The sequence below is a fragment of the Loxodonta africana genome, chromosome 11 (genome assembly GCF_030014295.1).
Source record: "Loxodonta africana isolate mLoxAfr1 chromosome 11, mLoxAfr1.hap2, whole genome shotgun sequence".
In the NCBI taxonomy this organism is placed as follows: domain Eukaryota; kingdom Metazoa; phylum Chordata; class Mammalia; order Proboscidea; family Elephantidae; genus Loxodonta; species Loxodonta africana.
The window spans coordinates 23480447-23551558 of record NC_087352.1 but is presented as its reverse complement, the minus strand read 5'-3'; the positions used below and the strand labels follow the sequence as shown (position 1 = coordinate 23551558).

The 71112-nt window shown below is 42.5% G+C and overlaps 2 protein-coding genes across 11 annotated transcripts; both read left to right on the top strand.

Annotated features, from left to right (window-relative positions):
* Positions 1-31294: 31294 nt before the first annotated feature.
* Positions 31295-61309, top strand: LOC100665296 (leukocyte-associated immunoglobulin-like receptor 1). 9 transcript variants are annotated; one of them, XM_064293351.1, is made up of 11 exons: positions 31307-31659; positions 32846-32881; positions 35406-35690; positions 36720-36797; positions 37288-37410; positions 45463-45591; positions 45690-45732; positions 45820-45857; positions 46069-46121; positions 51996-52088; positions 52199-53168. In XM_064293351.1, the coding sequence occupies exons 1-10, from the start codon at positions 31626-31628 to the stop codon at positions 52053-52055; spliced, it is 879 nt and encodes a 292-aa protein (XP_064149421.1). In that variant the 5' UTR covers positions 31307-31625; the 3' UTR covers positions 52056-52088; positions 52199-53168. The 9 variants fall into 9 exon arrangements, 8 of the variants coding, with proteins under 8 accessions (XP_064149420.1, XP_064149419.1, XP_064149421.1 ...); XR_002784712.2 differs by lacking the exons at positions 51996-52088; positions 52199-53168 and adding exons at positions 38983-39047; positions 47187-47210 and having other exon boundaries at positions 31313-31659; XM_064293349.1 differs by lacking the exons at positions 51996-52088; positions 52199-53168 and adding an exon at positions 60143-61309 and having other exon boundaries at positions 31298-31659.
* A 1154-nt stretch (positions 61310-62463) lies between these two features.
* On the top strand, positions 62464-70903 carry LOC100665011 (leukocyte-associated immunoglobulin-like receptor 1). Of its 2 annotated transcripts, XM_023543552.2 has the most exons (5): positions 62469-62583; positions 63234-63269; positions 66277-66396; positions 69500-69550; positions 69711-70903. In XM_023543552.2, the coding sequence occupies exons 1-5, from the start codon at positions 62550-62552 to the stop codon at positions 69857-69859; spliced, it is 390 nt and encodes a 129-aa protein (XP_023399320.2). In that variant the 5' UTR covers positions 62469-62549; the 3' UTR covers positions 69860-70903. The 2 variants fall into 2 exon arrangements, with proteins under 2 accessions (XP_023399321.2, XP_023399320.2); XM_023543553.2 differs by lacking the exon at positions 63234-63269 and having other exon boundaries at positions 62464-62583.
* The last annotated feature ends 209 nt before the right edge of the window (positions 70904-71112 follow it).

Below are 71112 nucleotides of genomic sequence, written 5' to 3'. Positions count from 1 at the left end.
AAGGAGAGGTAGGGCCAAGATGGCAGAGTGGTCAGACATTTCCAAAGGTCCCTCTTACAACAAAGATCCTCCTAAAAGTGAATTGATTATGTATGAGAATCTAGGAGCCCTGAAGATCAAAGCTGAGGAATCTAAATGAACAGCAGGGGGAGGGAGAGACAATTCAGAAGCAGAGAGGAGTTGTCAGACCTGACCTGGTGGGAACCTGCACCCTGCAGGCTGGATGCACTGGTGTGAGTGTGGTAAGGCAAGCAGTGGTGTTTGGGATGTGTTTTCCATATCAGGAGATACTGAGTGGTGGAGAGTTCACTCACACCTCCAAAATCAGTGAAAAGTGGCTCTCTCAGCAAAATATAAGTACTTGTTTCTAATCTACTGGGCTGACCAAAAAACATTGCTTTGGAAAAAACTCACTCCCATTTAACTGACTCCTCCTTGTGCTGCACTGGGTCCTGAATCAGCTTCAGTGATAGTCGCTTTACCTGGGCTGGAAGCAGGACCTGTTGCGTGCCCTGAGCCATCCTCCCGGCCTTGGAGAAGTAGAAAATTGAAAACAGGAGGAAAAAATAATCTGCTGACTCCCCTAAACTGGGAACTCTGGGCAGAAACATCTCCTTTGCCTAGGCACAGACATAAGTGAGCCACAGACTTTGAATGCCTTTCACCCCTTCATAGACCTGTGTTTCAACAGTGTAGGTCCTCATTAACACAGTACAATAGGGTATACACCTGAAATCTAACTTCATCTGTTGCAGCTATATGGTGGAGAGGCAGGTTCATGACGTTTGACACTGCTCTGCCTGTTAAGCAGGGCCCTCACCTACCCACATCAAGGGCCTGAGGACTGGTGGCTTCACCCACACCTAGCCACCCACGACACAGGTTCAAGGATAAGTGATGCCTCCCAGTCCTTACAGTCAACAGCATTGGGTGCCCATAGTTCGGCTGCAAAACCCACCCACCTAGGCACTCTAGGGAAAAGAGATATGCTTTCCCCAAAGACACTTGGGGAAGTTGTTAGCCTCTTGCCTTGCTCAGCATGTGACCCCTTACTGCAGCCAGATACCTGTGCCTACACCAATAACCCTTGCTAGTCTAAGACTACACACTTGGTGACCAACTACCTGGACACCTGAGCTGAATCCATACAAGAAAAGTAAATGGACTCCTGGGCTCATATACCTACCAACAGTTCTAACCACCCGGTGACAGGACATTAGAGCTTCAAAGGTACGATAATCAAACTAGCTCACTCAAGCAGCGTATTTTGGCATATCAAAACAAGAAGCTAGGACACAGTAAGCAAACATTAAATAAATACAATAACTTAGTGATGACTTGGAGACAAAAGTCAATATCAAATCAAATAAAGAGGCAGACCATGATGGTTTCAGCAAGCTCCCAAAACAAAGAATCAAGAAATCTTCTGGATGAAGAGAATTTCCTGGAATTACCAGAGATAGAATACAAAAGATTAACATACAGAACTCTTCAAGAGATCAGGAAGGAGATCAGGCAAAATGCAGAAAACACAGAGAAGAATTAGATGAACTTAAGAAGATTAGAGAAAAGCATAATGACAAATGTAAGAGGGTGCAAGGATCCATAGAGAGACAGCAAACAGAAATTCAGAAGATAAACAATAAAATTCCACAATTAGACAATTCAATAGAAAGTCATAGGAGCAGAACTGAGGAAATGGAAGTCAGAATTAGTGAGAAAGAAGATAAAGAACTTGACACCAACATATTTGAGGAAAAATCAGATAAAAGAATTAAAAAAAATGAAGAAACCCGCCAAATTATGTGAGACTTTCTATTAAGAGAAATAACCTAAGACTGATTGGGGTATCAGAACAGGTTGGGGGGATAACAGAAAATACAGAGAGAATTGGTAAAGATTTGTTGGCAGAAAACATCCCTGATACCATGAAAGATGAGACGATATATATCCAAGATGCTCATTGAATCCCACACAAGGTAGATCCCAAAAGAAAGTCACCAAGACATGTTCTAGTCAAACTTGCCAAAACCAAAGATAAAGAGAATTTTAAGAGCTGCTAGGGATAAACAAAAAATCACCCACAAAGAAGAGTCAATAAAACTAAGCTCGGACTACTCAGCAGAAACCATGCATGCAAGAAGGCAATGGAAAGACATATACAAAGCCTTGAAGGAAAAAAAAAATTGCCAACCAAAATTATATATCCAGCAAAACTGTCTCTCAAATATGGAGGCAAAATTAGGACATTCCCAGATAAACAGAAGTTCAGGGAATTTGCAAAAACCAAAACAAAATTACAAGAAATACTAAAGGGAGTCCTCCAGTTAGAAAATCAATAACGTCAGATAATAACCCAAGACTGGAACACAGGACAGAGCAACCAGATATCAACCCAGATACAGAAATCACAAAAATAAATCAAAGCTAAAATGCTCAAAACAAGGAAACAGAGATGTCATTATGTAAAAGATTACAACATTAAATAAAAAAAAGAGGGACGAAAAAATGTAGTCATAGATCTTTCATATGGAGAGGAAGTCAAGGAGATATAAAGAGATAAAATATTAGCTGAAACTTAGAAAAATAGGAGTAAATATTAAGGTAACCACAAATGAAACTAACATTCCTATGCATCAAAATAAAAAACAAGAAAAACATAAAGACTCAGTAAATATGAAAACGACAACAATGAAAAAGAGGAAAAGATTTTTAAACGCTACTCAGCACGGAAAATTAAGTGAAAAAAGAAACCGTCAACAACACACACAAAAGACATAAAAAAGATGGCACTAAACTCATAAAAAAAAAAATTTCTATCAATAATTACTTTGAATGTAAATGGACTATGCATGAATAAAGAGACAGAGAGTGGCAGAATGGACAAAAAAACACAATCTGTTTATTTGCTGCCTACAAGAGACACACTTTCGACTTAAAGACACAAACGAACTAAAATTCAAAGGATGGAAAAAATATATCAAGTAAACAACAATCTAAAAACAGCAAAAGTGGCAATATTAATGTCTGACAAAATAGACTTTAAAGTAAAATCCACCACAAGGGATAAGGAAGGACACTATATAATGATTAAAGGGACAATATACCAGGATCATATAACCATAATAAATATTTACACACCCAACAACAGGGCTCCAAAATACATAAAACAAACTCTAACAGCATTGAAAAATGAGATAGACAGCTCCACAATAATAATATGAGATTCAACACACCACTTTCAGTTATGGACAGAACATTGAGAAAGAAGCTCAATAAAGACACGAAAGATCTTAATGTCACAATCAACCAACTTGACTTCATAGCCATATACAGAACACTCCACCCAACAGGAGCCAAGTGTACTTTCTTTTCCAACACACATAGAACATTCTCCAGAACAGACCACGTATTAGGCCAAAAAGCAAGCCTTAACAGAATCCAAAACATTGAAATATTACAAAGCATCTTTTCTGATCATAAAGCAACAAAAGTAGAAATCAATAAGAGAATAAGCAAGGAAAAAAAATCAAACACATGGAAATGACTGGGTTAGAGCAGAAATCAAGGGCAGAATAAACAAATTCACAGAATCAAATGAGAATGAAAACACATCTTACCAGAACCTTTGGGACACAGGAAAACCGGTGCTCATAGGTCAATTTATAGCAATAAATGCACACATGCAAAAAGAAGAAAGGGCCAAATAAAAACCTTAATGCCACAAGTCAAAAATATAGAAAGTGAGCAGCCAAAGAAGCCCTTGGCACCACAAGAAAGCTAATATTAAAAATTAGAGCAGAATTAAATGAACTAAAGAATAGAAAAACAATTAAAAGTGTTAACAAGACCAAAAACTAGTTCTTTGAAAAGTTCAACAAAATCGATAAATCACTGGCCAAACCGACAAAAGAAAAACAGGAGAGGAAGCAAATAACCCAAATAAGAAATGAGATGGGCGATATCACAGCAGACCCAAATGAAATTAAAAGAATCATAACAGAATACTACAAAAAATTGTACTCTAACAAATTTGAAAACCTAGAGGAAATGGACAAATCTCTAGAAACACACTACCTACCTAAACTAACACAAATGCAGATAGAACGACTAAATAAACCTATAAGAAGAGATGGAAAAGGTAATTAAAAAACTCCCAACAACAAAAAAAAAGCCTTGGCCCTGACGGCTTCACTGAAGAATTCTACCAAACTTTCAAAGAAGATTTAACACCACTGCTACTAAAGGTATTTCAGAGCATAAAAAAGGACGGGATACTCCCAAACTCATTTTATGAAGCCAGCATAACCTTGATACCAAAACTAGGTAAAGACATCACAAAAAAGGAAAATTACAGACTAATATCCCTCAGGAACTTAGATGCAAAAATCCTCAACAAAATTCTAGCTAATAGAGTTTAACAACATATCAAAAAATAATTCACAAGCAGCCATCTAAGATGCATCAATTGGTCTCAACCCACTTGGATCAAAGGAGAATGAAGAACACCAAGGACACAAGGTGATTACAAGCCCAAGAGACAGAAAAGGCCACATGAACCAGCGACTACATCATCCTGAGACCAGAAAAACTAGATGGTGCCTGGCTACAACCGATGACTGCCCTGACAGGGAACACAACAGAGAACCCCTGAGGGAGCAGGAGAGCAGTGGGATGCAGATCCCAAATTCTCATAAGACCAGACTTAATGGTCTGACTGAGACTAGAAGGACCTCAGTGGTCATGGCCCCCAGACCTTCTGTTGGCCCAGGGCAGGAACCATTCCCGAAGCCAACTCTTCAGACATGGATTGGACTGGACAATGGGTTGGAGAGGGATGCCGGTGAGGAGTGAGCTTCTTGGATCAGCTGGACATTTGAGACTATGTTGGCATCTCCTGCCTGGAGGGGAGGTGAGAGGGTGGAGGGGGTTAGAAGCTGATGAAATGGACAGGAAAAGAGAGAGTGGAGGGAGAGAGCAGGATGTCTCATTAGGGGGAGAGTATTTGGGAGTGTGTAGCAAGGTGTATATGGGTTTTTGTGTGAGAGACTGACTGGATTTGTGGACTTTCACTTAAAGCACAATAAAAATTATTAGAAAAAAATAATAATTCACCATGACCAAGGGGGATTCATACCAGGTATACAAGGATGGTTTAACATTATAAAAACAATCAGTGTAATCCATCACATAAGCAAAAGACCAGAATCACATGATCTTATAAATTGATGCAGAAAAGGCATTTGACAAAGTTCAACACCCATTCATGATAAGAACACTCAGCAAAATAGGAATAGAGGGAAAATTCTTCAACATAATAAAGGGCATTTATGCAAAGCCAACAGTCAAAAAAAATTATTTTTAATCCTAAATGGAGAGAGCCTGAAAGCATTCCCCTTGAGATCCGGAACCAGACAAAGATGTCCTTTATCACTACTCTTATTCAACATCGTGCTGGAGTTCCTAGCCAGAGTGATTAGGCTAGATAAAGAAAATAAGGGGCATCCAGATTGGTAAGGAAGAAGTTAAAGTATCTCTATTTGCAGATGGCATGATCTTATACACAGAAAACCCTAAGGAATCCTCCAGAAAACTACCGAAACTAATAGAAGAGTTCATCAGAGTATCAGAATACAAGATAAACATACAAAAATCAGTTGGATTCCTCTACACCAACAAAAAGAACATCGAAGAGGAAATCACTAAATCAATGCCATGTACAATAGCCCCCAAGAAGGTAAACTACTTAGGAATAAATCCAACCAGAGACATAAAAGACGTATGCAAAGAAAACTACAAGATGCTACTGCAAGAAACCAAAAGAGACCTACATAAGTGGAAAAACATACTTTGCTCATGGATAGGAAGACTCAACATTGTGAAAATGTTTATTCTACCCAAAGTGATCTATAGATACAATGCAATCCTGATCCAAATTCCAATGGCATTTTTTAATGAGATGGAGAAACGAATCACCAACTTCATGGGGAAAGGGAAGAGGCCCCAGACAAGTAAAGCATTACTGAAAAAGAAGAATAAAGTGGGAGGCCTCACACTACCCGATTTCAGAACCTATTATACCGCCACAGTAGTCAAAACAGCTTGGTACTGATACAACAACAGATATATAGACCAATGGAACAGAACTGACAATCCAGACATAAATTTATCCACCTATGAGCAGCCGATATTTGACAAAGGCCCGAAGTTCATGAAATGGGGAAAAGACAGTCTCTTTAACAAATGGGGCTGGCATAACTGGATATCCATCTGCAAAAAAAGGAAACGAGACCCATACCTCTCACTATGCACAAAAACTAACTCAAAATGGATCAAAGACATAAATATAAAATCTAAAACGATAAAGATCATGGAAGAAAAAATAGGGACAATGCCAGGAGCCCTAATACATGGCATAAACAAAAAAATATATGTATTACTAACAATGCACAAACACTGGAAGAGAAACTAGATAACTGGGAGCTCCTAAAAGTCAAACATTTACGCTCATCTACATTTTTCTCCTGCTTCATTTGGGACCCTTTATTGTGATCCCTGTCAGAGCAGTCAGTGGCGGTAGCCAGGGACCATCTAGTTGTGCTGGACTCAGTCTGTGGTAGTTGTGGTCCGCTAGTCCTTTGGACTAATCTTTCCCTTGTGCGTTTGGTTTTCTTCATCCTCCCTTGCTCCAGAGGGGGTGAGACCAGTGGAGTATCTTAGATGGGCAGCTCACAAGCTTTCAAGACCCCAGAAGCTACTTACTGAAGTAGAATGTAGAACATTTTCTTTATAAACTACGCTATACCAATTAAGTCAGATGTTTCCTGAGACCATGGTCCCCACAGCTGTCATCCCAGTAATATGGTCCCTCAGGGAGTTTGGATATGTCTATGGAGTATCCATGACCTTGCCTTGGACAAGTTGTGCTGGCTTCCCCAGTAATGTCTACTGTCTTATCCTTCACCAAAGTTACCACTTATCTATTGTCTATTTAGTGATTTTCCCTCCCCACCTGTCCCTTCCCTTGTAACCATTAAACATTGTTTCTTTTTTTTTCTGTAAACCTTCTCATGAATTTTTATAGTAGGGGTCTCATACAATATTTGTCCTTTTGCAATTGACTTATTTCGCTCAGCATAATTCCCTCCAGATTCATCCGTGTTGTGAGATGCTTAGCAGATTCATCATTGAGTAGTATTCCATTATGTGTATGTACCATAGTTTGTTTATCCATTCTTCTGTTGATGGGCATCTAGGTTGTCTCCATCTTTTTGGTATCGTGAACAATGCTGCAACAAACATGGGTGTGCATATGCCTATTCCTGTGACTGCTCTTATTTCTCTAGGATATATTCCTAGGAGTGGAATTGCTGGATCATGTGGTATTTCTATTTCTAGCTTTCTAAGGAAGCCCCATATTGCTTTCCAAAATGGTTGTACCGTTTTGCATTCCCACCAGCAGTGCATAAGAGTTCCAGTCTCCCCACAGCCTCTTCAACTTTTGTTATTTTCTGTTTTTTTGGATTCGTACCGGTAATGCTGGGGTGAGATGCTATCTCATTGTGGTTTTAATTTGTTTTTCTCTAATGGCTAGTGATCTCAAGCATTTCCTCATGTGTCTGTTAGTCACTTGAACGTCTTCTTTGGTGAAGTGTCTGTTCATTTCCTTTGCCCATTTTTTAATTGGATTATTTATCTTTTTGTTGTAGAGATGTTGGATTTTCCTGTAGATTTTGGACATTAGATCTTTGATTTCTCATAACCAGAATTTTTTTTCCCAGTCTGTAGGTTCTCTTTTGGTGAAGTCTTTTTATTTTTTATTGCTCTTTAAGTGAAAGTTTACAAATCAAGTCAGTCTCTCATACAAAAATTTATATACACCTTGCTACATACTCCTAGTTGCTCTCCCCCTAATGAGACAGCACAGTCCTTCTCTCCACCTCTATTTCCATGTCCATTTAGCCAGCTTCTGTCCCCCTCTGCCTTCTCATCTCCCTTCCAGACAGGAGTTGTCCACATAGTCAGATGTGTCTACCTGATCTGAGAAGCTCACTTCTCATCAGTATCATTGTCTATCCTATAATCCAGTCCAATCTCTGTCTGAAGAGTTGGCTTTGGGAATGGTCCCTGTCTTGAGCTAACAGAAGGTCTGGGGACCATGACCTCCAGGGTCCTTCTAGTCTCAATCAGACCATTAAGTCTGGTCTTTTTATGAGAATTTGGGGTCTGTATCCCTCTGCTTTCCTGCTCCCTCAGGGGTTCTTTGTTGCGTTGCCTGTCACGGAAGTCATCGGTTGTAGCCGGGCACCATCTAGTTCTTCTGGTCTCAGGCTGATGTAGTCTCTGATTTATGTGACCCTTTCTGTCTTTAGGGCTCATAATTACCCTGTGTCTTTGGTGTTTTTCATTCTCCTTTGCTCCAGGTGGGTTGAGACCAATCGATGCATCTCAGATGGCCACTCGCTAGCGTTTAAGACCCCAGATGCCACTCTCCAAAGCAGGATGCAGGATGTTTTCTAAAAAGATTTTATTATGCCAATTGACTTAGATGTCCCCTGAAACCATGGTTCCCAAACCTCCGTCTCTGCTATGCTGGCCTTCGAAGCATTCAGTTTATTCAGGAAACTTCTTTGCTTTTGGTTTAGTCCAGTTGTGCTGACCTCTCCTGTACTGTGTGTTGTCTTTCCCTTCACCTAAAATAGTTCTTGTCTACTATTTAATTAGTGAATACCCCTTTGCCTCCCTCCCTCCCGACTCCTGTAACCATCAAATAATTTTTTCTTCTCTGTTTAAACTATTTCTCGAGTTTTTATAATAGTGGTCTCATACAATATTTGTCCTTTTGCAACTGACTAACTTCTCTCAGCATAATGTCTTCCAGATTCCTCCATGTTATGAAATGTTTCACAGATTCATCATGGTTCTTTATCCATGCATGGTATTCCATTGTGTGAATATACCATAATTTTTTATCCATTCATCCGTTGATGGGCACCTTGGTTACTTCCATCTTTTTGCTATTGTAAACAGTGCTGCAATGAACATGGGTGTGCACATACCTGTTGTGTAAAGGCTCTTATTTCTCTAGGATATATTCCAAGGAAGGGGATTGTTGGGTAGTGTGGTATTTCTATTTCTAGCTTTTTAAGGAAGGGCCAAATAAATTTCCAAAGTGGTTGTACCATTTTATATTCCCACCAGCAGTGTATAAGTGTTCCAGTCTCTCCACAACTTTCCCAACATTTATTATTTTGTGTTTTTTGGGTTAACGCCAGCCTCATTGGAGTAAGATGGAATCTCATTGTAGTTTTGATTTGCATTTCTCTGATAGCTAGTGATCGTAAGCATTTCCTCATGTATCTGTTCGCTACCTGAATGTCTTCTTTAGTGAAGTGACTGTATCATTTGCCTGTTTTTTAATGGAGTTATTTTTCTTTTTGTTGTTGAGTTTTTGCAGTATCATGTAGATTTTAGAGATCAGACGCTGATTGGAAATGTCATGACTAAAAGCTTTTTCCCAGTCTGTAGGTAACCTTTTTACTGTTTTGGTGAAGTCTTCGGATGAGCATAGGTGTTTGATTTTTAGGAGCTCCCAGTTATCTAGTTCCTCTTCTGGTGTTTGTGCATTGTTAGTAATATTTTGTGTACTGTCTGCGCCATGTCTTAGGGCTCCTAGAGTTGTCCCTATTTTTTCTTTCATGATGTTTATCATTTTAGATTTTATATTTAGGTCTTCAATCCATTTTGAGTTAGTTTTTGTGCATGGTGTGAGGTATGGGTCTTGTTTCATCTTTTTCCAGATGGATATCCAGTTATGCCAGCACCATTTGTTAAAGAGACTGTCTTTTCCCCATTTCACAGATTTTGGGCCTTTGTCAAATATCAGCTGGATGGATTTATGTCTGGATTCTCAATTCTGTTCCATTGGTCTACGTATCTTTTGTTGTACCAGTACAAGGCTGTTTTGACTACTGTGGCATTATGTTAGGTTCTAAAATCAGGTAGAGTGAGGCCTCCCACTTTGTTCTTCTTTTTCAGTAATGCTTTACTTATCCAGAGCCTCTTACCCTCCCATATGAAGTTGGTGATTTGTTTCTCCATCTCATTAAAAAATGTAGTTGGAATTTGGGTTGAAATTGCATTGTATCTATAGATAACTTTTGGTAGAACAGGCATTTTTACAATATTAACTCTTCCTATCCATGAGCAAGGTATGTTTTTCCACTTATGTAGGTCTCTTTTGGTTTCTTGCAGTAGTGTCTTGTAGTTTTCTTTGTATAGGTCTTTTACATCTCTAGTAAGATTTATTCCTAAGTATTTTTTCTTCTTGGAGGCTACTGTAAATGGTATCGATTTGGTGATTTCCTCTTCGATGTTCTTTTTATTGGTGTAGAGGAATCCAACTGATTTTTGTATGTTTATCTTGTATTCTGATACTCTGCTGAACTCTTTTACTAGTTTCAGTAGTTTCCTTGAGGATTCCTTAGGGTTTTCTGTGTGTAAGATAATGTCATCTCCAAATAGAGATACTTTAACTTCTTCCTTACCAATCTGGATGCCCCTTATTTCTTTATCTAGCTTAATCACTCTGGCTAGGGCCTCCAGCACAGTGTTGAATAAGAGTGGTGATAAAGAGCATCCTTGTGTGGTTCCTGATCTCAAGGGGAATGCTTTCAGACTCTTTCCATTTACCACGATATTGGCCATTGGCTTTGTATAAATGCCCTTTATTATGTTGAGGAATTTTCCTTCGATTCCTATTTTGCTCAGAGTTTTTATCATGAATGGGTGTTGAACTTTGTCAAATGCCTTTTCTGCATCAATGGATAAGATCATGTGATTCTTGTCTTTTGTTTTATATGTATGGTGGATTACATTGTTTTTCTAATGTTGAAGCACCCCTGTACACCTGGTATGAATCCCACTTGGTCATTGTGAATTATTTTTTGATACGTTGCTGCATTCTATTGACTAGAATTTTGTTGAGAATTTTTGCATCTAAGTTCATGAGGGACATAGGTCTGCAGTTTTCTTTTTCTGTGGTGTCTTTACCTGGTTTTAGCATCAGGGATTTGCTGTCTTCAAAGAATGAGTTTGGGAGTATTCCATCCTTTTCTATGTTCTGAAATACCTTTAGTAGTAGTGGTGTTAACTCTTCTCTGAAAGTTTCGTAGAACTCTGCAGTGAAGCCATCCGGGCCTGGGCTTTTCTTTGTTGGGAGTTCTTAAATTACCTTTTCAATTTCTTCTTTTGATACGGTTTATTTAGATGTTCTACCTCTGCTTGTGTTAGTTTAGGTAGATAGTGTGTTTCTAGAAATTTGCCCATTTCTTCCAGGTTTTCAAATATGTTAGAGTACAATTTTTCTTAGTAATCTGATATGATTCTAATTTCAGTTGGGTCTGCTGTGATATTGCCCATCTCATTTCTTATTCGTGTTATTTGCTTCCTTTCCTGTGGGTTTTTTTTTTTTTTTGGTTAGTTTGGCCAATGGTTTATCAATTTTGTTCACTTTTTCAAAGAACCAGCTTTTGGTCTTGTTAACTCTCTCATTTGTTTTTCTATTCTCTATTTCATTGATTTGTGCTCTAATGTTTATTATTTGCTTTCTTCTGGTGGCTGAGGGTTTCTTTTGTTGCTCTCTTTCTGTTTGTTCAAGTCGTAGGGATAATTCTTTGATTTTGGCCCTTTCTTCTTTTTGTATGCATGCATTTATTGATATAAATTGACCTCTGAGTGCTTTCACTGTGTCCCAAAGGTTCTGATAGGAAGTGTTTTCATTCTCATTGGATTCTATGAATTTCTTTTTCCATCCTTCATGTCTCTATAACCCAGTCGTTTTTGAGTTGGATATTGTTCAGTTTCCAAGTGTTTGATTTCTTTTCCCTGATTTTTCTGTTACTGATTTCTTCTTTTATGGCCTTATGGTCAGAGAAGATGCTTTGTAATATTTCGATGCTTTGGAATCTGCTAAGGCTTGCTTTATGACCTAATATGTGATCTATTCTATGGAAGGTTCCATATGCCCTAGAAAAGAAAGTACACTTAGCTGCTATTGGATGGTGTGTCCTGTATATGGCTATAAGGTCAAGTTGGTTGATTATGGCATTTAGATCTTCCATGTCTTTATTGAGCTTCTTCCTGGATATTCTGTCCTTCACCGAAAGTGGTATGTTGAAGACTTCTACTATATGTGGATCTGTCTGTCTCACTTTTCAATGCTGTTAGAGTTTGTTTTATGTGTCTTGCAGCCCTGTCACTGGATGCATAAATATTTAATATGGTTATATCTTCTTGGTATATTTTCCCTTTAATCATTATATAGTGTCCTTCCTTATCCTCTGTGGTGGATTTTATTTTAAAGTCTATTTTGTCAGAGAGTAATATTGCCACTCCTACTCTTTTTCAATTGTTGTTTGCTTGATATATATTTTTTCCATCCTTTGAGTTTTTGTTTGTGTCTCTAAGTCTACGGCGTGTCTCTTGTAGGCAGCATATAGACAGATCGTGGTTTTTTAATCCATTCTGCCACTCCCTGTCTCTTTATTGGTGCATTTAGTCCATTTACATTCAGAGTAATTACGGACAGTTATGCGTTTAGTGCTGGTATTTTGATGTCTTTTTTTGTGTGTTGTTGACAGTTTCTTTTTCCCACTTAATTTTTTGTGCTGAGTAGTTTATCTTTATATTGTCTTTTGTTCTTATTTGTTGTTGTTGATTTTGTTTCTGCTGAGTCTTTATATTTTTCTTGTATTTTATTTTGATGAGTAGGACTGTTAGTCTCCTTTGTTGTTACCTTAACATTTACCCTTATTTTTCTAAATTTAAACCAAACTTTTATTTCTTTATATAGCCTTGACTTCCTCTCCATATGAAGGATATATGACTACATTTCTTAGTTCCTCTTTATTGTTTTAATATTGTCTGCTTCTACATAGTGACATTACTGTTTCCCTGTTTTGAGCGTTTTTTAATCTTGATTTATTTTTGTGATTTCCCTATTTGGGTTGACATCTCGTTGCTCTATCCTGTGTTCTAGTCTTGGGTTGATATCTGATATTATTGATTTTCCAACCAGAGAACTCCCTTTAGTATTTCTTGTAGTTTTGGTTTGGTTTTTGTGAATTTCTTGAAAGTCTGTTTATCTGGAAATGTCCTAATTCCACCTTTGTATTTGAGAGACCGTTTTGCTGGATATATGATTCTTGGCTGGCAATTTTTTTCCTTCAATGTTTTGTATAAGTCTTCCCATCGCCTTCTTGCCTGCATGGTTCCTGCCGAACTGTCCAAGTTTATTTTTATTGACTTGCCTTTGTCAGTGACTTTTCGTTTATCCTTAGCTGCTCTTAAAATTCTCTCTTTTTCTTTGGTTTTGCAAGTTTGATTATAATGTGTCTTGGTGACTTTCCTTTAAGATCTACCTTATGTGGATTTCTATGAGCATCTTGAATAGATATCTTCTCATCTTTCATGGTATCAGGGAAGTTTTCTGCCAATAAATCTTCAACATTTCTCTCTGTATTTTCTATTATCCCTCTCTGTTCTGATACTCCAATCACTCATAAGTTATTTCTCTTGATAGAGTCCCAAACGATTCTTAGGTTTTCTTCATTAAAAAAAATTATTTTATCTGATTTTTCTTTGAATATATTGGTGCCAAGTATTTTATCTTCAATCTCACCAATTCTGCCTTCCACTTCCTCAATTCTGCTCCTCTGACTTTCTATCGAGTTCTGTAATTTTGTAATTTTATTGTTATTCTTCTGAATTTCTGATTGCTTTCTCTCTATGGATTCTTGCAGCTTATGAAATTTTTCATTATGTTCTAGAATAATCTTTTTAATTTCTTCAACTCCTTTATCTGTGTGTTCCTTGCCTTCTGAGTATTTTCTGATCTCCTTCCTGATGTCTTGAAGAGTTCTGTATATTAATCTTTTGTATTCTGCTTCTCTTAATTTCAGGATGGCATCTTCATCTAGAAGATTCCTTGATTCTTTGTTTTGAGAGCTTGTTGAAGCAATCATGGTCTGCTTCTTTATGTGATTTGATATTGACTGTTGTCTCCGAGGCATCTATAAGTTATTGTATTGTTTTATGTTTGCTTCCTGTGTTCTGGAAACTCTGGTGGTGTAGTGATTAAGTGCTACGGCTGCTAACCAAAGGGTCAGCAGTTTGAATCTGCCAGGTGCTCCTTGGAAATTCTATAGGGCAGTTCTACTCCATCCTATAGGGTCATTATGTGTTGAAATTGACTTGACAGCACTGGTTTTTTTTTTTTTTTTTTTTTTGGGGGGGGTTTACTGTGTTCTAGCTTCTTGCTTTGTTTTGTTTCGATATGCTCAAACAGGCTGCTTGAGCTAGCTAGCTTGATTATATTCATCTCTGGAGCTCTAACAGCCTGTTTTCAGATGGCTAGAGCTGTTACCTTGTATATGAGTCTAGGAGTCCATTCACTTTTCTTGTATGGATTCAGCTCAGGTGTCCAGGTAGTTGGTCATCAAGTGTGTGGTACAGGCTCTGTCATGTAGTCTTAGAGTAGCAGGGGTGATTGGTGTAGTTACAGGTATCTGGTTGCAGCAGGGAGTCATGCTCTGAACTAGTCAGGGGGCTGACAATCATCCCCTGAGTATCTGTGAGGAAAGAGCATCCGTGTTCCCTACAGTGCACTGGTGGGTGGGTTCTGCAGATGGACCACGGGAACCCAAAGCTTTTGGTTGTAAGGACTCGGAGGTACTGCTTATCCTTGGACCCATGACTCGGGTGGCTAGGTGATGTGGGTGGAGTCACCAGTCTTTAGGGCCCTGATGTGGGTAGGTGAGGACCTTGTTTGATAGCCTAAGCAGTGTCAAACATCAAACACCGAGCTCTCCACTGCACAGCTGAAACAGTTGCAGTCTGCCGACAAGGGCCTATATTCCAAAAATGAGCCCACATGGGTCCATGCATAGGCGAAAGGTATTCAAAGTCCACAGACCATTTATGCCTGGACAAGAGCTGTTTCTGTCCTGAATGCCCCAGGTTAGTGGAGCTGGCAGATTATTTTTTCCCCCAATTGTGAATTTATCCCTTCACAAAGGCAAGGAGAATGGCTCAGATGCTCAGCAGAACCTATGTCAGGCCCAGGGAAATTGAGAGCCACTGAAGCCAGCTTAGGGGCTGGGGCCACGGTACAATAAACACAAGGGCTTAGCTTTTGACAAGAGCACTGTTCTCTGTTTACAGAGATGTGTGTTGGCAGTGCAGCTCGCTGTCTCTGAGGCAGCCTCATCTGGAAAGTTACTGCCAGCCCTGCTGCACTTGCTCCAAGGAATGGTGCCTGAGGTTTCCCACTGATTCAGGCCTGGGAACTCTTCTCCACTTCTGAACCATCTTTCCCTCCACCTGCTGCTCAGTCTGTTTTCTAACTTTGCCTTTGATGTTCAGGGCTCCTAGCTTGTCATAAATATATTCATTTAACTTGTTTTTCAGGTCTTTGTTGTAAGAGGGATCACCGCAGCATCTGACTACTCAGCCGTCTTGGCTCCACCTCTGGTGAAGTCTTTTGATGAGCATAAGTGTTTCATTTTTAGAAGACCCCACTTATCTAGCTTCTCTTCTGGAGTTTGTGTGGTGTTAGTTATGGTTCGTATCCTGTTTGATGCTGTGTATGAGGGCTTCTAGTGTTGATCCTATTTTTTCTTGTATGATCTTTATAGTTTTTGGTTTTGTATTCAGGTCTTTGTTCCATTTTGAATTAGTTTTTGTGTATGGTGTGAGGTATGGGTCCTGTTTCTTTCTTTCTTTTTTTTTTTCCTTTTTTTGCAGATGGACACCCAGTTTTGCCAGTATCATTTATTAAAAAGCCTGTCTTTTCCCCATTTGATGGAATTTGAGCCCTTGTTGAAGATCAGGTTACCACAGGTGGATTCCTTTACACCTGGGTTCTCCATTCTGTTCCATTGGTTGATGTATTGGTCTTTGTACCAGTACCAGGCTGATTTGACTATTTTAGCTGTATAGTAGGTTCTGAGGTCAGGTAATGCAAGTCCTCCTACTTTATTCTTCTTCAGTAGTGTTTTACTTATCTGGGGCCTGTTCCCTTTTCATATAAAGCTAATGATTAATTTTTCCATCTCTTTAAAGAATGCTGTCAGTATTTGGATCAGGATTGCACTGTATTTGTGATTGCTTTGGGTAAAATGGCATTTTCACAATGTTGAGTCTACCTATCCATGAGCATGGTATGTTTTTTCACTTAAGTAGATCTCTTTTGGTTTCTTGCAGTAGTGTTTTGTAGTTTTCTATGTATAGGTCTTTTACATCCCTGGTTAGGTTTATTCCTATAAATTTTTCTTTTAAGGGGCTATTATAAATGGTATCGTTTTCCTGATTTCCTTTTCATCGTTGTCTTTATTGGTGTATAGGAATCCAACTTATTTTTGCATGTTTATCTTGTATCCTGTTGCTCTGCTGAATCAATTAGTTCCCATAGTTTTCTCGGGGAGTCTTTTGGGTTTTCTATGCCTAGTATCATATCATCCACAAATAGGGACAGTTGTATGTCTTCCTTACCAATTTGGATACCCTTTATTTCTTTTTCTTGCCATATTGCTCTAGCTAGCACTTCCAGCACAATGTTAAATAGGAGTGGTGATAAAGGGCATCCTTGTTTTGTTCCCGTCTCAAGGAGAATGTTTCTGGCCTCTCATCAGTAAGAATGATGTTGGCCATTGGTTTTGTATACATGCCCTTTATTATGTTGAGGAATTTCCCTTCTATTCCTATTTTACTGAGAATTTTTATCAGGAATGGGTGTTGGACTTTGTCAAATGCCTTTTCTACATTGATTGAGATGATCATGTGATTCTTTTCTTTTATTTATGTGGTGGATTATGTTGATTGATTTTCTAACGTTGAACTATCCTTGCACATCTGGCATGAATTCCACTTGGTCTTGGTGTATTATTTTTTTGATACGATGCTGAATTCTATTGGCTTGAATTTTGTTGAGATTTTTGCATCTATATTCATGTGAGATATTGGTCTCTAATTTTCTTTTTTTGTAGTGTTTGGAACCATTTGGGCCAGAGTTTTTTTTGTTGGGAGTTTTTTTTTTTTTTTTCCTTTTACCTTTTCAATCTCTTCTCTTGTTATGGGTCTATTCAGATTTTCAACCTCGGTTTCTGTTAGTTTAGGTAGGGAGTGTTTCTAGAAATTTGTTCATTTCCTCTAGGTTTTCAAATTTGTTGGAGTATTATAGTTTTTCATACTACTCTGTTATTATCCTTTTTTTTTACTAACTTATATTAAGCTTCAAGTGAACGTTTACAAATCCAATTAGTCTGTCACGTGTAAGTTTACATACATCTTACTCCATACTCCCACTTGCTCTCCTCCTATTGAGTCAGCCCTTTCAGTCTCTCCTTTCGTGACAATTTTGCCGGCTTCCTCTCTCTCTATCCTCCCATCCCCCTCCAGACAAGAGTTGCCAACACACTCTCAAGTGACCACCTGATATAATTAGCACACTCTTCATCAGCGTCTCTCTCCCACCCACTGACCAGTCCCTTTCATGTCTGATGAGTTGTCTTCGGGGATGGTTCCTGTCCTGTGCTGACAGAAGGTCTGGGGAGCATGGCCGCCCGGATTCCTCTAGTCTCAGTCAGACCATTAAGTTTGGTCTTTTTATGAGAATTTGGGGTCTGCATCCCACTGATCTCCTGTTCCCTCAGGAGTTCTCTGTTGTGCTCCCTGTCAGGGCAGTCATCGATTGTGGCCGGGCACCAACTAGTTCTTCTGGTCTCAGGATGATGTAGGTCTCTGGTTCTTGTGGCCCTTTCGTCTCTTGGGCTCTTAGTTGTCGTGTGACCTTGGTGTTCTTCATTCTCCTTTGCTCCAGGTGGGTTGAGACCAATTGATGCATCTTAGATGGCCGCTTGTTAGCATTTAAGACCCCAGACACCACATTTCAAAGTGGGATGCAGAATGTTTTCATAATAGAATTATTTTGCCAATTGACTTAGAAGTCCCCTCAAACCATATTCCTCAGACCCCCGCCCCTGCTCCGCTGACCTTTGAAGCATTCATTTTATCCCGGAAACTACTTTGCTTTTGGTCCAGTCCAATTGAGCTGACCTTCCATGTATTGAGTGTTGTCTTTCCCTTCACCCAAAGCAGTTCTTATCTACTGATTAATCAATAAAAAACCCTCTCCCTCCCTCCCTCCCTCCCCTCTTCGTAACCACAAAAGTATGTGTTGTTCTCAGTTTTTACTATTTCCCAAGATCTAATAATAGTGGTCTTATACAATATTTGTCCTTTTGCCTCTAACTGATTTCGCTCAGCATAATGCCTTCCAGGTTCCTCCATGTTATGAAATGTTTCAGAGATTCGTCACTGTTCTTTATCGATGCGTAGTATTCCATTGTGTGAATATACCACAATTTATTTACCCATTCATCCATTGATGGACACCTTTGTTTGCTTCCAGCTTTTTGCTATTGTACACAGAGCTGCAATAAACATGGGTGGGCATATATCTGTTTGTGTGAAGGCTCTTGTATCTCTAGGGTATATTCTGAGGAGTGGGATTTCTGGGTTGTATGGTAGTTCTATTTCTAACTGTTTAAGAAAACGCCAGATAGATTTCCAAAGTGGTTGTACCATTTTACATTCCCACCAACAGTGTATAAGAGTTCCAATCTCTCCGCAGCCTCTCCAACATTTATTATTTTGTGTTTTTTTGGATTAATGCCAGCCTTGTTGGTGTGAGATGGAATCTCATCGTAGTTTTAATTTGCATTTCTCTAATGGCTAATGATCGAGAGCATTTTCTCATGTATCTGTTGGCTGCTTGAATATCTTTTTTAGTGAAATGTGTGTTCATATCCTTTGCCCACTTCTTGATTGGGTTGTTTGTCTTTTTGTGGTTGAGTTTTGACAGAATCATGTAGATTTTAGAGATCAGGCGCTGGTCTGAGATGTCATAGCTGAAAATTCTTTCCCAATCTGTAGGTGGTCTTTTTACTCTTTTGGTGAAGTCTTTAGATGAGCATAGGTGTTTGATTTTTAGGAGCTCCCAGTTATCGGGTTTCTCTTCATCATTTTTGGTAATGTTTTGTATTCTGTTCATGCCTTGTATTAGGGCTCCTAGGGTTGTCCCTATTTTTTCTTCCATGATCTTTATCGTTTTAGTCTTTATGTTTAGGTCTTTGATCCACTTGGAGTTAGTTTTTGTGCATGGTGTGAGGTATGGGTCCTGTTTCATTCTTTTGCAAATGGATATCCAGTTATGCCAGCACCATTTGTTAAAAAGGCTATCTTTTCCCCAATTAACTGACACTGGGCCTTTGTCAAATATCAGCTGCTCATATGTGGATGGATTTATGTCTGGGTTCTCAATTCTGTTCCATTGGTCTATGTGCCTGTAGTTGTACCAGTACCAGGCTGTTTTGACTACTGTGGCTGTATAATAGGTTCTGAAATCAGGTAGAGTGAGGACTCCCACTTTCTTCTTCTTTTTCAGTAATGCTTTGCTTATCCGGGGCTTCTTTCCCTTCCATATGAAATTGGTGATTTGTTTCTCTATCCCCTTAAAATATGACATTGGAATTTGGATCGGAAGTGCGTTATATGTATAGATGGCTTTTGGTAGAATAGACATTTTTACTATGTTAAGTCTTCCTATCCATGAGCAAGGTATGTTTTTCCACTTAAGTATGTCCTTTTGAATTTCTTGTAGTAGAGCTTTGTAGTTTTCTTTGTATAGGTCTTTTACATCCTTGGTAAGATTTATTCCTAAGTATCTTATCTTCTTGGGGGCTACTGTGAATGGTATTGATTTGGTTATTTCCTCTTCGATGTTCTTCTTGTTGATGTAGAGGAATCCAAGTGATTTTTGTATGTTTATTTTATAACCTGAGACTCTGCCAAACTCTTCTATTAGTTTCAGTAGTTTTCTGAAGGATTCCTTAGGGTTTTCTGTGTATAAGATCATGTCATCTGCAAATAGTGATAACTTTACTTCCTCCTTGCCAATCCAGATACCCTTTATTTCTTTGTCTAGCCTAATTGCCCTGGCTAGGACTTCAAGTACGATGTTGAATAAGAGCGGTGATAAAGGGCATCCTTGTCTGGTTCCCGTTCTCAAGGGAAATGCTTTCAGGTTCTCTCCATTTAGAGTGATATTGGCTGTTGGCTTTGCATAGATGCCCTTTATTATGTTGAGGAATTTTCCTTCAATTCCTATTTTGGTAAGAGTTTTTATCATAAAAGGGTGTTGGACTTTGTCAAATGCCTTTTCTGCATCAATTGATAAGATCATGTGGTTTTTGTCTTTTGTTTTATTTATGTGATGGATTACATTAATGGTTTTTCTGATATTAAACCAGCCTTGCATACCTGGTATAAATCCCAGTTGATCATGGTGAATTATTTTTTTGATGTGTTGTTGGATTCTCTTGGCTAGAATTTTGTTGAGGATTTTTGCATGTATGTTCATGAGGGATATAGGTCTATAATTTTCTTTTTTTGTAATGTCTTTACCTGGTTTTGGTATCAGGGAGATGGTGGCTTCATAGAATGAGTTGGGTAGTATTCTGTCATTTTCTATGCTTTGAAATACCTTCAGTAGTAGTGGTGTTAACTCTTCTCTGAAAGTTTGGTAGAACTCTGCAGTGAAGCTGTCCGGGCCAGGGCTTTTTTTTGTTGGAAGTTTTTTGATTACCGTTTCAATCTCTTTTTTTGTTATGGGTCTATTTAGTTGTTCTACTTCTGAATGTGTTAGTTTAGGTAGGTAGTGTTTTTCCAAGAATTCATCCATTTCTTCTAGGTTTTCAAATTTGTTAGAGTACAATTTTTCATAGTAATCTGAAATGATTCTTTTAATTTCATTTGGTTCTGTTGTGATGTGGCCCTTCTCGTTTCTTATTCAGGTTATCTGTTTCCTTTCCTGTATTTCTTTAGTCAGTCTAGCCAATGGTTTATCAATTTTGTTAACTTTTTCAAAGAACCAGCTTTTGGCTTTGTTAATTCTTTCAATTGTTTTTCTGTAATTCATTTAGTTCAGCTCTAATTTTTATTATTTGTTTTCTTCTGGTGCCTGATGGGTTCTTTTGTTGCTCACTTTCTATTTGTTCAAGTTGTAGGGACAGTTCTCTGCTTTTGGCTCTTTCTTCTTTTTGTATGTGTGCATTTATTGATATAAATTGGCCTCTGAGTACTGCTTTTGCTGTGTCCCAGAGGTTTTCATAGGAAGTATTTTCATTCTCATTGCATTCTATGAATTTCCTTATTCCCTCCTTGATGTCTTCTATAACCCAGTCTTTTTTCAGGAGGGTATTGTTCACTTTCCAAGTATTTGATTTCTTTTCCCTAGTTTTTCTGTTATTGATTTCTAGTTTTATTGCCTTGTGGTCTGAGAAGATGCTTTGTAATATTTCGATGTTTCGGACTCTGCAAAGGTTTGTTTTATGACCTAATATGTGGTCTATTCTAGAGAATGTTCCATGTGCGCTAGAAAAAAAAGTATACTTTGCAGCAGTTGGGTGGAGAGTTCTGTATAAGTCAATGAGGTCAAGTTGGTTGATTGTTGTAATTAGGTCTTCCGTGTCTCTATTGAGCTTCTTACTGGATGTCCTGTCCTTCTCCGAAAGTGGTGTGTTGAAAACTCCTACTATAATTGTGGAGATGTCTATCTCACTTTTCAATTCTGTTAAAATTCGATTTATGTATCTTGCAGCCCTGTCATTGGGTGCATAAATATTTAATATGGTTATGTCTTCCTGATCAATTGTCCCTTTTATCATTGTATAGTGTCCTTCTTTATCCTTTGTGGTGGATTTAAGTCTAAAGTCTATTTTGTCAGAAATTAATATTGCTACTCCTCTTCTTTTTTGCTTATTGTTTGCTTGATATATTTTTTTCCATCCTTTGAGTTTTAGTTTGTTTGTGTCTCTAAGTCTAAGGTATGTCTCTTGTAGGCAGCATATAGATGGATCGTGTTTCTTTATCCAGTCCGTGACTCTCTGTCTCTTTATTGGTGCCTTTAGTCCATTTACATCAGCGTAATTATAGATAAATAAGTTTTTAGTGCTGTCACTTTGATACCTTTTCATGTGTGTTGCTGGCAATTTCATTTTTCCACATACTTTTTTGTGCTGAGATGTTTTTCTTAGTAAATTGTGAGATCCTCATTTTCATAGTGTTTAACTTTATGTTAGTTGAGTTGTTACATTTTTCTTGGCTTTTATCTTGAGTTATGGAGTTGTTATACCTTTTTGTGGTTAGCTTATTATTTACCCCTATTTTTCTAAGTAAAAACCTAACTTGTATCATTCTATATCGCCTTGTATCACTCTCCATATGGCAGTTCAATGCCTCCTGTATTTAGTCCCGCATTTTGATTGTTGTGATCTTTTACCTATTGACTTCCATGATTCCCTGTTATGTGTATTTTTTTTTTTTTAATTAATCTCAATTTGTTTGTTTTTGTGATTTCCGTATTTGAGTTGATATCAGGATGTTCTGTTTTGTGACCTTGTATTGTGCTGGTATCTGATAATATTGGTTTTCTGACCAAACAATATGCTTTAGAATTTCTTGTAGCTTTGGTTTGGTTTTTGCAAATTCTCTAAACTTATGTTTATCTGTAAATATCTTAATTTCGCCTTCATATTTCAGAGAGAGTTTTGCTGGATATATGATCCTTGGCTGGCAGTTTTTCTCCTTCAGTGCTCTGTATATGTCGTCCCATTCCCTTCTTGCCTGCATGGTTTCTGCTGAGTAGTGTGAACTTATTCTTATTGACTCTCCCTTGAAGGAAACCTTTCTTTTCTCCCTGGCTGCTTTTAAAATTTTCTGTTTATCTCTGGTTTTGGCAAGTTTGATGATAATGTTTTGGTGTTTTTCTTTTTGGATCAATCTTAAATGGGGTTCGATGAGCATCTTGGATAGATATCCTTTCATCTTTCATGATGTCAGGGAAGTTTTGTGTCAGGAGTTCTTCAACTATTTTCTCTGTGTTTTCTGTCCCCTCTCCCTGTTCTGGGACTCCAATCACCCGCAAGTTATCCTTCTTGATAGAGTCCCACATGATTCTTAGGGTTTCTTCATTTTTTTAAATTCTTTTATCGGTTTTTTTTTTTTTTTCAGCTATGTTGGTGTTAATTCCCTGGTCCTCCAGATTTCCCAGTGTGCATTCTAATTGCTCGAGTCTGCTCCTCTGACTTCCTATTGCGTTGTCTAATTCTGTAATTTTATTGTTAATCTTTTGGATTTCTACATGCTGTCTCTCTATGGATTCTTGCAACTTATTAATTTTTCCACTATGTTCTTGAATAATCTTTTTGAGGTCTTCAACTGTTTTATCAGTGTGTTCCTTGGCTTTTTCTGCAGTTTGCCTTATTTCATTTGTGATGTCTTGAAGCATTCTGTAAAATAGTTTTTTATATTCTGTATCTGATAATTCCAGGATTGTATCTTCATTTGGGAAAGATTTTGATTCTTTTGTTTGGGGGGTTGTAGAAGCTGTCATGGTCTGCTTCTTTATGTGGTTTGATATGGACTGCTGTCTCCGAGCCATCACTGGGAAACTAGTTTTTCCAGAAAATCTGCTAAAAAAAATGCAGTCAGATCCCTATCAGAGTTCTCCCTCTGGCTCAGGCTATTCGGATGTTAATGAAGCCGCCTGACTGGTACCCTGGCTCCAGGCTCTGAAAACAATCGCTGCCTCCCCGTATTTGTTCGTTCTCCGTCTCTAAATCTGTGTTTGTTGTTCAGGGTTCGTACATTGTTATGTGTGTGATTGATTCACTTGTTTTTCCGAGTCTTTGTTGCAAGAGGGATCCGCGGTAGCGTCCACCTAATCCGCCATCTTGGCCCCGCCTCCTGTTTTTATCCTTTTTATTTCAGTTTGGTTTGTTGTAATGTCCCCCATTTAATTTCTTCTTTGGGTTATTTCTGTTCTCTCCTTTTTTTCCTTTTGCCAGTTTGGCCTATGGTGTTGCTGTTGTTGTCAGGTGCCATCGAGTCTGTTTTGACTCATAGTGACTGTATACACAACAGAATGAAAGACTGCCCAGTCCTGTGTCATCCTCACAATTGTTTTGCTTGAGCCCATTGTTGCAGCCACTGTGTCAATCCATCTTCTTGAGGGTCTTCCTCTTTTTCGCTGACCCTCTATTTTACCAAGCATGATGTCCTTCTACAGGAAATGCTGCCTCCTGACAACATGCCCAAAGTACGTGGGACTCAGTCTTGCCATCCTTGTTTCCAAGGAGCATTCTGGTTGTACTTCTTCCAAGACAGATTTGTTCATTCTTTTGGCAGCCTGTGGCATATTCAATATTCTTTGTTAACACCACAGTTCAAAGGTGTCAATTCTTCTTTGGTCTTCCTTATTCATGGTCCAACTTTTGCATGCTTTCGAGGTGATTGAAAACACCATGGCTTAGGTCAGACACACCTTAATCCTCAAGGCAACATTTTTGCTTAGAAGTGCTTTTTAATACTTTAAAGAGATCTCTTGCAGCTGATTTTCCCAATGCAATGCGTCTTTTGATTTCTTGACTGCTGTTTCCGTGGGTGTTGATAGTGGGTCCAAGCAAAACGAAATCCTTGACAACCTCAAACTTTTCTCCGTTTATCTGATGTTGCTTATTGGTCCAGTTATGAGGATTTTCGTTTTCTTTTGTTGAGGTATAATCCATAACGAAGGCTGTAGTCTTTGATCTTCATCAATAAGTGCTTTAAGTCCTCCTCAATTTCAGCAAGGAACGTTGTGTCATCTGCATAACACAGATTGTTAATGAGCCTTCCTCCAAACCTGATGCCCTGTTCTTCTTCATATAGTCCAGCTTCAGATCATTTGCTCAGCATACAGATTGAATTGTTACAGTGAAAAGATACAACTCTGACGAACACCTTTCCTGACATTAAACCATGCAGTATTCCCTTGTTCCATTTGAACAATTGCCTCTTGATCCATGTACAGATTTCTCAAGGGCACAATTAAGTGTTCTAAAATTCCCATTCTTCACAATGTTATCCATAATTTGTTATGATCCACACAGTCTAATGCCTTTGCATAGTCAATAAAACACAGGTCAACACCCTTCTGGTATTCTGTGTTTCAGCCAGGCTCCATCTGACATCAGCAATGATATCCCTGGTTCCATGTCCTCTTCTAAATTTGGCTTGAATTTCTGGCAATTCCCTGTCAATATACTGCTGCAGCTGCTTTTGAATGATCCTCGGCAAAATTTTGCTTGCAAATGACATTAATGATATTGCTTGATAATTTCCACATTCAGTTGGATCACCTTTCTTGGGAATAGGCATAAATAAGGATCTCTTCTATTTTTTTTTTTTTTTTTTCCTATTTGGTTGGCCAGGTAGCTGTCTTCCAAATTTCTTGGCACAGATGAGTGAGCACTTCCAGCACTGCATCTATTTGTTGAAACATCTCAATTGGTATTCCGTCAATTCCTGGAGATTTGTTTCTCGCCAATGCCTTCAGCGCAGCTTGGACTTCTTCCTTCAGTACCATCAGTTCCTGATCATATGTTACCTCCTGAAATGGTTGAACGTCCACCAATTTTTTTACTATAGTGACTCTGTGTATTCCTTCCATCTTATTTTGATGCTTCCTGCATCATTTAATATTTTCCCTGGAGGATGCTTCAGTATTGCAACTCAAGGCTTGAATTTTTTCTTCAGTTCTTTCAGCTTGAGAAATGTTAAGTGTGTTCTTCCCTTTTGGTTTTCTATCTCCTAGTCTTTGCACATGTCATCAAAATATTTTACTTTGTCTTCTTGAGCTTGCCTTTGAAATCTTCTGCTCAACTCTTTTACTTCGTCATTTTGTTCTTTTGCTTTAGCTACTTGATGTTCAGAGTTTTTTATGACATCTGTTTAGGTCCTTTCTTTCTCTCCTGTCTTTTAATGACTTCTCGCTTTCTTCATGTATGATGTTTTTGATGTAATGCCACAATTTGTCTGGTCTTTGGTCATTTGTGTTCAGTACATCAAATCTATGCTTGACATGGTCTCTAAATTCACGTGAAATATATTCAAGGTCGTACTTTGGCTCTTGTGGTCTTGTTCTAATTTTTTTTCAGTTTCAACTTTAACTTGCATATGAGTAATTGATGGTCTGTTCCGCAGTTGGCTCCTGGCCTTGTTCTGACTGATGATATTGAACTTTTCCGTGGTCTCTTTCCACAAATGTAGTCTATTTGGTTCCTGTGTATTCCATCTGGTGAGGTCCACGTGTGTAGTCTCCATTTATTTCGGTGAAAAAAGGTATTTGCAATGAAGAAGTTTGTCAATTTTGTTGATACTTTCAAAGAACCAACTTGTAGTTTTGATTCTTTCCATTGTTTTTCTGTTCTCTCTTTCATTTATTTCTGCTCTGATCTTTATTATTTCCTTTCTTTTGGTGGCTGTGGGCTTCTTTTGCTGTTCTCTTTCTGTTGGTTTGAGTTGTGTAGCTAATGTTTTGATTTTGTCCCTTTCTTCTTTTTTGGTGTGCGTATCTATTGCTATAAGTTGACTTCTGAGCACTGCCTTTGCTGTATCCTAAAGACACGGTATGATGTGTTTTCATTCTCATTTGATTCTAGGAACTTTTTGATTCCATCTTTGATTTCTTCTATTATCCAGTGGTTTTTAAGAAGGGCTTTATTCAGTTTCCATGTATCTCATTTTTTTCCTTGTTCTTCCTGTTATTAATTTCTACTTTGATAGTGTTGTGATCAGAAAAGACACTTTGTGTTATCTCAGTGTTCCAGATTTTGTTGAGGGCTGCTTTGTGACCTAAGATGTGGTCTATTCTGGAGAACATTCCAAGTATGTTGGAAAAGGATGTGTACTTTACTGCCATTGGGTGGAGTGTTCTATATATGTCTATGAGGTTAATTTGGTTGATTGCTGCCTTTAGATTTTCTGTATCTTTGTTGATCCAAGTAAAATTGTTTGAGAAAGATGTGCCATGCTTACCCTGTGGTGAGGTGCTTTCTCCTTACACCTCTAAGAAGCCTTGGATACAAGTGTAGTCCACTTTGGGGACAAAAGTCTTAGAAGAATGTAAAGGTAGAGGGGTCTTCTGAGAATAGTGAAGAGTGACAGCGTCACATTAATCTCCTTAAGGAAAAATCTGCAATAACTGCTCTAATGAACCATATGGCCTTGGTTTGTGGAGGAACCTATAGATGTGAATGCTTTCACTATTCCTTTTTTATGTGGTCAGCAGAAAGCCTGTCCCCAGATCCTCACTTGGCATACAGTATTCAGGTTTGGTGACAGCACCCATCAGTCTAACCAGGAAAACAGAAAACTTTTCTATGTATTTAAAAGAGGAGGAGCTAAATGTAATATGGTACCCTGAATTGGATCCTGGAACAGGAAAAGAAGATTAGTGGAAAAACTAGTGAAATTCACATAAAGCCTGTAGTTTCATTAATTAAATAAACTTAGGCTTCGTTGGTTTATTAATAAACCAACATTAATTTCTTGGTTTTGACAAGCGTACCACAGTATGTAAGATGTTAACATTAGGGAAAGTTCGATGAAGGGTATATGGGAACTGTCTGAAACTTTGCAAATCTAAAATTATTCCCAGATAAGAAGTTTATTTTAAAAAATTGTTTAGCAAACAAGTAAGTATTTTACAAAAAGAAAAAATAACCAGTAGTTGTCAGAAGGCAAAGAAGCATAATGAATCTTTTGCCAGTGATAGAAATCTTGAATTTGATGGTGGTTTTAGGGAACTGTCAAGAATAATTGAATTGTATATATTAAATGGATGCAGTTGAATGTTTATAAATTATTCTTCAATAAAGGTGATTAAAATTTATTAATGTCTGGGGGAGGAGGGAGGAAAACACAATGCTTGGGGTACACTGAGCTTCTGTTAAGGGTGATGGTATAATATGGGAACGAATAAGGATGATGGTTGAACAACACGATGAGCATAATGTCACTGAATTGTACATGTGATGATTGTTGAAATGGCCAAGTATATTTATCCCATTAAAAATATTTACTGATGAAGGTCTTCAATAAAGAGATGAGGATGATTTAATGCATAGAAGCCATTGTCCAAGTGTAGAAATGGCACAGGAGCAGAGTCTGACCTCCTCTAACTTCACAAGGGGGAAGGAGAATCAAGATCAATAGCCCCAAGCTGATTCCTATGATGCAGAGGTCAGACATGCCTCCTCTCCCTGCCATCTTTACTAATTTAAACCCCAATTTTCCCTCCCATAGCACTCTGTACTTCTCTGTTGGGTTTGATAACTCATTGCAATGGCCACCCAGAACTCACAGACAATACTCACAATTATGACGTTTATTAGGGAAGTAACACTTATAATTCAGGCTCAGTAACACTCAGGATACAGTTATTCCCATCAGGATAGCCTCTTCCCAGCTGTGCTAGGAGAAACACCTCCCCTGGGCCCTCTGCCTCTTACCAAAGGCACTCAGGTTTCTCTCTCTGTGGGCCAGGAATCCCACCATGTTGTCTCCTGCTGCTGGCCTCTGCTGTTGAGTGTCTGTGCCGAGTCCTCTGTCTTTAGAGTTACAGCTCTCTGTCTCCTGATTCCAGGAACTTTTCAGCACAGCAATTCAGTGTCCAAAGGGTGTGCTGGATCCTGGCTGTTCTTCCTTGGTGTGGTAGGATCCTCTCTCTCCCACCTCTAGGGTGGCTCATTTCAAGCCCAGTAGGGTGGCAAAACTAACCAATCCCTTTGGTGGGCCACTATTACCTATCACATAGCCCCACCCAGTCACTTGGGTGGGGGTTACAAGACCATGGCTAGAAAGACTGCACAAAAGTGAGCCATCTCACTGCATCAAGTGAAAGAACTGAGAAGCAGAACAGGGGAGAGGGATGCAAATTGAGATTAGCAAGTGTAGGGAGGTGGAGGTCCATAGGGAGCAGGCTATGCTACTTGAACCCATTGGGAGAGGTCACCATATAAAACTCAGAACTATGCCTGACAGAAACTGGAGCCATGGGACAGAAACTGTTGTCTAGGTCTTGAGTGTGTTAGAACGTGGGAAAATAGCCTGGTTCCGCTCTTCTCCCCACTCTGCTAGTTTACAAAGGAGCTTAGGAAAGGTGGTGTCACGATCACTTCCTTGACATTAGGCACAGCTTGGGGGATGGATCTAACCATAAATGGACCAAAGACTAGCTTTGTAAGGAATGGAGACATAAAGCCACTAGAGGTGGGAAAGCAGAGAAAGGGGACGAAGCAATACCCAGAGGTAGAGAGGGGATTGAGAAAGACAGACAGCAAAAGAGAGGGAAAGAAACCCACAGAAGGACTGTCATGGATTGAATTGTCTTGCCCCAGAATATGTGTCAACTTGATTAGGCCATGATTCCCAGTATTATGTGGTTGTCCTCCATTGTGTGATTTTCCTATGTGTTATAAATCATAATCTCTGACTGCGGTTAAAGATGATTACAGTGGGATGTAACACCCTTGCTCAGGTCACACCCTTGATCCAATGTAAAGGGAGTTTCCTGTGGTGTGGACTGCACCACCTTTTATCTTATCTTACAAGACGTAAAAGGAAAGGGAAGCAAGCAGAGACTCAGAGACCTCATACCGCCAAGAAAGCAGTGCCAGGATCAGAGTTCTTCCTTTGGACCCAGGGTCCCTGAGCCTGAGAAACTCCTAGACCAAGGGAAGACTGATGCATTACACGAACCTTCCTCCAGAGCCGACAGAGAGAGAAAGGCTTCCCCTGGACCCAGCGCCCTGAGTTCAGACTTCTAGCCTACTGGACTGTGAGAGAACAAACTTCTCTTTGTTAAAGCCATCCACTTGTGGTATTTCTGTTATAGCGGCACTAGGTGATAAAGACAAGGACATATACAATGAAAAAGACCAGACAAACAGAAATACATAAGACTGGCTGGTATTAGTGATTTATTTTCAGGAAGAACCTTTTTAGTTCTTGCTTTGTGGTAAGGAGTCCCTGGGTGGCGCAACTGGTTAAGATCTTGACTACTAACTGAAAGGCTGGAGGTTCTAGTCCAGGTCAGAGAGATGTCTCATAAGAAAGGTCTGACAATTTCGTGCTGAAACGTCACAGCCTTGAAACCCCTATGGAGCAGTTCCACCCTGATTCACATGGGGTCGCCATGAGTTGGAATTCATTCAAAGGAAGCTGGTTTGGTTTTTTGGTTTTCTTAATGCTAAGTTTCAAAAGCAGATGTGTTCCTTGTAGTCCTCGAAAGTTGGAGAGTAATTTCAATCATTCTCACTACAAAGTGGAAGCTTTTGGAAGCTGGCTTAACTAAGGGAACGGGTCCCTAGACTCCTTAACTGGGGCGACCCCTGGGTTTTATCCTTTGCCCCCTATAACATACAAGGCCATGAAAACAAAACTGGGTTCATTGCCCTCAAGATGAGAGCCAGGTTCAGAGCTTGGTTTGACTCTGAGGCTTTCACCTCCCATTAATATTTGTGTGTATGTGTGTGTGTGGTGAAAATATACACACCAAAACATACGACAATTTGAAAATTTCCACATGTAAAATTCAGTGACATTAATTACATTCTTCATATTGTGCAACTATTATCACTATCCTTTTCTGAGTTATTCCACCATCATTTACATAAACTCAGTGACCCCCTAAGCAAAAACTTCCCATTTTCCCCTCCTTCCTACTTCTGGTAAACACCGGTAATCTGTGGTTTCTATATGAGCACCTGTTTCACATAAGTGAGATCATGTAGTAGTTGTCCTTTTGCGGTTGACTTATCTCACTTAGCAAATGTCTTCAAGGTTCCTCTATCTTGTGGCATGCATCAGGACTTCATTTCTCTGTATGGCTGGGTAGTATTCTATCGTGTGTATATACCGCATTTTGTTTATCCATTCATCTGTTGGTGGATGTCTCTATTGTTTCCACCAGTTTGACATATTTGATGTGCTAAATACCTGGCTCAGGGCCTTGGGTAGGGAAAATGGTTAAGCGCTTGACTATTAGCTAAAAGGTTAGTGGTTTAAACTCACACAAATGTGCATCAGAAGACAGGCCTGGTGATTTAACTCCAAAAGATCAAGGCCTTGAAAACCTACGAAGGACAGTTCTACACTGCACAAATGGGTCATCATGAGCTGGAATCGACTTAATGGCAACTAACGACAACACTATTAAATACTTGGAGGAGGGTTTTATGTTTCCCATTTTTAATATGAGGAACTGGAGACTTAAAATAGCATCACGTCTTGCCCAAGAACAGATGGTAATTAGTTCGTGGAGTTGGGACTGACGTTCAAGTCAGTTTGATTAATAACCTGTGTTCAGCCTGGCCCCATAGATTTTGCGTTAACGTGTAGGGGATTTGATCTAGAAATAAATTCAGTCTCGCACAAGCATTTGAATATGAAATATTTTTCAGCAGCCAAGTTGTTCCACAGCCTCCGACCCTGTCCTTTCGGGGGGAAGGGTGAGAAGAGTGCAAAGTACTGAGGGAAAAAAATACTCTTCCTCTTTGTGGGAGGCTGTTGCTATAGAAATCTCAAAGCAGGGCCCTAGAAATACATCCTGTTTGCTGTGTCTGCTTCAGGCCTCTGCCCATCTCCATCTGCTCCAGGGCAGGCCAGGCTTCCGGGACTGTGTGATGTCTCTTACACCCACCACTTTCCTGGGCCTTGGTGAGTCTGGGACCGAGGAGGGAGAATTAGAGGATGGGGGAGTCCAGTCCGTGTCGGGAGTCCAGTTCCTTGCTCAGTACTGACTCCATCTGGGAAACTCTAGGACCTGGGCAAGAAAAGCTCTCCTCTGCATGGGTCTGTGCACTCAACTCTCTTTCAGGTCTAGGTCTGACCACAGAAGGCTTCATCTCAGAACCCAGTATTGGGGGTGGGGACGAGTTCAGACTTAAGAAGGGCTAGACTAATGTATTTGGAAGGGGGGGCTTGGGGATTTGTCTTGAAACTATTTCAGAGCAGGAAGAAGGGTTATATATATAGTCAGACTAATGTTGGAAAGGGCCGGTTTGGAAATTATGGGTGGCTAAATTCCCTTTCAGGTCCCTGGATGGTTGTCATGGATTGAATTGTGTCCCTCCAAAATATGTGTCAACTTGGTTAGGCTGTGATTCCCAGTATTGTGTAGTTGTGCTCCATTTTGTGATTGTAATTGTATGCCAAAGAGAATTAGGGTGGGATTGTTTAACACCCTTACTAAGGTCACACCCCTAAGCCAAAGTAAAGGGAGTTTCCTCGGGTGTGGCCTGCACCACCTTTTATCTTACAAGAGATAAAAAGAAAAAGAAGTGAGCAGAGAGGGGAGACCTCATACCACCAAGAAAGCACTGCAGGGAGCAGAGCGCCTCCTTTGGACCTGGGGTCCCTTCATGGAGAAGCTCCTAGTCCAGGGGAACACTGATGAGGAGGCCCACCAAGAGAGAAAGACTGCCCCTGGAGCTGATACCCTGAATTTGAACTTTTAGCCTACTTTACTGTGAGGAAATAAACTTCTCTTTGTTAATGCCATCCACTTGTGATATTTCTGTTATAGCAGCACTAGATGACTAAGATAGTGGTGCAAATGGTTTGTGCTTCGCTACTAGCTGAAAGGTTCGCAGTTCGAAACCACCCAGCAGGACTTGGAAGATGAGCCTGTTGATCTGCTTCAGAAAGGTCACAGCCTTGAAAACTCTGTGGAGTAGTTTTACTCTGCACACATGAGGTTGCCATGAGTCTGAAAGGAATGGACAGTAACTAACAATAACAATGATGACAAATCCCCTCTTCCCCCATCAAAGCCTTCCCTTGGTAATATCCCTGTTAGGATATAGGGTGGTAGGCATTTTTCTCACTGGGCCTTCTCTTCCAGTGCTCTGCCTGGGACCAGAGATCCAAGCACACAATGGTGAGTCATGTCTTTAAACTTCCCAGCTCCCTCTCCACTCCAAGGGCAACTGTTGGGTAAGAGTGATGCTGACTCAGGAAGGGACTGGGGGGAGACCCTTAGATATACCCCAAATTGCAAATGACTCCACATGTATGACCCTAGCCCAGTTCGCTTTACTGTTCTCCACCTGTCTTCTTATTAAGAAAACAAAAACAGAAAAACATTTGCTATCTAACCGAAAAAAACCAAACCCATTGCCGTTGAGTCGATTCTGACTCATAGCGACAGTAGTTGACACCAGTTCATGATGGCGACTCAATGTGTGTCAGAGTAGAGCTGTGCTCCATAGGGTTTTCAACGGCTGATTCTTTGGAAGTAAATGACCAGGGCTTTCTTTTGAGGTGCCTCTGGGTGTATTCGAACCACTAACCTTTCAGTTAGTGGCCAAGTGCTTAACCATTTGCAACAACCAGAGACTACATCTTCTTAGAAGCTCCACTTAATGCAGCAAAACCAATTCAGATTGAACATGCTCAAAGTTGGCCATGAACTCCTCCATACAAGCCAAGACCTCCCTATGCATCCTCTTTACAGGGAATATTACAGTCCCAAAAGGCAGAATCTGAGAATTCATCCTAGATCCCGTCTTCACACTTCTACATGTTGTATATCACCAAAGAATGTTGATTTACCGCCTACATTTTTCTCAAGTCTTCTTGCACACTCTCTCCCCAACTGCATCCAAGCCACTTCCATCTCTCAGTTACATGGCCGCTATTCCCCTCTCCCCTCTGTGGGCCTGCCTCCACTATCTACCCATGCTATCTTTTCTACCACTCCCTCTCCACACCAAAGCAGTGGCTATTTGCATTTTAAAAGCACTACCATGATCGTTTTAATTCACAACAAATTATTTTATGTAAAAAATGTTCACTTATTTTATATTTTTCATTATTTCTTTAAATTTTATTTTTCACTTATTTTTATTTCATTTTATTAATTTTTTCAGTTAAAAATTTTTTTTAATTGTAAGGCAAAATTTTATGTTTCCTTGAAGTCCTCCCAGGGTTTATCTTCAGATAGAATCATACTCTCTTTTATCTGACCTCTATTTTCTCAGGCATATCTGGCCCCCATGCTACCACCTCACTTATCTCCAGGCACCCTGGCTTTCCTTCAGGTTTTCAAACACCCCATGTTCGCGCTGCATGACTTTCTCGTACACTGACTTCTCTTCTACCCCCTATCTGCTCAGCAGAGATAACTCATCCCTCAGGTCTCAGCTTAGAGACCCTCAGAGAAGAGTCAGTGCTCCCTTCATTTGGCTCTCTCAATACCTGGACTCACCCATGAGGACACTTGTCACAGTTTGTAGTGTAAATTTGGACAATTACTGATCAGTGTCTGTCCTGCTTCCTAGGCTTTTAGCTCTAAGAGGGCTGGGATGATACCTGACCTTCTCATAATTGTGGAATTAGTGGTACATGCAAAGAATATATAAGCTCAGAGAGGGAAGGAACTAGTATTTAGTTGAAGGAATGAATGAGTGGGTGGGTGAATGAATGAGTGAGTGAATGAATGAATCAGAGAATGAGTGAGTGAAGGAATGAGTGAATGAAATGAATGAAGTGAGAATGTGAGTGAATGAATGAATAAGCGAAGGAATGAATACATGAATGGAAACTCCACCAACCCAAGTCATGGGGCCAAGGCCCATCCTGACTCATTCCCACCCGATTTTGCTAACTTCAATGCAACGTTCTTGTATCTGGGCTTCAAACCCCTCTCTCCCCTACCCTTGTCAGCCAAGTTGAGAGAGGCCAAGATTTTTCAAGAAGCTTAATAAGGAGGAAATGGAAATAAGGCTCAGATGGATGTAGAAAATACACAGGAAAACCCAGATATGATTGCTCAACAGAAGACTTGCGTTAGAAACAGGGAGCCTTCTTTTGCTGGGTGTCCACTGGGAACCACGCCTGTGCTGGGCGTGTTACCCATACCTCTCCTTGGGTGCCTATAAGAGCTTTGCAGGCCCCCGGCCCTACACCTCACACAATCCCAGTGAGGACTGGCCCCAGCCCCAGACTCATTCCTGCCAACCCCAGACTCCTCCTTCCCTTAGATGTCTCCATGAACATCCTGGCCATCCCCATTCTTTGCCTCCCCCTGCTGTCTCTTCATTCCCTGGAATGTGGCCATGAGCAGGGACAGAGCTGGGCTCTGCAGAGACGTGTGGGATCTGGTGTGGTTTTGGGACACACATACTTCCTGAGTGGCATGAGAAAGACCCAAGGTGTGACCAAGTCTCTCTCTCTTTATTGTCAAGTAGAGAAAACACTTCGTCAGTGATGAGAATTAAAATGGATGTGAGGAGTCTTTTGGGGACGATGGAAATGTTCTAAGCTTGAATTGTGGTGATGGTCGCACAACTCTGTAAATTTACTAAAGCAAGTGCATCGTGCAGCAAAAAATGGGGGAATTTTATGGAATGGTGATTTCCTCACGAGTGGACTCTGAGGTGTTTGCTCTGATTCCTTCCTAGGGAGCCTGCCTAGACCCTCCATCTCAGCCGAGCCAGGCTCTATGATCCGCTGGGGAATGCCTGTGACCTTCGTGTGCCAGAGCCCTCATGGGGCTGAGGCATTCCGACTGGAGAAGAGTAAAAGTAACTCATACCAAGATGTGAAGCTCTCTTCTGGGACTGAGAAAGAGGCTAGGTTCCTCATCAACTCAGTGACGACAGACACTGCAGGGCGTTATAACTGCCTTTATTTTACAGGGAATACCTATTCTGAGCGCAGTGAGTTCTTGGAGCTGGTGGTGACAGGTGAGGAGGCATCCAGAGCCCCTACCCCTCTCAGACTCTTTCCTCATGTTTGTACCCAGGTCCTGGGTCCTGTCCCCAGCTCCACCATCTCTCCGCAGACCCCCACCCTCCTCCAACCTCTCCTCCCACACCTGTCTGGCTCCCTCAGTACACCTGTCCCCTCTGACTTCAGACACCGCTGAGGTTCATGGAGACTTGTGTCTCGTGTGGACACAGTGGAATACCTGGATATTCAACTCCAGCATCAAAAGGTGGACAGTATTGGACACTGCTCGATGGGCTGGCAAGTGGATTCCCAGCCCCCTCTGGTTCCTCTGTCCATAGAATGGTTGCAGGATGGATTCCCTTCAGAGGAACGTGCATCTTTTTGCCCGGGATGGCATGTTAAATCGTCCCTTAAATTGATCCAGAAGCACTGTGACCTCAGGCAATATGTTGTCCTGTGATGTGGTCCATCCCTCCCATTGAACGGATCCACACTGTCCAGAGATGGCCTGTAGACTAGGGGTAGACAGTCCTTTGGGGGAACCTATGGGGTGAGACAGGCACTGCCTTGTGTGTGCTCAGACCCTGGTGAGGTCCTAGAGTCAAGGTCCAGTGAGGAGGCTCCAACCCAATGCATGTGGTCCCAGGGCCTCCATGCTGATTCTATGAGGTCAAGAATGTTGGAGCAAGTGTCTGCTCTTCTGCCACCTTCCCTACCTGTGTCTTTTGCCCTTGATCTCACCTACCTGGGCTCAGATCTTTGAGTCTCACAGGAAGTGATAGGACCAGGGTCAGAATACCACCACCCTGGACATGGGACTGGGGTTGGGGAAACGACCAGACAACTCATGATGGAGGTGCAAAGGGGGTGATCAGCTCTCTGCAGAGTGACACAGGGGGATGTCTTTCTCAGGTCACTTCTCCTGGAGTCATATTCTCTGGAACTGGAAAGGCCAGGCTGAGTGGGGCTGACCATTAGCAGCCTCTATATAAACTTTTTTTTTTTATATAAACTATAAACCCTTCTTCTGTCCCCGTTCACAGGAGACCATGGATCTTTCAGCCCCTCACCCACAGTACTCCATTCCTCACCTGTTGAGTGGCAGAGTTCTCAGCCTGGAGGTGGGTTATTAGGGTTCCCTGTGTTGGGATTTAGGCTCTGGGGCTCATCCCTCTACCCTGGGCTTAGAACCAGGGACCAGTAATATCAGAATAAGAACCGACATCCACTGGGTGAGGGATATCCCAAAGACTATAGTAACACTAGCTTTGAGTGAAAACTAACTCTATGCCAAGCACTACTGAAAATATATAATTCTCACAGCAACATTATGAGGAAGGTATGTTATCAGGTGGGATCAGTCCCTGGAGAAGGACATCATGCTTGGTAAAGTAGAGGGTCAGTGAAAAATAGGAAGATCCTCAATGAGATGGATTGACACAGTGGCTGCAATAATGGGATCAAGCATAGCAATGATTGTGAGGATGTGGCAGGACTGGACAGTGTTTTGTTCTGTTGTACATAGGGTCGCTATGGGTCAGAACCAGCTGGATGCACCTAACACTACTCTGCTTCTATCCATCACCCATTTTTTTAAATTTTGATATGCAGAAACTCTGTTAAAGGTTCTCGCACTGAGTCACAGGGCAATTAAGGGGAAGAGTCTGAATTCAGCCCTGGAAGCCAGATCCCGGATGTCAGAATTTAATGCCTCTCTACACCACCCCCTAGTGGGTAAGGTCTACTATTTGCCCCACTCTGCAACTGATAACCTTTGCCGTCTAGCTACCTTATAGGACAGAGTAGAACTGCCTCATAGGGTTTCTAAGGCTGTAATCTTTACAGAAGCAGATTGACACATCTTTCTTCTGTGGAGCAGCAGGTGGCGAGTTTGAACTGCCGTCCTTTCCTAAGTATTTCATCTTTTTAGGGGCTATTATAAATGATATTGTTTTCCTGATTTCCTTCGTGATATTCTCTTTGTTGTGTATAAGAATCCAACTGATTTTTGTATGTTGATCTTATATCCTGTTACTCTGCTGAATCTTTCCATTAGTTGCAGTAGCTTTTTTTGTGGAATCTTTGGGGTTTTCTATGTATAGGATCTTATCACCTGCAAATAGGGACAGTTTTATTTCTTCCTTTCCAATTTGGATGCACTTTATTTCTTTCTCTTGCCTTATTGCTTTAGCTAGGATTTCCAGCACAATGTTAAATAGGAGTGATGATAAAGGACATCCTTGTCTTGTTCCCATTCTCAGGAGGAATGGTTTCAGTCTCTTTCTGTTGAAAATGATGTTGGCTATTGGTTTTGTATAGATGCCCTTTATTATGTTGAGGAATTTCCCTTTTATTCCTATTTCATTGAGAGTTTTTTAAATCAGGAATTGGTGTTGGACTTTATCAAATGCCTTTTCTATGTGGATTGAGATGATCACTTGACTCTTTTGTTTATTGTTGAGCCATCCTTGTATGCCCGCTATGAATCCCACTTGGCCGTGGTATATTATTTTTTTGATATGATGCTGAATTCTATTGGCTAGAATTTTTTTTTCAGAATTTTTGCATCTATATTCATGAAATACATTGGTCTGTAGTTTTCTTTTTTCTGTGGCATCTTTGCCTGTCTTTGGTATCAGGGTTATGGGGGCTTCATAGAATGAATGCAGGAATATTCTTTCCTTTCCTATGCTCTGAAATTGTTTGCGTAGAACTGGTGCGAGCTCTTCTCTGAATGTTTGGTAGAATTCTCCAGTGAAGTCATCTGGTCCAGGGATTTTTTTTTGTTGGGAGTTTTTTTTTTTTTTTTAATTATCTCTTCAATTTCTTCTTTTGTTGTGGGTCTCACCAGATTTTCTATCTCAGTTTGTGCTAGTTTGGGTAGGTAGTGTGTTTCTAGAAATTTGTGCATTTCCTCTAGGATCTCAAATTTGTTGGAATACAATTTTTTATAGTATTACATCATGACCTTTTTATTTCAGCTGAATCTGTTTCAATGGGTCTCATGTCTTGTTTGGGTTATTTATCTTGTTTGGGTTATTTATTTATCTTGTTTTTTTTTTTGTCAGTTTTGTCAATGCTTTGTCAGTTTAGTCGATCTTTTCAAAGAATGAACTTTTGGTCTTATTGATTTTTTTCTATTGTTTTTATGTTCTCTATTTCATTTTTTTTTATTTCATTTATTTCTGCTCTAATCTTTATTATTTCCTTTCTTTTGGTGGCTGCAGGCTTTTTTTTGCTGTCCTTTCTCTAGTCTTTCGAGTTGTAGGGCTAACGTTTTGATTGTTACTCATTTTTCTTTTTTAGATGTGTGCATTTATTGCTATAAATTGACCTCGGAGCACTGCCTTTGCTGTGTCCCAAATGATTTGGTAAGATGTATTTTTGTTCTCATTTGATTCCAGAAATTTTTTTATTCCCTCTTTGATTTCTTCTATTACCCAGTTGTTTTTAAGCAAGGTGTTATTCAGGTTCCATATGTTTGATTTTTTTCCCCTTGCTCTTCTGTTATTAATTTCTACTTTTATGGAGTGATCAGAGAGAATGCTTTATATTATTTTGATGTTTTGGATTTTATTAAGCGTTGCTTTGTGATCTAAAATTGTGGTCTATTCTGGAGAATGTTCCATGTGTGTTGGAAAAGAATGCACACTTTGCTGCTGTTGGGTGGAGTGTTCTCTATATGTCTATAAGGTCATATTGGTTGATTTTAGCTTTTAGATCTGTATCTTTGTTGAGTTTCTTTCTAGATGTTCTGTCCACTACTGAGAGTGGTGTGTTGAAGTCTCCTACTATTACTGTGGAGCTGTCTATTTCTTTTTTTCAGTGGTGTTAAAGTTGGTTTTATGTATTTTGGAGCCCTGTCATTAAGGGTATGTCTTCTTGGTGGATTGTCCCTGCAATCATTATATAATGTTCTTCCTTGTCTTTTATGGTTGATTTCGCCTTAAAGTCTGTTTTACCTGTGATTTTTTGGTTACTGTTTGCTTGATATATTGTTTAATATATTTATGTCTGTGTGTCTAAGATGTTTCTCTTGTAGACAGCATATTCATATTGACTGGTCATGTTTTTTAATCCATTCTGCCACTCTCTATCTCTGTACAGATGCATTTAAGCCGTTAACCTTCAGTGTGATTATTGATGAGTTTATTGCTGTCATATTGTGCTTTTTTGGTGGTGCTGATGTTTTCTTTGTTCCTCTTATTTTCCTGTGCTCAGTTCCTTTAGTTTGTGGATTTTCATTTCTTTTGTTATTATAGATTTTGAGTTTATTGAGACTTTATGTTTTTCTTCTTTTTTATTCTGGTAAGTAGGTAGGTTTGTTAGCTTTCTTTGTGGCTACCTTGAAATTTACCCTTAAATTTGTAATTTTGAACCAGTCTTTTATTACTTGATATTGCCTTTACTTCCTCTCGGTTACAAAGTTCTATACTTAACACTGTTTATTCCCCCTTTCATTGTTTTGACATTGTCGTCATTTACAGATTGATGTTTCTGTTTCCCTGTTTTAAGTCTTTTAGCTTTGTTTTATTTTTGGGAGTTCTTTACCTAGGTTGGTATCTGGCTGATGCTGTCCTGTGTCCTAGACTCCAGCTGTTGTCTGATGTTGGTGTTTCTCTAAATGAAGGACTCCTTTTAATATTTCTTGTAAGTTTGGTTTGGTTTTTACAAATTCCCTTAATTTCTTTTTATCTGGAAATGTCCTAATTTCACCATCATATTTGAGAAGGAGTTTTACAGGATATATTATTCTTGGTTGACAGCTTTTTCTTTCAAGGTTTTATATATGTCATCCCATTCCCTTCTTGTCTGCATAGTTTCCTGCCAAGTAATCAGAGCTTATTGTTTCCCCTTTGTAAGTGACTTTTCCTTTTTCTCAAGTTGCTGTCAGGATTCTATCTTCATCTTTGGTTTTCACAAGTGTGATTATGGTATGTCTTGGTGACTTTCTTTTGAGTTCTATCCTATATGGGGTTTGTTGAGCTTCTTCTGTGGTCAGCTTTTCATCTTTCATGATATTTGGGAAGTTTTCTGCCAGAAAATCTTCAACAATCTTCTCTGTGTTTTCTATTTTATCCCCTTGTTCTGGAACTCTGATCACATGCAAATTTTTGCTCTTGATTGTGTCCCACATAATTCTTTCTTTTCCTCAAACAAAGTGGCATCCATGGATTTGTCTTCAGTCTCATTGATTCTGTATTCCATTGTGTCAAATTTGCTCCTAAAACTTTTTATTGAGTTGTCTATTTCTGAAATTTTGTTATCTTTTGGATTTCTAGTTTCTATTTTTTGTGATTTCTAATTGTTTATTTATTTTGATGTTTCGTTCTTGTATTATTTTTCTGAATTCTTCTATTGCTTTGTGTTTTTCTTGATTTTGGCTATGTTTTTGTTGGTTTTGTCTGTCTTTCCCATGATTTTTTTCTATTTTCTCCTTAGTTTTATCTGTGTTTTCCTTGATATATTCCCTCATCTCTGGAAGAGTCCTAAATATTAGTCTTTTGAATTCTATATCAGGTAGTTCCAGTCTTTTCTTCTACTGGAAGGTCTTTTGGTCACTTGCAGGAGACATCTAATGTTGCTTTTTAAGTTTTGATATGGCCTGCTGTCTCTGAGATATTAAGGTATTGTTTTCTATATTTATTGATTGTGTGCTCATTTGTTTTGTCTTGCTTTTTTTGTTTTGCTTTGACATATCAAGGCAGTTTGCTGCTTGCTTGTCTGTGGGCATGATAACTCTCACCACCTTGTCCAGGCAGGCAAGGCAGCAGCAGGCAGGGTGAGCTTGCTTCATTGTACACTGGTTTGGCAAAGTGACTGAAGGTGGACTGGGTAGGGGCTGTCTGCCTCCCGTGGTTGGTACAGTGGTATGAGAGCATTCACAGCCCCTCACCAGATAGGCAGGGGTGTTGGACGGGAAATGGTAAGGACTTGTTTGCCTCTGTTCAGCAGCTGGTCGAGTGACAGGAGGAGGGGGGAGTGCAGGCCCAGTGTGGCGGCAGGCCTGAGCCAAGAATGGTCTAGCCATGGTGGCATGGTGAGGGCCAACATGAAGGGAGAGTTGTATACAGGGCTAGGTCGGGGGAACAAAGAAAAGAAAATAGAGAGAGGGAAGGAAAAAGGGTAGCCGGCAGGTGAGGGTGGGGCAGATCTGAGGGCTGGCCAGAAGGGTCGTAAGGGGGGATGTGGCATATGGGGCTATATGGGAGGGAGAAAGAAAAGAAAGAAGGGGGAAAAAATAGTGCATCAGGAGCCAGCAGGCCAGTGGCTCTCTACCCATGGTGGTGAGGCATGCTCCGACAGAAAGGGGTAGAAGTGGTGTATGGGACTAGATGGGAGGGAGAAAGAAAAGAAAGAAAGGGGGAAAAATGGTGTTGTGGGAGCCAGTGGGTGGGGGTGGGACCTGGGCTGGTGGGAGGCTGGTGGCTCTCTACCTGCCAAATTACTAACCTTTCGGTTAGCAGATGAGCCCTTAACCACTGCACCACCGGGGCTCCTTCTGCAACTGATGTAGTGAGTTAAAACTCATCTTCCAAACTTAGACAGTTTGAGAGTAAATGAAACTTTTTTTTTTTTTTTTTAAATAATCAACATAAGACCACCCTAGGAGGAAGATGCCCTCTCTGAGGGGGCGTGTCTCTGAAAGGATGAAAAATCTTGGGGCCACATGCAAATCCTATGTCTCTGTCTGTCCATTTATAGCCTTTCTGGTACTGCCCATACTGTATGACTGGGTTAAGCTACCCCTGTGCCATGGGTCTCAGATTGTTCAGCTGTTCCTTCTCCTCTGGTTTGTCACCAGGACCTTCCAGGAGGAGAAGACCCATTTGTGATCCATATATGGATCCTTCCCCACCGCCAGTGTCCTGTGTCCAAAGTGGTCATCCACTGACCCTGGCTCTGTTCACTGCCTGTGAGGTTCAAGTCTCTGACTCCAGGCAGGTGAAACCAGTGGGAAAAACCAGTGGGAAGGTGGGAAAGGAGCAGGTGCTTTGCTCCAGAAAGACTTCCTGTCGGAGGGTCCTGAGCCTGCTGGTCAGAAGATTGTGATAGGCTTGGGGTGAGGAGAACCTGGGTTTGAATCCAGGCTCCAAATCTTATCAGCCATCTGTTTTTAGGCAAATGTCTCTCCTACTCTTCCTCCTCCTCCTCCTCTATCTCTCCCTCTGTCATCTCATTTTTTCATGCCTGGAAGCATAAAGGTTAAGAATGCAGACTCTGATCCAGGCTGTCTGGGTTTAGGTCCCAGTTCTGCCCCTCCTAGCTGTCTGTTCTTCGGGTTATTACTGAAACAATTTCTGTCTCCATTTTCTTATTTGAAAAATGGGTAATAAAAGGACCTTCTTGCAGAGTTGTTTAGAGGATACATTAGCTCATTTACACATGGCTCTTAAATCAGTGTATGCCATATGGAAACCCTGAACAAGTGTTGCTCTTCATAATATGGGGCAAATATTTTCTTCTCACCTCATATGTGAGAGTCATTGATGTGCTGCAGGTTTGATATACATTGCTCTTGTGAATTTAATAATGAGAAATAATTAAGAATGAAGCCTAGAAATACAGATATGTGTATGTATGTATTTATGTAAATATGTATAATTTTAAATCATAGATTTATAATGTCAAGTTATATCTATACAACTTAAATTATATTAAATCATATTTATATTGTATTTAAATACACATGTAACGTAATTAATATAACATATTAATACAATCTTATATTAATACAATATTATATAATATTTTACTATAATATATTTATGTAATATATTGTATATTATAATATAATTAACATATGTTACTAAATTAGTATATACCATGTATTAACTGTATATAAATTATATAAGTAATTAAAATAATATATAGTTACAATATAAATTATATTATTTATCATATTCTATATGATAAATAATTTTATATTTATATTTAATAATGGTAATTGATATTTTAAAGAATTTATTTTTAATTTAAAAGCAAAGTTATTAATGTATAATTAATAATATACATTTAATAAATTTATTTTGTAAAGTACATGTGGCCTAGTGGTTAAGAGCTACTATGAGCTACAGCTGGTACCCAAAAGATCAGCAATTTGAATCCACCAGCTGCTCCTTGGAAACCCTGTAGAGCAGTTTTACTCTGTCCTATAGGGTCTCTGTGAGTCCAAATTGACTCGATGGCAGTGGGTTTGGTTTTTATTTTGGTGTATTTACTTCATTATATTAAAATGTATTATGTTTTCATAAAATAATTATATATACTTTTAATTATAAATCTATAATTTATAATACATATAATTTAAAATTGCATACATAAGTAAAACATTTTGTAAAATTTAATTTAATTTTAAACTATGGTACATGCTATAAAGGGAAAGCACAGGCAGCAGTGATATAGAATAGCTGGTGGGATCTTAGATAAGGTATTTAAGGAAAGACTCTCCAGCATAGTAAAGTTTTCTGCCTTCCAAAAGAATATTCAAGTTTCAGCTACTGGAACCGTAAGAGGGGAGGAAGGTGTTCTAGGAAGAGGGAACAGCAGGTACACTCAACTTGCGGTTGGAAAAATCCAAAAGGAGCTGTTCATTTCTTGTGACATGGGGTCAGTGATACCCACCATGCAGGGCACAGTGAATATTAAATGGTTAATATACATGAACCACAATGCACTGTGCCTGGCAACTTCCAGCAACATGAGCATATCTGGGTCAAGGTTTCTTCACCCAGAGCAGATGGTTCCACCCATCAGAGGGCTGCTGCTGGGAAGAACAGATAAACTAGAGATGGAAATTCCTGCACTCTGGGCGGGAGTCCAGGAGGAGGTCAGCAAGGGGTGGTTCCTGCCCTCTATTCCTACTTGTCAGTGTCTACAGAGGTCCACAAATGGTGGTGAGAGCAGCACTGCCCAGTGGAACTTCCATGTGAAGGAAATGGTCTATACCTGTGCTATGTAATATGGAGATCACTGATCCCATGTGGCTACTGGGCACTTGAGCAAGAGTGCTGAGAATCTGACATTTTAATTCCAGCTAATTTTAGTTGAATTTAAATTTAGATAGCCACATGTGGGCCACCATTTTGAACAGCATATAATTAGAACATTTCCATCATCATAAAAAGTTCTATGGTCTAGAGGGTCTTTGGGAAACCCTGGTGAGGGAGGTGGGGGACACTCAAAGCCTTGTTTGTCGGACTCAGACTTCTGACCTCATCTCCTTCTGATTCCTTGTTTTTAGGAGCTCCCTATTGGAATGACACCAATAATAAGAGTGAATGATGGGGACAGAGTGGGGAGGTGTTCAGCCTTGGCCCTGGGAGGCAGGCCTCCCCACTCAGACTGGAAGCTCCTGGAGCATGGGGCTAGTGATTGTCTCTTGGGGCAGGGGAAGACAATGGGCTTCAGAATCATTCAAATTTCAGCTTCGTTACACACACACACACACACACACACACACACACACACATATATATGACCAAAACCTGCTGCCATCAAGTCGATTCTGACTCATAGTGACCCTATAGGACTGAGTGGAATGCCCCCATAGGATTTTCAAGGAGTGCCTGGTGGATTTGGACTGCAGACCTTTCGGTTAGCAGTCTTAGCTCTTAACCACTATGCCACCAGGGGTTCATATATATGTGCAGTAGGTGCTCAATAGCTGTGAGCTGTGTGTAGATGCAGTAGATGCCCAACAGCTATGAGCTGTTTGTGATATGTGATGTGCAATAGGTGCTCAATAACTGTAAGCTGCTGATATCTTGGTCCCATCTTTCCTAGATACAACTCGTCCCCAAATCCTGTCACCAGAACTGCTTTACAGTCTCATTGGGATCTCTGTGGCCTTTCTCCTTTGTCTCCTCCTTCTGGTCCTCTTCTTCATCCATCGTCAGTGTCAGAGAAAACACCGTAAGTGTCAAGGACAGGGGTGGGTGACCTGAGGAGGTTGTTGGGGGATCCTGTAGAGAGGACCTCTTTTCTGAATTGAGACCACTGATTGTCCTCAGGGATCCCCAGAAGCAAGGGCAAGGAGCAAAATCCACAGGAGAGGTGAGGTTACTGGGAATGACCCCCAAGCCCCTACTCAATCATCTGTGTCCTGGCTGCTCTTAATACTTATTCGTTCTTTCCCCTCAGGTTAAGCCCAGGTGTTGATATCCTGAACAGCACACCAGGTAAGGGGGTAAGGAGGAGGGACTGGCCTGGAAGGAGGGAAGTGGGGATTCAGTGAAAGTCAGAAAGCAACAGGAGAAGAGGGGAATGTTTGGAAACATTCTAGATGTTCTATTTGGGGTGAAGGATGAAATCTAAAGCTATGTGATTTCAGGGATATTTGCTTTCTAAAGTCTACCCCAGAGTAATGACCACTTGTCCTCTCCCCTCCAGATATGGCCAGAGTGGATGGACTTCCTGAGAATGACAGAGAGATGGACACCTCAGTAAGTCTTTGAGTTCATTATTTGTTGCTACATAACAAAGTTCTCCAAATTTAACAGTTTAACAAAATTAGGTCAGTTTCTTGGGTCAGGAAATTGGGAGTGGCTCAGCTGTGTGGTTCTGGCTCAGGGTCTCTCAAGAGGTTGCTGTTGAGATATTGAGCAGGGCTGCATTCATCTGAAGGCTTGACTGGGGCTGGAGGATATATTTCTAAGATGTCTACTCCCACGGCTCTTGGCAGGAGTCCTCAATTCCTCACCATGTTTGCCTCTCCATGGCAGCCAACTTCCCCCAGGGTTAGGAATCCAAGAGAGGGCAGGGCAGAAGTTACTATGTCTTACGTGGCCTCACCTTGGAAGTGATATGCCATCACTTCTGCCAAATTCTGTTGGTTATACAGTAGTTGTTTTTAGTTGCCATTGAGTCGGCCTCAACTCATGGAGACCCCATGTATAACAAGTTTAGACTTTTGTGATCCATAGAGTTTTCACTGGCTGATTTTTGGAATCAGCCTAGTCTGTTAGTCTGGAAGCTCTGCTGAAACCTGTTCAGTATCATAGCAACATGCAAGCCTCCATTGACAGATGGATGGTGGCCGCACATGAGGTGCATTGGCCAGGAATTGAACCCAGGCCTCCTGCAAGGAGCCCTGGTGGCACAGTGGTTAAGTGCCCAGCTGCAAAGTGAAAGGTCAATGATTCAAACCTACCAGCTGCTCCACAGGAGAAAGATGTGGCAGTTTGTTTCTGTAAACATTTGCGGTCCTGAAAACCCTATGGACCAGTTCTACTCTGTCCTATAGGGTTGCTATGAGTTAGAATTGACTCGGCAGCTGTTTCCGCCTGCCACCATGGGTCTTCTGCATGGTAGTTGAGATTTCTAGTCTACCACTGAACCATCACTGCCCTTTTTGTCACACGGAGCAGCCCTGATATCACATGCGAGGGGACAACACAGTAGCATGATCGTTGAGTGCCATCTTGGAAACTGGGTACCAACCAGTCCTCCCTAAGGCCCTCTCCTCTCACCCTCAGCCACCCTGACTCACCCTGGCCTCTTTCCCTCAGGCCCCTGCTGCAGGAAGTCCCCAGGAGGTGACATACGCTCACCTGGACCACTGGGCCCTCACTCAGGGGGCAGTCCGAGTGGTATCCCCCCAGTCCGCAGAGCCTATGGTGGAATCTGGCATGTATGCATCCCTTGCCAAGCGCTGACCCCAGGGCCCACCTGCCTGCTGCACCCAAGGACACAGGACATCACTCTGGGAAGGGCTTGGAGCAGCCAATTAGAAGGCTTCCGCAGTGGAATCATGTCTGCTCTGGGGCATCAGCCAGTCAGCTCCTTGGGAGACAAGAGCTGGGGTCTGGAGGTCACTGATTAACATCTAAGAGATTCAGTAACCAGGCAATCTCTTCCACAATCGACCAGCTTCTTAGAGACATTGTGTTGCAGCTGTTTCCAGGCACCTCACTACAGTCACTGGACTGTTTCCAGAAACCCAACTACAGCTGCCCAGTTGTTTCCAGAGACCCAGCTACAGCCACGCAGCTGTTTCCAGAGACCCCACTACAGACTTTCAGCTGTTTCCAGAGATCCAGCTACGGCCACTCAGCTGTTTCTAGAGACTCTGCTACAGTCATTCAGCTTTTTCCAGAGACCCTACAGCAACCACCCAGCTGTTTCCAGGGGCCCAGTTATAGTTGCCCAGCTGTTTCCAGAGATCCCACTATATGTGCCCAGCTGATTCCACAGACCCAGCCACAGTCACCAAGCTGATCTCATAAACCGTTGCAGTCACCCAGCTGCTTCTAGACATTCCCCCTTCTCTGAATTCCAAACTGCCACCAGAGACTCCATTTTAATTATCTACTCACTGACTCTATAGTCCTTTCCAGAGTTCAGCTGCTGGCCTTGAGACTGTTATACTTATGCAGCATCTTGCTTTACTTTGTTCACCGATAAACATCTCCAGAAGCCTAAGCTATGGCTTATAGGGTCGCTATTTTTTTTTTTTTATGAGTCACAATCAACTCGACAGCAATGGTTTTTTTTTTTTTCTTTCTTTTTTTTAACCTACCGCAGCCTTACACTTGGTGCTGGGGTGCACAGGTTACTGGGTTCCAGTCTCTGCCTCCACAGTTGCTCAAAACTTAGTGAGGGAACAAGACCGACAAAGGAAGCATCAGTGTTTTCTGAGTGTGTGTGTGTTAGGAATGAATGAGGGAAGGGTCTGAGGGGATGTGTGGCCAGGTGAAGGCAGAGAGCTGGCCCCATCTAATGACTGCCCCCCAGCCACTACACACACACACACACACACACACACACACACGCACACATAGAAACATGCACACACACACACTTAAGTACACACATGCACACATACATGCACACACACATCCATACACATGCACTCACACATATGCACACATGACGGTTTGAACCCACCCAGAGGCACCTTGGAAGACAGGCCTGGTGATCTATTTCTGAAAAGTCACAGCTTTGAAAACCCAATGGAGCCACTCTACTCTGCACACATGGGGTCACCATAAGTCGGAATTAGCTTGACAGCAACTAACAATGACCTCAAGGCTTTTGCTCCAGATCCTCAACAGCACCCCTTGCTGACTGGATCAGTCCAGGAAGTTGGCCTGGCTCTCAAGCCTCCTTGATTTATCCAGCACGGTGGCTCTGGCCTTATCCCAGCCTCTCTTTTGTTGGACAGTCAGGGTGCCCCTGCCCTGGGTTCTCAGCTGCCTCCATGTTTCCCACATCCACTGAATTTCTCACACACTCCTCATCATTGAGAATACTCTGCCTCAACTTCCCTGCACACACACCTGTGTACATATGACCTCTCAGCCAGGAGGTTGGTCAGCATTCCCAAGGTCTTCTTCTGGTCAGGCTTGTGGTCAGCATGGGGAATATGGGGATGAAGGTGACATGGCCTTAGTTCTAGAAGCTCACAGCCCAGGGGGATGGTAGGAGATGAAGACAGTGGAAGGGGACATGGCGATGAGGGACGATGAGGGTCCTGAGCTGGCTCTGGGGCCTAGGGACAAGCAGGAGACAAAGGATTCCTGAACACATGAGAAGACACAACTTGGCTGGAGTGTGCTCAGCATGTGTGGGGACAGCAAATGGGCCATGGGTTGAAGTGATGTTGTCTTAGTCTGGGTTCGCTAGAGGGGCAAAACCAGTGAAGCATATATACATAAAAAAAAAAAAAAAAAATTTTTTTTTTTTTATATGTATAGAGAGAGAGAGAGAAATTTACTTCAAGGAAATGGCTCATGCAATTGTGGGGGCTGGCAAGTCCCAAATTCGTGGGTCAGGCAGCAGGCTGCTGGGTCATGGGGTTGCGGGGGCTGGTGAATCCAAACTGCAGATCAGGAGGCAGGCTGGAGGCTTCCTCACATCCCAAGAACCAGAGGTCAAGCAGCAAGAAGAGTGCAGGATCAAAAGAGAGAATGAGCTGGCCAGAATACTCTTACATAATGAATGCAGGCCATGTCCCCAAGGAAACGCCTCTTCCAACTGCTTGGCTGCTCACATCAAATCACAAAATGAGAGGTGATTACATAGTGTCTGCCAAGCCACTGAGAATCATAGCCTAGTCGAGTTGACACGTAACAGTAACCATCACAGGATTGGACAAGGTGGGAGGGTCCCTGTAGACCATTGTAAGGTCTTTAATTCCACTCAGCATGAGATGAGACGTTTCCCACTTTCTCCCTTCTTCAGGCTCTTCCACACTGAGCTCCAAACACAGCACGTGTCCACCTGGCCGTAGGACATGGACCTTGCTCTTCCCTTTGTCCTTCTCACCTGGCTAATGCCCTCCAATTTTGAAAAGAGATGCTGTCCTTCCCAATAAGCTTCAATGACTTCTGTTTCCATTATCGCATCTCCTTCCCTCTGTCTTTCAAACACTCAGAGTAAAACAGAAAATGACTCTGCCAGTTACTAGGGGGCGAGACCCTCTTGTGTGGATTAGCTTTTGGCGTGTGTGTATTTAAAAACAAAAATAAGAAACCTGAATGTGTGTTACAGGTCTAGTACTAAAACAATGTTATATATTAGGAAAAGAACATTAAAAAAAAATTAAACAAAAGCATAAACAAACAAACAAAAACTTGCCATTGAGTCAATTCTGACTCATAGCGACCCTACAGGGCAGAATAGAATTGCCCCTTTGCATTTCCAATGCTGTAATCGTTCTCTTGCTCTTGCGTAGTGGCTAGTGGGTTTGAACTGCCAGTCTTTCGGTTAGCAGTCAAGTGCTTAGCTACTGTGCCACCGGGGCCCCTTCAAACAAAAACTGCCCCATAGGGTTTCCAAGGAGCAGCTGGTGGATTTGAACTGCCTACATTTTGGTTAGCAGCCAAATGCTTAACCACTGCACCATCAGGGTGCCCACAAAAACATAAAAAAAAAAAAAAAGATGGTACTTATTATGGAGAAATTGCTATTCTTGTTCTAGGCAAATATTAACACATTCTATTCTCATTCAAACTATGCTCAATATGTCCTATTATGACTCTAATTTTTACTTGAAGAAACTGAGGAAATGAAACATTAAGTAGCTTGCCCAAGGTCACCAGCTACTCAGTGTTGGGGCTGCAGGCCATGTGGGGGTGCCAGACTCCATGTCTGAACCCAGGAAACGCTGCCTCCCATTGGGCTGGGGTGTTTCTCTCCTGGTACAAAGAGAGTGAGGGCAAAGCACTTCTACTTAATTTTAATTTGTACTGAGTTTTCATTTTCCATTTGTACTCAAGTTTAATTTCTTCCAGAGATCTGCTTCCCAATCCTATAGTCTTTATCTTTGCTTTTATCTGTTATATTTTACTCAATTTCTCTGTTTCAAGTGCAATACATCCTCTCTGTCTCTGTCTCTCTCTCTCACACAAACACACACAGGTATTTTTCAACTGTTATATGTGTGCGGTGGCCCTTAAATCTTGTTTGTTTGAATCTGACTCAGAGGAGAAGAGGGTGGGTAACTGGATTCTTTATTGTTTGTAGAGATTTTGTGAATTATTTTGCCTCCCTCAAGAGTACTGGCTGGCCTGGCCATAGTGTCTGCCCCAGTTAAAAGAAGACTCTGCTTCTGTCAGTAAATCCAAACAGCAAGGCTGCAGTGGGTGGAGCGAGGATGGTGAAACTTTGTCTCACATAATTTGAACATGTTGTCAGGAGGGATCAGTCCTTGGAGAAGGACGTCATGCTTGGTAAAGTAGAGGGTCAAAGAAAAGGAGGAAGACCCTGAATGAGAAGGATCGATACAGTGGCTGCAACAATGGGCTCAAGCATAACGACTGTGAGGATGGGGCAAGACTGGGCAGTGTTTTGTTCTGTTGCACATATGGGCGCAATGAGTTGGAATCGACCTGATGGCACCTCACAACAACAGCAATATGTTATCTATCTGCCTGCCTGCCTGTCTGCCTGCCTGTCTATCTATCTCTTACCTACCTATTATCTATGTATCTCTCTGTGAGTTAATAATATGGGGGTTTGATCTAGACAAAGGATTCGCCTGGTTACAAAACATCTTGCTATAACCACCTCTGGAAATGAAGGCCCAGTTTGGGGGAAGCTGAGACAGACCTGGGAACAGATCCCTTTCTGTGAGCCTATTGAGGTCAAAGCCCCAAGACACGGCTCCTGGGAGTACCTTCTGTGTACAGGCTGACCTGCAGGGCTCTATCCTTCCACCTACAGAACAAGGACAGAGCAGATAGCACAAAGGTAGTGTTATGTCCCCCAATCTCCCCATCTTCCTGGGCCTCAGTGAGTCTGGGAATGAAGGGGTAGAAATAAGGGGCATGAGACTCTGGTGCAGGGTCCAGGCCCTTCCTTGGTCCTTTCTCTAGTCCAGAGGATGCCGAGTTCCTGGGGAGAAAGTCACCCTCATCCCTCAGACATCTGCCTGATCAGTCTTACCTTGAGCCTACAGCTGACCACAGGTATGGATCCATGACAGTCAGCTCACCCTGTCCTCAGCACTCGTAGTTTCCTGGACTTATCCTGATAGCACGTATGACAGCTTGTAATAGTATTTCTTTGCAATTATCAGTCCTTTTTCCTAGACCTCCACCTCCCTGAGCACAGAGATCATGCCCGTTTCACTCATCGTCCGTGATGGAAGGCAACTAGAAATGTATTGAAAGAGTAAATAAATGGATGTGTAATTGAATGAAAAAAAGGGAGAATATGGATGAATGTAATGTGGACCAGCTTCATTTGGGTGTCAATGCCCACTCCTGCCTCCTGCACTCCAGTATCTCTAATTTTGACACAACCTTCTGTACCAAGGCTCATCCAGAGGTGGTTGCTTAACCCAGAGTTAGTGCTCAGGCAGCAGGAATCAGTATTGTCTGGGCATCTGTAATGCTGGATGTGTTACATACCTCACCTCACTGACTGTTTAAAAGACTTGTAAATTGGGATTTATTCTCTACTCTTACAGGTGACAATGATGCTCTAAAAAGCCTTCTGTCCAAGGTTTATGCCAAGACCACATAATTTGACAGTGAAGATTCTAGTTCAGGTTTCCTGGCATTGAGGTCTCTCCTACCACTTCCTAGTGTGTGCCACCACAGTCCCATCCTATTTGTTCTATCCCTACCTGTAAAAATGGTGTGGGGGTGGCATCTGACCTCCTCTAACTTCACAAGGAGGAAGGAGAATCAAGATCAACAGCCCAAGGCAGATTCCCATGAGGTGGAGGTCAGACATGCCTCTTCTCTCTACCATCTTTACTAATTCTGACACCAACTGTCCCTTCCACAGCACTCTTTGCTTCTCTACTGGGTTTGATAATTCACTGCAGTGGCCATGCAGAACTTGCAGTACACACAATTATGGGGTTTATTGAGGAAGTAACAGGTTACAATTTAGGTTCAGAAATGCTCAGGATACAGTTCTTCCATCAGGACAGCCTCTTCCTAGCCATGCTTGCAGGCAGGCCTCTCCCTGGCCCTCGGCCTCTGCCCTGCTCAGGCAAGTGCTATAAAGTTGTTTTAGCTCTGCCATTAAGGGCCTGGAGGCATTCCACTCTGCCAGCAAGCCTCCTGCCCAAAGGCACTCAGCTTTCTTGCTCGGGGGGCCAGGAAGCCCACTACATGGTCTCCGGCTGGTCTCTCCTGCTGCTGTTTCTCTGCCACTGCTTCTTGCCATCTTCAGTGTTACATCTCTCTATCTCTCTGTCTCCCGGTTCCAGGAGCTTCTCAGTGCAGGGATCCATGTCCAAACCACACACTCTGCTCTTGGCTCTCCTCCCTTGGTGGTGAGATCCTCTCTCTGCTCTGGAATTGGCTCTCTTTTAAGCCTAGCAGGATGGCATAACTGACCTTGCTGGACCACAGTTACCTTATTTTCACAGTCCCGCCCAATCACGTGGGTGGAGTTACAAGACCATGGCAAGAAAGGTCACACAAAAAGCAATCCATCACACTGCATTTCCAGACCTGTCCTACATCTTGTACTCCAAAGCCTCTACTAATGAACTTGACTCCTTCAATCTTTACCATCTTCTCCTTCCACTTCTGTTTTCTTGGGAAACAGCTGCAGGAAAAGAAAAGAGCTAGACTCTGTACAGAGACTGATTTAGGATCTAGACAGGCTTTGCCACATAATAACCGTGTGACCTTGAGGAAGACCCATCTTTTCACTAAAGTCTGTGTCCTTTTCTGTAAATTGGAGGAAATTAAAATCATGTAGTGTATCATGAGCAGATATCAGCACACTGCATATGTTCTACAACAGAAAGTCTTTGTCTCAGGCTGGGTTCTCTAGAGAGGCAAAACCATTAAAGCGTATATACATAGAGAGAGAGAGAGAGAGATTTGTATCCAGGAGATGGCTCACAAGGTTGTAGAGGTTGGAATGTCCCAAGTCCGTGGGTCAGGTTAGGGTTGTTTCCTGATTCACGTAGCCGCAGGGGCTGGCGAACCCAAGATAGGCAGGTCAGACAGCAGGGCTCTTGCTCACAGGCTGTGAAGATAGATGAATCCCAAGATGGGCAGGCAAGACTGAAGGAAGCTGCTAGCTCAAGTCCTAAGCATTGGAAGTCAGACACACAGGAGCTAGCTGCAAGATCCAACATAAGCAAAAAGCCCCTGAGCCTTGTCAGAATGTCTGCTTATATATTCAATGAAGCCACATGCCCAAGGAAACTCCCTTTCAACTGATTGGCTACGCACAGCAGATTCCATCATGGGGGTGATCACATATTGAATCTCAATAAGGAAGTGATCACAACATTATACAACTGCCAAAACACTGAGAATCATGGTCCAGCCAAGTTGACACACAATCTTAACCACCACAGCCTTGTTTGAATAAATTAGGTTTCACGTCAGCTGCATTCATGGAGAGCACGCTGGCAGTTTATTTCTCTCTCATGGAAATGCGGTCTCTGGGGAGTTTGCCCGGAGATCCTGTGGCAACTTCAGAATGTCACCAGGGATATAGAGTTCCTCTTTATGCTCCATAATCTTGTTCTTAAGTTCATGACCACCACTCTTAAGTTCACTTCTTTATCCAGGTTGGCTGCTGTTGCTCCAGCCATCTGTTTGCAGGCTGGAAGGATAATGAAAGACGGAAATAAGGAAAGGGCCCTCTTGGCCTAATTAACATCCTTTAAGATGCTTTTCTGGAAATCTCACCAACAAGACTCCTTACACAGTTATGCGAACACACTACACATAACTGATCCTTGGGTTGCCAAATGTCAACTTTTGTTCCACCAGGCAGAGTGCCCAGCTGAAAGCGGAGGTCTGATACAAATGAGGAAGTGGAGCACAGACGTTATGGAGGCAATGACAGTCTCTGCATTACCTCACTGCAGTCCCTTATACAGAGAGGGAGGGTGACTTCCTCACAAGTGGACCCTGAAATCCCTGCTCCGATTCCCTTTTAGGGTCCCTGCCCACACCCTCCATTTCAGCTGAGCCAGGCTCTGTGGTTCCCCTGGAGAAGCCTGTGACCATCATGTGGGGGCCCTCCGGGGACTAAGCTATTCCGTCTGGTGAAGGCGGGAAAGTCATACCAAGATGTGCATGTGATGAGTACTCACTCAGTCGACTGAGACAGAGGCCAGATTACCCACGCCTCAGTGAGTGAAGACACTCCAGGGCATTATCGCTGCATCTATTTCACAGGGAATATCTGGTCTGAGTTCAGTGAGTTCCTGGAGCTGGAGGTGACAGGTGAGGAGTCACCCTGGGCCCCCACCTGTCTCAGGCTCAGCTTTCAGGTTTGTCCCTGGTTCCTGGGTCCTGTGTCTAGCTCCACTATTTCTCCACAGAACCATGCCTTCCTCCTTGACCTCTCCTCTCCCATCCTATGGCTCTCCCTCAGCACACATGTCCTCCCAGCCTTCAGACACTGCTGAGGTCCCTGGAGACCTGGGTCTTATGTGGACACCACAGATGGCCTGGACACTCAACACCAGCATCAGGAGGCAGACATGGCTGGGCACTGCTGGGCTGGGTCAGAGAGTGGGGTTCCTAGCTCCCTCTGGACCAGGGAAGAGCTGTGGACACAGAGGTCAGAGAGGGAGGGCAGAGTACACTTGTGTAAGCTGAGGGTGTTTTCTCCTTTCTCTTCACTCTGGTGACCCCTCTCCTGTGGAGTTGAGAAACAAAAGGCAGTGTGACTTCTCCTAGATTGGGAGCTGAGTTTGATAAAGGCAAGGCCTAAAGGTCTTGCCCCAGTGCCCTCTTGTTGACTGGTTTTGGGAACTGGGGGAGACAGGAGTGAACTCCTGGGTCTTAGGGGCACTTGGGGCAGGCGGGGGAGAAGGAGCAAAGGGAGGCAGGACATTTGCGCCAAAAGGAAAGTCAAGAGGAGGACTCAGACTGCTGAGGTCAGCCTGAGAAAGGGCAGGAAAGACTGCCTCAGCTTTGTATCAGCCCTTTCTGATTCCTAGGAGCCCCTGGTTACACTGGCCATTCCACCACAGAAGCAGAATCCCAACAGGTAACCCACCTGGAAGTCAGCCAGGGGGCAGTGCTGGGTAGAGACACAGTCTGGACAGTAAAGTGGGGATGTTGTGTTTTTGTTAGGTGCCGTCGAGTCAGTTCTGAGTCATAGCGACCCTATGCACAACAGAATGAAACACTGCCTGGTCCTGAGCCATCCTCACAATTGCTGCCATGCTTGAGCTCATTGTTGCAGCCACTGTGTCAATCCACCTTATTGAGGGTCTTCCTCTTTTCTGCTGACCCTGTACTCTGCCAAGCATTATGTCCTTCTCCAGGGACCAATCCCTCCTGAGAACATGTTGTCAAAGTGGGGAAGGAGCTCCAATTTCAGGAATCTGGGTTGGGATGGGTCTTGTCCACCTGTTAGTGGCCTCACTGTCCTGTTTCCATCCCCCACCACCTGAAATTACACTGTGGGGAACTTTGTCTGCATTGGCCTAGCTGGTGTGGTCTTGCTGGTCCTGGTGGCAATTCTGGCAGAAGCTTGGCACAACCAGTGCAGATTCCAACATTGTCCCATGGGATGGAGACAAGATGATGCCAGTCAGAGGGATCAGACTCTAGGCCTAGGATGGAAACAAGATGGTACCCATCAGAGAGATTAGTCTTCAGGCCCAGGATGGAGACAAGACAACACTTTGTGGAAGATTAGACTCCAGACCCAAGAGGACATCCCCAAGACTCTGAGGCTTGAATCCAGAGCCCAAAAGAGACCAGAGCCTTCCATGGTCTGTGCCTTTCAGGTACGCCCTGTGAGGAGGCTGCCCCTGGGGCAGTTCAGAGACCATACCCAGATCCCAGCCCATTCCTAGAAGATATCAGGGAATAGCAGTGACATGCTCCATCCCCTCTTTGGTCTGTCAGTCTTCTGTCTCCATGGATTTAGTTCAGCGTCTGATACTGATAATCACAGCACCTCACCCTACACTTTCCCAAATCTCTCTACCCCGCCTCTGGTTCTAAACCATGGATCCAGTTTCCCTCCAGCCTCTGTCTTCCTCTTCATCTTCTTCCTCCCCTCACCAGATTTCAGAGGTTACCACAACTAGAAGGTGCCATATCTACAGTCTCCACTCTCTCCATTTTCTGATAACTGCATTTGGGGTGATCCTTTCCGCATCCATGCAGATGACTCCCATGCTGGAATATCTCACGATCTCCCTCTTCCTGAAGTCCCACATTTCAGCTGCCTGCTGGGTGTCAGGAAATTAACACTCACTGCCCTGGCTGTCACAGCCACTGACCACTTGTCACCTGCCTTATACAAGGGGGCTCTGAACTGCACCTTCCCATATCCCATTTTCTTCTCTTACTGGAATGGTCTTCCGATGTCCACTATTCTATTTTCTTAATGTATGTTCACAGTCTATTGAGGCACTGTTCCATAACTGCCCACCTGATTATTTAGCATTGTTTGTGATTGCTACTGTATTTGAAAACCATGCCACAGCAAGGTGTCTTCACAAACAAACAACTGAGATTCTGAATGGCCATATCCCAGGAACGGGACCATCTGTACTGAGAGAGGATGTGGGAATGATATAACACCCAGGCTAGGAATGTCCCAAGACTGCTGTGGACATGGGACGAGTCAGTCGCTGTCCTATTTCTAAGGTCAGAACCCCTTTGCTAACTCAGATGTAACAAAGTTAATCTGCCAACCACTAGGTGGCAAGACCTTCTTATATTCATTAACTTTTGGTGTGTCTTTAGTTAAAAAAATAAATAAAACAGAAAATAAACCTGCACGTGTGTTACAGGCCCCATACTGAATAATGTTATATATTAGAAACAAAGAATATTTTAAAAATAAATACAAAGTTGGATAACTCTTGTTTTTGTTTTTATTTGCCATTGAGTTGATTCTGTGTGTGCAGAGTAGAACTGCTCCACAGGAATTTCAAGGATGTGACTTTTCAGAAGCAGATTTCCAGGCCTTACTTCCGAGGTGCCTCTGGGTGGGTTTGAACAGCCAACATTTCCGTTATTAGCACAACACTTAATCTTTCTGATAATCATAACACCTTGCCCTGTTCCTACCCGAATCTCTCTGCCCACCCTCTCAGGTTTTAAACCATGTATTCAGTTTCCCTTCAGCCTCTGTCTTCCTCTTCATCTTCTCTCTCCCCTCACCTGATTCCAGAGGCTACCCCAACTTGAAGGTGCTGTATCTACATTCTGGGTTACAGCCCAGCATTTGCACTGCCCAGGGACTCTACTGGATAGCTCTTATTTTGGTGTAATTGCTACTTAAGTTCCAGGCAAACATCAATGCATTCAATCCTCATATACCTTCCACACTATGTACTATTCTTGCTCCCATGGGTACTTGAAGTAACTGGGGACTGAAACATGCAATAATTTGCCCAAGGAGACTACTAGATGCCAGGGTTGCAGACCCATATGCAGGTACCAGACTCTATGTCTGAATTCAGGAAAGGCCACCTTCCACTGGGCTGGGGTGTTTCTGTCCTATTGCAAAGAGGGTGAGATCCCAGCCTTTCTACTCAATTTTAACTTGCACTGAGTTTTCATTTTCTGTTTGTATTCTAGTTTGATTTCCTCCAGAGATCTGCTTCCCAATCTCATAGTTGTGTCTTTGTGTGATGGTTAATGCTATGTGTCAACTTGGCTAGGCCATGATTCTCAGTTTTATGTAATCATCCTCCATTTTGTGATCTGTTGTGAGCAGCCAATCAGTTGGAAGGGAAGTTTCCTTGGGGGTGAGGCTTGCATCCAAAATATACAGAGATGTTCTGGCAAAGCTCACTTGCTCTTGTTTGATCTTGCATTTGCCTCGCTGCCACCTGACCTGCAGATTTTGGATTTGCCACCTTCTGCAACCATGTGAGCCAGTAGCCTGACATCTGTCCTGCAGATTTTGGGTTCATCAGACCCTGCAACCACATGAGTCATGAGAAGCCTTCGGCCTGCTGCCTGACCCATGGATTTGGAACTTGCCGGCCCCCTCGATTGCATGAGCCATTTCTTTGAAATAAATCTCCCTCTATATATGTATATACATTTCACTGGGTTTGCTCCTCAAGAGAACCCAGACTAAAACGCCATCTTAGGCTGGGTTCTCTTGAGGAGCAAAGGCGGTGATGCGTACCTACATATATATATATATATATACACACACACACACATACATAGAGAGAGAGAGTGAGAAAGAGACAGAGAAAGAGAGAGATTTATTTAATGGCTCACACAGTTGTGGAGGCTAGCAAGTCCCAAAGCTGTGGGCCAGGCATCAGGCTGGAGACTTGTCATGACTTATGTGTTTGCAGGAGTTGACAAACCCAAAATCAGGAGGTCCGATGGCAGGGTGCTGGCTCATGTCCCAAGAACAAGAGGGCAGATGATGAGTCAGATGCAGGGTTGAGAGAGAGAGAGCTTTGCCAGAACATATATAATGGATGCTAGCCACGCCCCCAAGGAAACTCCCCTTACATCAGATCACAAAATGGAAGATAATTATATAGTGCTGAGAATCACAGCCTAGCCAAGCTGACACATAACATTAATTATAACAAATAATTTGTTTTCTTTTGTGACATCCTGCACTTAATTTCTCTGTTTCAAGTGGAACATACTCTCTCTATGTGTCTCTGTCTCTCTCTCGTATGCACACACACACACACACACACACACACCTATTTATACATGTGACTATACCTTAGATCACCTTCTTGCAGTACTATTTAACTTCTCTAGGTTTTAATTTCCTTATGGATGGACTATACCTCATAAGGCTTTTAATGATGTTTGAATGAAATAAAGCATGGCCTTGTCGTTGTATTTATCTGGAAAATGCTGGCTATTGTTATTATTTCTCCCAGGTTTTTTCAAGCATATGTATCAGTTTTTTTTCTTTCTCAACGTGAAAAATAATTTACAGACGCTTTGGCAACCTGCTTTTTTTCCTTAAAAAATCTATCAAAGACATCCTTCTATGCATTATGCTTTTTTAAAAAATGAGCTACAATGGGCATAACAGAAAATTAACCGACCTAGAATTGTGTTCGCAGCCACTGCCACACCACCTTCACTCTCTGTCTAACGCCAGCGCCGCCTCTAGCTCGCCGAGCTCCAGCCGAAGGAGGAGGGGGGTAAATGAGGAGATCTCTGTACCAGGGCAAGTACAAAGCAGGCTGCCTGCGCAAATCTACCCGTCTTAAAGCACTCAGGAAGCGACTGGCTGCCAAAGCCTCTACTGGAGGGATGAAGAAACCTCAGTCGTCACACCTGCTACTGTGGCACTTCTGGAAATCCGATGTTATCAGAAGTCCACTGAACTTCTGACTTGCCAACTTTCCTGCCAGCGTCTGGTGTGAGAAATTGCCCAGGACTTCAAAAACAGATCTGCGTTTCCAGAGTGCAGCTATCGGTGCTTTGCAGGAGGCAAGTGAGGCCTATCTGGTTGGCCTATTTGAAGACACCAACCTGTGTGCTAGCAAACGTGTAGTTATGCCAAAAGACATCCAGCTGTATGTATATAGCACGCAGTATATGTATTGAATGTATTGAAAGAATAAATGAATGGATAAATGGTAGAATGAATAAAAGAGAGAATGGATGAATGTAATATTTACCAGCTTCATTTGGGTGTCAGGGCCCACCGCTGCCTCCTGCCCTTCAATTTCTCTAACTTTGACACAATATTTCTACACTGAGGTCCCAAAACCACTCTTGGGGCTCTAGAGCAGTTGAGAGACAACGGTGTTCCCAATAGCTTTAATAAGAACAGAAAGGTAAGAAAGATAGAAAAGGAAAAATAGAGAGATGGTTGCTCAACCCGAAGTTCACATGTAGGGAACAGGAATCAGTATTTCCGGGCATCTGTAATGCTGTGTTACATACCACACCTCACTGATTGCTAAACGGGCTTGCAAGTTGGGGGTTACTCCCTACTTTTATAGATGACAACAGTGATGCTCTAAAAACTCTTCTGCCCAAGATGTAGACCAAGACCACATTACTTGGCAGTGAAGCGAAGAGTCTAGCTCAAGTCTGCTGTTATCGAGGCTTTCCTGCCATTTCCTAGTGTCCTCCACCACAATCCCATTCTATTCCTACCAGACCCAGCCTCCTACACCCTCACACTCTAAAGTTCCAATTAATTAAGACAGTGTCTCCCTAGACTCCTTAACTGGGACTACCCCTGGGCTTTGTCCTTTGCCCCCTACAACTTACAAGGCTATGAAAATAAAACTGGATTCATTGCCCTCAAGGTAAGAGCCAGGTTTGGAGCTCAGTTTGACTCTGGGGATCTCGTCTTCCTTTTATTTTTTCTTTTTTTATTGTGCTGAAAATATACACACCAAAACATTGCCCAATTCGAAAATTTCTACAGGTAAAATTCAGTGGCATCGATCACATTCTTCGTATTGTGCAACTATTATCACTAATAGTTCTTAGTGCTAACTATTTGAGTTATTCTTTTATCATTAACATAAACTCAGCGCCCCCTAAGAAAAACTCCCCATTTCCCTCTCCCTTCCATTCCTGGTAACCACTGATAATCTTTGGTTTCTATACATTTGCTTATTTCATATAAGCAAGATCATACAGTATTTGTCCTTTCGCAACTTATTTCATTCAGCAAATGTCTTCAAGATTCCTCCATGTTGTAGCATGCATTAGGACTTCATTTCTTTTTATGTCTGGGTAGTATTCTATTGTGTATATACACCCCATTTTATTTATCCATTCATCTGTTGGTGGACGTTTCTATTGTTTCTACCAGTCGGACATTTTTGATGTGCTAAATACTTGGTTGTGTCCCTGGGTGGCAACAAACGGTTAAGCGCTTGAATACTAGGTAAGATGTTGGCGGTTTAAATGTTGCTTTGGAAGACAGGTTTGGTGAGCGATCTACTTCCAAAAGGTCACAGCCTTGAAAATCCTATGGACAGTTTTTTTTCTGCACAAATGGGTCACCACGAGTAGGAATCTACTCTATAGCAATTAACAACAGCACTATTAAATACTTGGAGGAGGATTTTATGGTTCCTACTTTTAATACAAGGAACTGGAGACTTAAAGTGGCATAATGTCTTGCCTAAGAACAGATGGTCATAGTTTGTGGGGTTGGGACTGACATTCAAGTCAGTTTGTTTAATAACGTGTGTTCAGCCTGGCCCCATAGATTTAGCACTAACCTGTAGGGGGTTTGGTCTAGAGGTTAAGTTCAGCTGCATTCAAGCATTTGGATATGAAATATTTTTCAGCAGCCAAGTTGCTCCACAGCTCTTGACCCCGTCGTTTCAGGGTGGGAAGAGTGGAAAGTACTGTAGAAAAAAAACCCTTCCCCTTTGCGGGAGGCTGTTGCTGTAGAAATTTCGAAACAGGGCCCAGCCAAGAAATCCTGTTCACTGAGTCTGCTGCAGGGCTCTGACTGTCCTCCACTGGCTCCAGGGCAGGCCAGGCTACGCGATGTCTCTCATGCCCACTGCCTTCCTGGGCCTGAGTGAGTCCGGGAATGACGCGGACGGATTAGAGGACAGGCGGCTGATAGTGTCGGGGCCGGGAGTCCAGTTCCCTGCTCAGTCCTGACTCCACTCGGGAGATTCTGGGACCTGGGAGAGGAACGGCGTCCACTCCAGGGGTCTGCGTACTCACCTCTCACGCGGGTCTAAGTCTGAGCACAGAAGGCTGGGTCTCAGAACCGGGTAAGGGGATGGGGGTGGTGGGGGGTTGGGGATGAGTTCCGATTTAAGAAGGGCTGGACTAATGTGTTTGGAAGAGGGGGCTTGGGAGTTTGTCTTGAAACAGTTTCAGAGTAAGAAGGATTATATAGTCAGATAATGTTGACAAAGGGTAGTTTGGAAATTATGGGAGGCCAAATTCCCTCTTAAGTCTTTGGGTGGTGCAAAAGTTTGTCCTCCACTACTAATTGAAAGGTGGGCAGTTTGAAATCACCCAGAAGCGACGTGGAAGACAAGTCTGTTGATCTGCTTTGGAAAAGTCACAGCGTTGAAAACCCTGTGGCGCAGAATGGACAGTAACTGACAACAACGACGACAAATTCCCTCTTCCCCCATCAAAGCCATCCCTTGGTAGCATCCGAGTTAGGATATAGGGTGGTGGGTGTTTTTCTCACTGGGGCTTCTCTTCCAGTGTTCTGCCTGGGACCAGCGACCCAAGCACAAAATGGTGAGTCATGTCTTTAAATTTCCCAGCCCCTTCTCTACTCCATGGGCAACTGTTTGGTGAAAATGATGCTGACTGTGGGAGGGACTGGGGGGAGACCCTTAAATATACCCCAAATTGCAAATGACCCCACATGTATGACCGTAGCCCAGTTCTCTTTACTATTCTCCACCTGTCTTCTTAGTAAGAAAACAAAACAAACAAACAAACAAAACATTTGCTATCTAGTTGACACCAACTCATGATGGCAACTTGATGTGTGTCAGAGTAGAACTGTGGTCCATAGGGTTTTCAGTGGCTGATTTTTTGAAATTAGATGACTAGGCCTTTCTTCTGAGATGCCTCTGGGTGGACTCGAACCACTAACTTTTCAGTTAGTGGCCAAGTGCTTAACTATTTGCACCATCCAAAGACTACATCTTCTTAGTAGCTCCATTTGATGCACCAAAAACAGCTCAGACTGCCCTGACGGGGAACACAACAGAGAATCCCTGTTGGAGCGGGAGAAAAGAGGGATGCAGAACTCAAATTCTAGTAAAAAGACCAGACTTAATGGTCTGACTGAGACTGGAGGGACCCCAGAGGATGTGGCCCCTGAACTCTCTGTTAGCCCAAAACTAAAACCATTCCTCAAGCCAACTCTTCGGGCAAAGATTAGACTGGACTATAAAACATAATATGATACTGGTGAGGAGTGGGCTTCTTAGCGCAATTAGACACATGAGACTATGTGGTCGGTTCCTGACCGGAGGTGAGATGAGAAGGCAGAGGGGGACAGGAGTTGGTCGAATGGTCATGGGAAATACAGGGTGAAGAGGAGGAGTGTGCTATCACAATAGGGAGAGCAACTAGGGTCACATAACAATGTGCGTATAAGTTTTTGTGTGAAAAACTGACTTGAATTGTAAACTTTTACTTAAAGCAAAATTAAAAAAAAAAAAAAAGCTCAGATTCGACATGCCCAAATCTGGCCATTAACTCTCTCCGTACAAGCCAAGACCTCCCTCCACTTCACCTTGACAGACTATCACAGTCCAAAGGGCAAAATTTGAGAATTCATCCTAGATCCCATCTTTACCCTCCTCTCACATGTTACATATCACCAAAGAATGTTGATTTTACCTCCTATATTTTTCTCAAGTCTTCTTACACACTCTCTCCCCGACTGCATCCAGGCCACCTCCATGTCTCAGCCTCATGGCTGCAATGCCTCCCCTCTCCTCACCCCGTGGGTCTACTTCCACTATGTACCCATTCTTGCTTCTCTACTACTCCATTCTCCACACCAAAGTGATGGCTATTTGCATTTTAAAAGCACAATTGTAATCATGTAAATTTACATCGAATTACTTTATTTAAAATTTTTTCACTTGTTTTATATTTTTCATTATTTATATATTTATTTTAAATTTATTTTTTATTTTTTGCTTATTTTATTTTTTTATTTTGTTTTATTTATTTTTTTCAGTTAAAATTTTTTTTTTCAGATTTTAAGCTAAAATTTTATTTTTCCTTGAAACCGTCCCAGGGTTTTTCTTCAGATAGTATCAGTCTCCCTTTTATCTGACCTGTGTTTTCTCAAGCACATCTGGCCCCCATGCTGTTGGCTCACTTATCTCCAGACACCTTGGTTTTCTTTCAGTTTTTCAAGCACACCCACTTCACAGAGGACTCTCTCACATACTGACTTCTCCACTCCGTATCTGCTCAGCTGAGGTAACTCATCCCTCAGGTCTCAGCTCAGAGACCCTCAGGGAGGAGTCAGTGCTCCCTTCATCTGGCCCCCTCAATTCCTGGGCTCACCCCTGAGGACACTTACTACAGTTTGTAATGTAAATTTGGACAACTATTAGCCAGTGTCTGTCCTCCCTCCTAGACTTTCTAGCTCCAAGAGGGGTGGAATCATGTCTGACCTTCTCATAAATGTGGAATTAGTGGTGAATGCAAAGAATATCTAAACGCATAGATAGAGAGGAAAGAAAATAGTATTTAGTTGAAAGAAAGAGTGGCTGTGTGAATAAATGAGTGAATGAGTAAATGAATCAATGATAAGTGAATGAATGAATGAATGAGAGTGAGTGAAAGGATGAGTGAGTGAATAAATGAGTGAGTGAATGAATATGTGAATAGAAACTTCACCAGCCCCAGTGGTGGGGCCAAGGCCCGTCCTGACTCATCCCCATCTGATTTTGCTAATTTTGATGCAGGCTTCTTGTTTCAGAGTTTCAAACCCTTCTCTCCCCACCCTCTTCAGTCAAGTTGAGACTGGCCAAAGTTTTTTTTAAGGGGCTTAATAACGAAGAAATGGAAATAAGGCTCAGATGGATGTAGAAAATACACAGGAAAACCCAGAGGTGGTTGCTCAACAGAGGGCTTGCCTTAGAGACAGAAAGCCCCTCTTTTGCTGGGCAGCCACTGGGAACCACACCTGTGCTGGGTGTGTTACCCACACCTCTCCTTGGCTTCCCACAACAGCTTTGCAGACCCTTGCCCCTGCACCTCACACAATCCCAGCGAGGACTGGCCCCAGCCCTAGACTCATTCCTGCCAACCCCAGACTCCTCCTTCCCTTTCTAGAAGTCCCCATGAACATTCTGGCCATCCTCATCCTTTGCCTCCCCTTCCACCTCTCCGTTCCCTGGAAAATTGTCATGGGCAGAGACAGAGCTGGGCTCTGCAGAGATGCTCATGGGATCTGGTATGGTTTAGTGACATACATACTTCCTGTGTGGCACTGAGCAAGGCCAAAAGTGTGACCAAATCTCAGTCTTCTTATTGTCAAGTGGAGAAAATAGTTCTGCAGTGATGAGAATTAAAATGGACGTGAAATGGATGTGAGGGGTTTTTAGGGAATGGTGGAAATGTTCTAAACTTGGGTTGTGGTGATGGTTGCACAGCACTGTAAATTTACTAAAGTAATTGCGTTGTACAGCAGGATGTGGGGGACTTTTGTGGAATGGTGATTTCTTCATGAGTGGACTCTAAGGCATTTCCGCTGATTCCTTCCTAGGGAACCTGCCCAGACCCTCCACCTCAGCCGAGCCAGGCTCTGTGATCCCCTGGCGGATGTCTGTGACCTTCGTGTGCCAGGGCCCTCCTGGGGCTGAGGTATTCCGACTGGAGAAGAATGGTATGAATGCAAAGAACTCACACTGACAAGTGAAGATCTCTCCTGGGACTGAGACAGAAGCCAGATTCCCCTTCAGCTCAGTGAAGACAGACACTGCAGGGCATTATAACTGCATCTATTCTTTAGGGAATATCTGTTCTGAGCGCAGTGAGTTCCTGGAGCTGGTGGTGACAGGTGAGGAGCCACCCGGAGCCCCCAGCCCTCTCACACTCTCTCCTCATGTTTGTCCCCAGGTCCTGGGTCTTGTCCCCAGCCCCACCATCTCTCCACAGACCCCCTGCCCTCCTCCAGCCTCTCCTCCCACACCTGTCTGACTCCCTCAGCACACCTGTCCCCTCTGACTTCAGACACCGCTGAGGTTCATGGAGACCTGGGTCTCACGTGGACACAATGGGAAACCTGGACACTCTGCTCCAGTGTTGGGAGAGTACTGCTGGATTAGTCAGGGAGTGGGTTCCTATCTCCCTCTGGTTTCTCTCTCCAGAGAATGGTTGCAGGACAGACTCCCTTAAAGGAATGTGCATCTTTTTACTCAGGATGTTAAATGTTCCCTTAAATTGAGGCAGAAATCACTCTGACCCCAGGCAATGTGTTGCCCTGTGGTGTGGTCCATCCCTCCCATTGGACATATTCACACTGTCCAGGGATGGCTAGTAGACTAGGAGTGGACAGTCCTTTGGGGGAACCTATCGGGTGAGACAGGCACAGTCTCACTGGTGAGGTCCTGGAGTCAGGATCCCATGATGAGGCTCCAACCCAATGCATGTCGTCCCAGGTGCTCTATGCTGATTCTGTGAGGTCAAAAATATTGGAGCAAAGTGCCTGCTCTTCTCCCACCACCCATACCTGTGTCTTTTGCCCTTGGTCCCACCTTCCAGGGCTCAGATCTTGGAGTCTTATAGGTAGTGACAGGACCGAGGTCAGAGGACCTCCACACTAGACACAGGACTGGGGGTGGGGAAAGGTCCAGACAGCTCATGATGGAGATGCAGAGGGGGTGACCAGCCCTCAGCTGAGTGACACAGGGGATATCTCTTTCAGTCTCTTCCCCCCACCCAATATGTTCACGAATCTTTGGCTGTTGCCTATGATTGAGAGATGGTCAGATGTGGTCTCGAAGTGGATACTCAGGAGAGAAAAGGGCCAGGCAGAGAGGGACAGACCATTATCGACGCCATGTAAGACCTCAATCCTTGTCCTGGTCCATTCACAGGAGCCTCTGGAGCTTTCAGATCCCCACTCATATAACCCCACTCCTCAGCTACTGAATTGCAGAGGCTGTAGCCTGGAGGTGGGTTACTAGGGATCCCTGGCTGTGAATTGGGCTCTGGGACCCAGCCCCTGCCATAGGCTTAGAACTAGGGGCCAGTGGAACCAGAGTAAGGAATTGACATCTCCTGGGCAAAGGATGGCCCTAAACATCACAAAGACTGTGATAACAACACTAACAATGATTGAAAACCAACTCTGTGGCAGGCATTGTTTAAAGCACATAATTCTCACAGCAACGTCTTGAGGGAGGAATTACTCTGGTCCTCTCTACTCCCCTCCCCTCTACTCCCCCCTCTTTTTTTTTTTTTTTAATTTTAACAAGAAGAAACTAAGTTAAAACTTCTTGCCCACAGTCACAAGTCTTTTAACTGGCAGAGGCTGAATTCAGCCCTGGCAGCCAGATCCCAAACCAAAAAAAGGGGAAAAAACAAACCCGTTGCCCCATCTAGTAGATTCCAATGCATAGCGACCCAATCGAACAGAGTAGAACTGCCCCATAGGGTTTCCAAGGAGCCGCTGGTGGATAGGAACTCCCAATCTTTTGCAGATCCCAGATATCAGGATTTAATGCTGTTCTACACTGCCCGCTAAGGGCCAAGGTCCTACTGTTCACTGCATTCTGCAGAGGTGGAGGGACTAGGATAAGAGATATAGAGGGGTGTGTGCGTGCGTAGAAAAACAGAAAACCAGGGAAACAGATACCGAGAGGCAAAGAGGATGAAATGAAGCTCCCAGTAAGGAGGAAGATTGAATTCTGTTTATGTCCAAGGGAGGGGTGGGAGTGGTTCTTATTACCACCAAGCCTTCTTCTCTATCAAGGTTTTTGGAACTTTTCTGACCAAGCCTGGCCCCATGGTGATGTCAGGAGGGAGTACGACTTTGTGGGGTCCCTTAGAACCCTGGGAAACAGATTCCCTTTTGAGAGGAGTAGTTCATCTTTATGGCACTTGGTGATTGAGACCACACCGGGTACTGAAGGGTGACTTCCCTGTGGGCCTACGAATACCGTGATTCGGTCAGCCAAACTTCCATGTGCAGTTGCTCGCTGGGACCCACTGGAATGGAGGTCCCAGCAAGGGACCTTGTGGCATCCCCATCAGCTCCCATGGTCCTTCTTACTGAACACTCAGGACATGTCCCCAGGAGACCTTAGGTATTGGGAGGTAGTAGGGGACACATGGAGATGGTTGGACAGAATTATTGGAAACAGGAGTGTCCCAACGTCAGCCTCTTCCAGATTTCTTTCCAGGATTCTCAGATGCTGGTATTTCAATGGAGGGACTGGGAACATACAAAAACTGAACCAGGAGTCAGAAGGGCTGTGATGAGGTAGAGTAGAACAGAGGCAGTCCCACCCTTCTGTCAGAGCCAGGGCAGCCAGTTTAGGGCTGGGAGCACACGACGGGCCATTGACAAGTCAGGGGTCAGGGTCTCTGCCCCCTGCTGTGAAGGGGGAGCAGGAGTTTTGGCTTTTTGCAGTTGGTGGGGCAGACAGTCATGGCGCACTGGTATCTCCTTTCATCCTGAGATATACGAAGGTGGGTGTCTTGCCCTAGATAAGGGAGCTAAGTTTGATCAAGGGAAGATCCGAATTTTTTCCTTCATGGCCTTGTTGACTGGTTGTGAGAACTGGGGTGTGGGGAGTGAACCCCTGGGCTCCAGGTGCACTCAGAGAAGGAGGTGGGAGAAGGGATCTATGGGAGTCAGGGGCAAGGGCATTTGTGCTAAAGAGAAGGTCAAGGTCATGGGGAAGACTCAGGAAGCTGAGATCAGCCTGAGAATGGGAAGGAAAGCTACCCCCAGCATTGTACCAGCTCTTTCTGTTTCCTAGGAGTCCCTAGTGACATCAATCCCTCACCAACAGAAGCATGCTTCCAGACAGGTAAGCCACCTGGAGCTCTGCCCAGTGGGAAGTGCTGAGTGGAGACAAGGTCTGGCCAAGAAAGTGGTGAAGGAGCTCCTATTTCAGGAGTCTGGGTCGGGATGGGTCTTGTCCGCTTGTCCATGACCCCACTGTCTTGCTTCCTGCCCCCACCTTCCAGAATTACACGGTGAGAAATTGTGTCTGGTCCTGGCGGGTGTGATCTTGTTAATGCTGGTGGTGATTCTGGCAGAAGCTTGGCACAGCAAATGCAGATCCCAACGTGGCCCTATGGAATGGAGACAAGATGGTGCCAGTCAGAGGTTTTAGACTCCTGGTCCAGGATGGAAACACGATGGCATCCGTGAGAAAGATTAGACTCCAGGGGCAGCAGGGCATCCCCAAGGACTCTGACGCTCATAGCTGGAACCTAAAGGACAGCAGAGCCCTCCATGGGCAGTGTGCTGGAGGTGCTCCCAGCGAAGACCCTGCCCCTGGGACAGTGAGGGGAGAGGGGGGAGAAGGGCCCAGACAGGAAGTTCTGGAAAGCGATTGATGTGCTGTATTCCTTCTCTTGTCTGTCAGTCTCCAGTCTCTAAGGGTTTGCTTCCATGTCTGATTCTGAAAATCACAACACCTCGTCCCATACTTTCCTGATTCTCTTTTCTCCTCCGAGTTTTAAATCATGGATACCGTTTCCCTCTAGCCTCTATCTTCCTCTCCTACTTCTTCCCTGCACTCAGTTTCAGCTTGGAGCTGCCATATCTACAGTCTTCATTCTCTCTGTTTTGTGGTATCAGAACTCAGGGGTGACCCTTTACATATCTGAGCTGAGGACTCCCAGGTTGGAATCTTCCTGAGACCTTCCACCTCCTGGAGTCTAGCTGTATGCTGAGTGTTGGGAACTCGACACTCATGGGCCTAGTGTTCACAACTACTGACCCTCTGTCACCTTCCTTAACCAGGGAGACTCTGACTGTACCTTCCCTTGGCCTTGGCGCATCCGTTCTCTTCTCTTCCTGGAATGGTCTCTGTCCTTTTCTAATCTAACATTCATCATCTCACGTGTCTTGGATCAAAAGCCTGGGGGAGCCTTTCTTGACAGCGCCTGTTATCTCCTTGCCTTGTATTAGCAGTAAATGCTGCTGCTTTTAAAGTAAATTGGATCAAAGCTTCACTTTTTTCGTACAAATATACTTATTTTGACTGCATAAAATTTAGAAATGTTTAAACAGCAAAGAATATTACAAATAACAAAACAAATATTAAAAAGGAAAAGAGACAAAGTAAGAAACAAATACTTGCCACATATCAACTTCCCAAGATTAATCTAGAAATTTATGAATAAACTCATTAAAATACTAATGAAATTCAGCTGTGGTGTGGTATCTGTTGATTTGGTTTCTTTTTGTTGTATGTGTGGTTTTTTTTTAATACCATCTATTTCTGAGGTAAATATGAAGTTACTTGTGATATTTCTTGTCCTACTTCATAGCATATAAAAATAATCTTTAAAGTTTCAAACATCTCTACCTGGTCAATGAAATTTCAAATATAGTCTAATAGTGGACCGATTAATAAAA

Coding starts and splice junctions, on each gene's coding strand:
- LOC100665011 (XM_023543552.2), top strand. CDS start 62,550: ATGTCTCTCATGCCCACTGCCTTCCTGGGCCTGA. Junction 62,584..63,233: donor CACTGCCTTCCTGGGCCTGA/GTGAGTCCGGGA, acceptor CTTCTCTTCCAG/TGTTCTGCCTGGGACCAGCG. Junction 63,270..66,276: donor AGCGACCCAAGCACAAAATG/GTGAGTCATGTC, acceptor ATTCCTTCCTAG/GGAACCTGCCCAGACCCTCC.
- LOC100665296 (XM_064293349.1), top strand. CDS start 31,626: ATGTCTCTTACACCCACCACTTTCCTGGGCCTTG. Junction 32,882..35,405: donor AGAGATCCAAGCACACAATG/GTGAGTCATGTC, acceptor ATTCCTTCCTAG/GGAGCCTGCCTAGACCCTCC. Junction 35,691..36,719: donor CTTGGAGCTGGTGGTGACAG/GTGAGGAGGCAT, acceptor CCCCGTTCACAG/GAGACCATGGATCTTTCAGC.